The sequence below is a fragment of the Triticum urartu genome, chromosome 2A (assembly GCF_056163025.1).
Source record: "Triticum urartu cultivar PI428250 chromosome 2A, HENAU_Tu73, whole genome shotgun sequence".
Lineage (NCBI taxonomy): Eukaryota > Viridiplantae > Streptophyta > Magnoliopsida > Poales > Poaceae > Triticum > Triticum urartu.
The window spans coordinates 375,828,464-375,900,552 of NC_141874.1; the positions used below are offsets into that span (position 1 = coordinate 375,828,464).

General features: G+C 42.5%; 3 protein-coding genes and 1 pseudogene across 4 annotated transcripts; 2 read left to right on the plus strand and 2 right to left on the minus strand.

Moving 5' to 3' along the window:
- Nucleotides 1-15,395: 15,395 nt before the first annotated feature.
- On the plus strand, nt 15,396-16,210 carry LOC147985160 (uncharacterized). The gene is made up of 2 exons (XM_087541439.1): nt 15,396-15,792; nt 15,894-16,210. Exons 1-2 carry the CDS (start codon nt 15,396-15,398, stop codon nt 16,208-16,210), a joined length of 714 nt encoding a protein of 237 aa, XP_087397565.1.
- An 18,071-nt stretch (nt 16,211-34,281) lies between these two features.
- On the plus strand, nt 34,282-43,979 carry LOC125536933 (fanconi anemia group D2 protein). Of its 2 annotated transcripts, XM_048700226.2 has the most exons (30): nt 34,282-35,126; nt 35,221-35,475; nt 35,562-35,774; nt 35,863-35,994; nt 36,695-36,824; nt 36,906-36,952; nt 37,024-37,125; nt 37,220-37,327; nt 37,865-38,007; nt 38,102-38,196; nt 38,283-38,364; nt 38,483-38,534; nt 38,603-38,683; nt 39,191-39,286; nt 39,372-39,475; nt 39,983-40,445; nt 40,526-40,561; nt 40,641-40,848; nt 40,998-41,131; nt 41,217-41,403; nt 41,504-41,736; nt 41,837-41,932; nt 42,042-42,137; nt 42,219-42,251; nt 42,387-42,509; nt 42,643-42,703; nt 42,816-42,871; nt 43,076-43,132; nt 43,248-43,368; nt 43,618-43,979. In XM_048700226.2, exons 1-30 carry the CDS (start codon nt 34,377-34,379, stop codon nt 43,803-43,805), a joined length of 4,482 nt encoding a protein of 1,493 aa, XP_048556183.1. In that variant the 5' UTR covers nt 34,282-34,376; the 3' UTR covers nt 43,806-43,979. The 2 variants fall into 2 exon arrangements, with proteins under 2 accessions (XP_048556183.1, XP_087400040.1); XM_087543914.1 differs by lacking the exon at nt 42,219-42,251.
- Nucleotides 43,980-44,030: 51 nt separating this feature from the next.
- LOC125536934 (uncharacterized) lies at nt 44,031-44,584 on the minus strand. Its single transcript, XM_048700227.2, has one exon. The coding sequence runs from the start codon at nt 44,449-44,451 to the stop codon at nt 44,215-44,217; it is 237 nt and encodes a 78-aa protein (XP_048556184.1). The 5' UTR covers nt 44,452-44,584; the 3' UTR covers nt 44,031-44,214.
- Nucleotides 44,585-59,322: 14,738 nt separating this feature from the next.
- LOC147985161 (uncharacterized) lies at nt 59,323-62,506 on the minus strand (annotated as a pseudogene).
- Between the last annotated feature and the right edge of the window lie 9,583 nt (nt 62,507-72,089).

The window sequence follows — 72,089 nt, forward strand, 5'->3', positions numbered from 1 at the left end:
GGACAGAGGAAGGAGACAAACACAGAGTCCGGCGCTAGGCATAGAATCTTCGGAGATGAGCGGCGTTCCATGGGTTCGGCTCGAGTCGGTTATCCGACACATCTCGCAGGCGGTATGCTCCACCAGTCAGGACTTGGTCGATTATGAATGGACCTTCCCACTTGGGCTTGAGTTTGTCCTTTTTCTTATCCGGCAGGCGTAGAACTAGTTCGCCAACATTGTAATTTTTGGCCCGTACTTCTCTGCTTTGATATCTTCGAGCCTGCTGTTGATAAAATGCGGAACGGGCTTTTGCCACATCACGCTCCTCCTCCAAGGCGTCCAAGTTGTCCTGCCGATCGAGCTCGGCTTCTCTTTCTTCGTACATGCGCACTCGAGGTGAGTCATGAATTATGTCGCAGGGCAGAACTGCTTCTGCGCCGTACACCATAAAGAATGGTGTGTATCCGGTGGTGCGATTCGGCGTGGTCCGCAGTCCCCAGAGTACGGAGTCGAGCTCCTCTACCCAGTGCGTGTTAGATTCCTTGAGGGACCGCACTAGTCTGGGTTTAATGCCGCTCATGATAAGACCGTTTGCACGTTCGACCTGGCCGTTAGTTTGTGGGTGATAGACGGAAGCATAGTCGAGCTTGATGCCCATGTTTTTGCACCAAAGTTTTACCTCGTCGGAGGTGAAGTTTGTGCCGTTATCTATGATGATGTTGTGGGGGACGCTGTAACGGTGTACAACCCCGGATATGAAGTCTATCACAGGTCCGGATTCGGCCGTCTTAACAGGCTTAGCTTCTATCCATTTGGTGAACTTATCCACCATGACCAGTAAGTATTTTTTCTTGTGGGTTCCGCCTTTAAGGGGTCCAACCATGTCAAGCCCCCAGACCGCGAAGGGCCAAATGATGGGGATAGTTCGGAGGGCGGTGGGTGGCATATGGCTCTGGTTTGCAAAAAGCTGGCAACCGACGCATCGTTGGACCAAGTCCTGAGCGTATGCTCGGGCCGTCGGCCAGTAAAAGCCCGTACGGAAAGCCTTGCTTACAAGGGACCGAGCTGCAGCGTGGTGGCCACCGAGTCCGACATGAATTTCAGCCAGCAAGTTCCGCCCTTCCTCTTCGGAGATGCACCTTTGAAGGACTCCGGTAGTGCTTTTCTTATAAAGCTCTCCCTCGTGGACTTTATAGGCTTTAGATCGCCGCACTATGCAGCGTGCCTCGTTTTGGTCCTCTGGGAGTTCCTGCCTAGTAAGGTAGGCTAGGAACGGTTCTGTCCACGGGGCGATGACCGCCATTATTACGTGGGCTGAAGGTGTAATTTCGGTGGCAGGGCCTCCAATTATGTCATATTGTTTGGCGTCGAGTGGTGCGGTTAGGTCCGGGCTGTTATCTGCGGGTTCCCCCTCCCATGCTACGGATGGCTTGAACAGTCTTTCTAAAAAGATGTTGGGGGGTACTGCATCGTGTTTTGCTCCAATGCGTGCCAGGACGTCCGCTGCCTGATTGTTTTCTCGGGCTATATGATGAAACTCCAACCCTTCGAACCGAGCTGACATTTTTAGGACGGCTTTGTGGTAAGCTGCCATTTTTGGATCCTTGGCGTCGAAGTCTCTGTTTATTTGGGATATCGCGAGGTTTGAGTCCCCGCGTACCTCTAGGCGTTGAATGCCCATGGATACTGCCATCCGGAGACCATGTAGGAGGGCCTCATATTCGGCTGCATTGTTGGAGTCCGTGTACATGATCTGGAGCACATATTGAACTGTGTCTCCTGTGGGGGACGTCAAGACGACGCCAGCCCCTAGTACGGACAACATTTTGGAGCCGTCGAAGTGCATAATCCAGTTTGAATATGTGCCGTACTCTTTAGGGAGCTCGGCCTCCGTCCATTCTGCGACGAAGTCGGCCAAAACTTGCGATTTAATAGCTCGCCGTGGCTTATAGGTTATATCGAACGGGAGGAGCTCGATGGCCCATTTTGCGATCTGGCCCATTGCGTCGCGGTTGTTGATAATATCGTTGAGTGGTACTTCCGAGGCTACTGTTATGGAACACTCTTGAAAGTAATGTCGTAGCTTCTGGGATGCCATGAATACCGTGTATGCAATCTTTTGATAATGCGGGTACCGTGATTTGCATGGAGTGAGGACAGTGGACACGTAGTAGACCGGCCTTTGAAGGGGGAGTTTGTGTCCGTCCGTTTCCCGCTCGACGACGAGTACTGCGCTGACAACTTGATGGGTTGCTGCAATGTACAATAGCATTGGTTTGCCGGTGTTTGGCGCGGCCAGGACTGGGTTTATTGCCAATATGGCTTTTATTTCATCAAGTCCGGCCGTGGCAGCATCCGTCCACTCGAAGTGTTCGGTGCGCCGAAGGAGGCGATAAAGGGGCGGTGCCTTTTCTCCCAAGCGAGAGATAAAGCGGCTTAGAGCCGCCACGCATCCGGTTAATTTTTGTATTTGTTTGAGGTCCTTTGGAATATCCAGTTGCGACAAAGCTTGGACCCTGGCCGGATTTGCTTCAATTCCTCTACCGGATACAATGAAGCCCAAAAGCTTTCCGGCTGGAACGCCGAAGACGCATTTTTCCGGGTTGAGCTTGATGTCGTATTTTCGGAGGTTGTCGAATGTTAGCCTCAAGTCGTCTACTAGAGATTCAACATGTCTTGTTTTGACGACCACATCATCCACGTACGCCTCCACTGTCTTGCCGATCTGTTTTGCCAGACATGTCTGAATCATGCGCTGATATGTTGCGCCGGTGTTTTTCAGCCCGAAGGGCATTGTGTTGAAGCAGAATGGGCCGTATGGTGTGATGAATGCTGTTGCGGCTTGGTCTGATTCTGCCATCTTAATTTGATGGTAACCGGAGTATGCGTCGAGGAAACACAACGAATCGTGTCCTACGATGGCATCGATAATTTGATCGATACGGGGGAGGGGGAAGGGATCCTTTGGGCAAGCCTTGTTAAGGTCTTTAAAGTCGACACACAGGCGCCAGGATTTGTCCTTCTTTGGTACCATCACCAAGTTTGCTAGCCAGTCCGGATGTTTTATGTCTCTAATGAATCCGGCCTCCAATAGCTTGGCTAGCTCCTCTCCCATAGCCTGTCTCTTGGGTTCGGAAAAACGTCGAAGGGCTTGTTTGACAGGTTTGAATCCTTTTAGGATATTTAAGCTATGTTCGGCCAGCCTGCGTGGGATTCCTGGCATGTCTGAAGGGTGCCAGGCGAAGATGTCCCAATTTTCATGTAGAAATTCTCGCAGTGCGGCGTCCATATCAGGGTTTAATCGTGCCCCGATGGATGCTGTTTTATTGGGGTCCGTTGGATGGACCTGGAACTTGACTATTTCATCTGTTGGCTTAAAGGATGTGGACTTGGATCTCTTGTCGAGTATCACATCATCCCTGTTAACTATGGAGCGCAACGCAGTCAGTTCCTCGGCTGCTAAGGCTTCGGATAGTGCCTTTAGGGCTAATGCAGTTGTCTTGTTTTTGGCACGGAGTGCTATGTCCGGATCACTAGCGAGAGTGATAATACCGTTCGGCCCAGGCATCTTAAGCTTCATGTACCCGTAATGGGGTATTGCTTGGAAAATTGTAAATGCTTCCCGCCCTAGTAGGGCGTGATATCCGCTGCTGAACGGGGCCACCTGAAATGTGACCTCTTCGGATCTGTAATTATCCAGCGTGCCGAACACCACATCTAGTGTGATTTTTCCTATGCAGCGCACTTCCCGACTGGGGATTATTCCTCTAGAGGTTGTGCTGCTTCGCTCAACGCGGCTCCAGTCTAGTCCCATTTTTTGAAGAGTTTCCTCATAAATGAGGTTCAATCCGCTGCCTCCCTCCATGAGTACCTTGGTGAGGCGAAAGCTGTCCACTATCGGACTGAGGACCAATGCAGCTGGTGCTCGGGCTGTTCGGAATTTAGGTTCATCACTTGCGTTGAAGGTAATAGCCGTGTCGCTCCATGGGTTTATTGTTGCTACTTGATAGACTTCGGCAAGGCTGCGGAGTGTTCTTTTTCGCGTATTATTTGATGCGAAGGTCTAGAAGACTGTGAGAACGGTACTGGTGTCTCTGGGGTTGTTTTCTGTGGCCTCCGAAATTAAGAGGTCCTCGCCAATTTTGGCCACCTGCCGGAGTATCCAACATGCTCTAAGGCCGTGAGTTGGTGTGGCGTCCTCTGTACTATGAATTTTACAGGGTCCATCAAGCCATCTTTCCAGTACGGTTCCATGCTCTGTAGAGGGTTTTGGTTTTTTGGTGTTTAACCCGGGTGTCTTATGATGATGCACCCTCTTAGTTCGGACAGGATTGCTATTCAAGGCCGGATTATCCCAAAATTTTATTTCGGTTTTCCAGGCACTTTCCGTCGCACAGTACTTTTGTACTATGGACGCCAAGTCAGCGAAGCGTGTAATATCACGACGACTTATGGCGTTAAGGATTCCCTCGTCCGTGCAATTACTGCAGAAGATTGATATTGCGTCTCCCTCACGGCAATCCTTTATCCTGTTCATAACCAGGAGAAATCTGGCCCAGTAATGATGTACTGTTTCCTCGGGCTTTTGCCTGATTTGGGAAAGATCGCTTATGTTCGGGTGGGCGGGTGGCGTTGATTTTGAAACCTCGCCCAATCTAAGATTCAGAGGCCGAAGAGCTTCCAAACTCTGAGGTCCGGATTCTTGGATGTTGTCCAATGAGTCTAGCCCGTTGCCTGATTTTAAGCTCAGGTCTTGAGTTACATCCTCCCCTCCGCGGGTATCCGGCTTGGAGGGGTCAGGAATTCGAACGTAACTAGTCCTTAAAATAGATGAAGGGTCGCCGCACTGCGCCTCTACCACGGTGACGTGGTGGGTGGCCTGGGGAGAGTTAATTTCTCTTAGATCGGGTTTAAGCCCAACCTGGTCGTAATCCGTAGTGACCCCCAGGGCGGCGATGCGATCCAAGAGCTTGTTTACGGAAGAGAGCTCCATTGGATCTAACTGCTTGGCGAGTTCTGAGCTGACGTGAAGATTGCTTTTGATGACCCGAGAGGTCATCGTCGGCGCAACAGCCGAACAGGCGGTCATAAGAAAACCGCCGAGCCGGAGAGTTTGGCCGACAGCCAAAGCTCCCTTAGCAACGGTGCCGTCTTTAAAGACGGGAAGAGGCTTCCTTCCTGATTGCGACGACACAGAGGAACTCTCAATGAAAGCACCAATGTCGGTGTCAAAACCGGCGGATCTCGGGTAGGGGGTCCCGAACTGTGCGTCTAGGCGGATGGTAACAGGAGACAAGGGACACGATGTTTTTACCCAGGTTCGGGCCCTCTCGATGGAGGTAAAACCCTACTCCTGCTTGATTGATATTGATGATATGGGTAGTACAAGAGTAGATCTACCACGAGATCAAGGAGGCTAAACCCTAGAAGCTAGCCTATGGTATGATTGTTGTATGATGAAGTTGTCCTACGGACTAGAACCCTCCGGTTTATATAGACACCGGATAGGGTTAGGGTTACACAGAGTCGGTTACAATGGTAGGAGATCTTGAATATCCGCATCGCCAAGCTTGCCTTCCACGCCAAGGAAAGTCCCATCCGGACACGGGACGAAGTCTTCAATCTTGTATCTTCATAACCCTGGAGTCCGGCTGAAGGTATAGTCCGGCTATCCGAACACCCCCTAATCCAGGACTCCCTCAATTGGGAAGTCTCTTCCCTTTCATTAGTATTCTATTCATCTTCTATTTGTTTTCTTTTCTTTATGTAGTTGGCAATATAAGGATTTTCAATACAATTCACCGCACAATACATATAAATTTCCTCTAGATCAAAGCCAAGAAGTTTATAACGGGCAAATTCTAGAAGATGCTTAGTTATACGTTTCATTTCTTTGTAACCCATACGCAAACTGAGTTCGTTATAATGTGCAAGGGAAATCAAGTCATCACAATTTTTGGACACGATTAGATCATGAAACAATTTGCATCGGATAGCTAAATGACCCTGTTCATTGCAAAGTCCACAAGTATGGCCAAGAAAATTTAAATTTTTAGCACAATCATCTAGCCTTTCTTGCAACAATTTAGTTTCTAAGTACTTATGCCTCTTGCAATATCTATCTTCCCTATTTGGTATGTACTTACAAACCCAATGCACTCCACAAAAAAAATTACATGTTTATAGGAGACATTTTCATCATAACTAGTGCAATCATCATTAGTACCATGGATATTCAAGGAGTTCATACTAACAACATTGCAATCATGCTCATCATTCAAAGATTTAGTGCCAAACATTTTAATGCATTCTTCTTCTAACACTTTGGCACAATTTTCCTTTCCATCATACTCACGAAAGATATTAAAAAGATGAAGCGTATGAGGCAAACTTAATTCCATTTTTTTGTAATTTTCTTTTATAAACTAAACTAGTGATAAAACAAGAAACTAAAAGACCCGATTGTAAGATTTAAAGATATACCTTCAAGCGCTAACCTCCCCGGCAACGGCGCCAGAAAAGAGCTTGATGTCTACTACACAACCTTCTTCTTGTAGACATTGTTGGGCCTCCAAATGCAGAGGTTTGTAGGACAATAGCAAATTTCCCTCAAGTGGATGACCTAAGGTTTATCAATCCATAGAAGGCGTAGGATGAGGATGGTCTCTCTCAAGCAACCCTGCAACCAAATAACAAAGAGTCTCTTGTGTCCCCAACACATCCAATACAATGGTAAATTGTATAGGTGCAGTAGTTCGGCGAAGAGATGGTGATACAAGTGCAATATGGATAGTAGATAATGGTTTTTGTAATCTGAAAATATAAAAACAGCAAGGTAAATAATGATAAAAGTGAGCACAAACGGTATTGCAATGCTAGGAAACAAGGCCTAGGGTTCATACTTTCACTAGTGCAAGTCCTCTCAACAATAATAACATAATTGGATCACATAAATATCCCTCAACATGCAACAAAGAGTCACTCCAAAGTCACTAATAGTGGAGAACAAACAAAGAGATTATGGTAGGGTACGAAACCACCTCAAAGTTATTCTTTCCAATCAATCCGTTGGGCTATTCCTATAAGTGTCACAAACAGCCCTAGAGTTCGTACTAGAATAACACCTTAAGACACAAATCAACCAAAACCCTAATGTCACCTAGATACCCCAATGTCACCTCAAGTATCTGTGAGTATGATTATACGATATGCATCACACAATCTCAGATTCATCTATTCAACCAACACATAGAATCGCAAATAGTGCCCCAAAGTTTCTATCAGAGAGTCAAGACGAAAACGTGTGCCAACCCCTATGCATAGGTTCATGGGCGGAACCCGCAAGTTGATCACCAAAACATACATCAAGTGGATCAATAGAATACCCCATTGTCACCACGGGTATCCCACGCAAGACATACATCAAGTGTTCTCAAATCCTTAAAGACTCAATCTGATAAGATAACTTCAAAGGGAAAACTCAATCCATTACAAGAGAGTAGAGGGGGAGAAACATCATAAGATCCAACTATAATAGCAAAGCTCACGATACATCAAGATCATGCCACCTCAAGAACATGAGAGAGAGAGAGAGATCAAACACATAGCTACTGGTACATACCCTCATCCCCGAGGGTGGACTACTCCCTCCTTGTCATGGAGAGCGCCGGGATGATGAAGATGGCCACCGGAGAGGGATTCACCCTCTGGCAAGGTGCCGGAACGGGTCTAGATTGGTTTTCGATGGCTACGGAGGCTTCTGGCGGCGGAACTCTCGATCTATTGTGCTCCCCGATCGTTTTAGGGTATATGGATATATATATATATAGGTGGAAGAAATACGTCAGGGGAGCCACGAGGGGACCACGAGGGTGGAGGGCGCGCCCTAGGGGGGTGGGCGCACCCCCCTACCTCGTGGCTCCCTCGTTTCTTTCCTGACGTGCACTCCAAGTCTATCGGGTAGCTTTCCTTCCAAAAATAACCTCTCCAGAAGGTTTCATTACGTTTCGACTCCGTTTGATATTCCTTTTCTTCGAAACACTGAAACAAGGGGGAAAATAGGAACTAGCACTGGGCTCTGGGTCAATAGGTTAGTCCCAAAAGTAATATAAAAGTGTATAATAAAGCCCAATAATGTCCAAGATGGATAATATAATAGCATGGAACAATCAAAAATTATAGATACGTTGGAGACGTATCATCCACCTGTCGAGAGTATCGACGGTGTTTCCCATGACCAGGCAATCGGGCCATAAGGCTGTAACAGACAAAGCGAGCTTAGGGAACTTATGTTATATTACTAACGAAGTGTAAGAAGCATCTTCAAAGAAAATAGTACCTCCACCGATACCTTTCTTCGGTTGCTCATTGTTACTATGAGACTTGTGCAATAGATTTTTTTGTACTCATGAGTTCCGTTGTGTGCCGACCATAATTGAAAACAATAAGAGCGCTAGCTTTCGTCTTCACCCAGCCTGAGGTACTAACTCGGATGACCCGGTAGTAACAATCCCAGAGGTGCTCCCTTTACTCCCTAGACGAACAATCGGGAACGTAGGGGTAAGCACAGGAGCCAGGCAACCTAGCTTGCGAAACACTTAAGTCAACATGGTGCATATTGTGGCATAATACACGAACAAGGAACGAAGCCGTACAAGTATAATCATATGCAAGAGGAAAGGCTTCATAAAGGAAGCCCCTAAAGAAAAGGGGTATTTGAATTTGTGTGTCACAAACAAAGGTTTGACAAGGAATTTTGTCACAAACAACTTTTTTCTAAAAAGGTATAATGCTTGGTCGAACCGAACAAAATTTAAAACTAAAAGTTTTTGAGCATGAAAGTGACTTAGCTGGTTAATGTGCCCGATGTTGATGACGCAAGCCGAGATTGTGGCGGGACGAGATCCCAGCCCCCAAGCCAGTCCCGAGATGTCCAAGTAAAGAGCTCGGCTTGATTAAGTGGTGACGCAGCATAGTCGATGGGCGAGGTGAAAACCCCAGTCTGACCGCGGCGACGGAGCAGGCCGGTAGTGTGACGCCGAAGCCCCCAGCGTGCGTTAATGAAGTGATGATGAAGCCCCCGGTCCAGCCGAGGTGATGCGGTAGGTCAGCAAGGTGACGACAGAACCCCCACATCAGCACATTGGTGTGCCAAGGTAATAGCGTTGCCCGGCCGAAATCATTTACCCGTGCACAAAAAAATAGTGCAATCCGGAGATAATAATAATGATAATAATAATAATAATAAATCTCTGCATAATTAATAATTTAAGAAAAGTGAATAATAAAAGAAATAAGGCCCGTGTGCTGAACACTCGACGAGGTAGAGCTCTCTCAGTGATGCCAAAGTCCCCGAGGCAACCGAACATGTCGGTATGGCGACACGACCAACAAGGTGATCACGCGAGCCGATTTACGCTGATTGGGACGACGGTGTCGGCTTGCTGAAGAGACCACGTGACGCGGTCGAAGTCGATCACCTACACACATAAAATAGTGCGGTCCAAAAAGGATAACTGCTTTTTGAAAAAATAATTTATTAAAAGAGATGTGGCCTGGCGCCGAAGTCATGTCGATGCAGGGTGTCGGCGTGACGCGGTGTAGGGGTGGGCATAAAAACCGATGAACCGAACACCGAACCGATGCCGAAACCAAAAAAACCGAATTTTCAGTTTTTATCATTAATACATGCAAATTCAGTTTTTAGTTCTAATAACCGAATAGAAATCGGTCAGTTCAGTGTTTACCTCGGTTAAACCGAATGAAACCGAAATATACGCCATACTCGTGGATTACAGCCGAACGACGGCCGCACACGCACGTCACGTCATGCACGATTCCGGAAACCCCACGTCCCCGATGCTAAAAAGGCCCCTGACTCATCGATTTTTTTACTAAGTAGGCCTCGCGTCGCCAAGGACCAAGCTAGCAGCCCACGTGCAAAAGGAGACGTGATTTTTGTAGGCCTCCTCGGCTGCATGCAAAGTCCAAAGCCCAAGATATACACATACTTGTTTTATAGTCTTCTTGATTGACCGTACAGCGCCAGAGAGCAGCACAAGTCTAGTTGATTTAGTCCCACCTCGCTTGGTTAATGGAAAGAGGACAAATAGTTTGGCTATAAAGAAGGTGGTTGTGCGTGGGACTGGGATAGGACATGTAACCATGCAATAGCCATTCGGTGTAAACCGTGAACCGAACCGAATTTGTCGGTTAACCAAAAATTCGGTTTATTGTTTTATGCTACCATTTTCGGTTAGCTTTTTTATAACCGAAATTACAAATAAACTGATTGGCATTAATCGAATTTTTGGTTTTAACCGAATGCCCAGGCCTAATGCGGTGAAGGCGTGGCCAAGCCCGAATTCATAGGCCGGTCTGAGTTCCGGATGCGGCATTCGCCGAACTGTATACGGAAACTGACCGAACCACCACGCCACCGTTGTTAATGCGGCCACCATTTGATAGACCTGTGTATAGATGAAGAAACAAACCGGAGTAATAATTCCTTGGGAAAAATAAACCCAAGCAAAAAAATACTAGGATTAATAGCACCTAGTTTATCTGTTGTAGCAATCTGGAGAAAGGTTACTCCCAAAATTAGGGCTCGATCCACACACCCACTGCCTGATGGGTGATAAAACGGTGGCATGGCGATGCTGGCAAAGGTTGGCTCGCCGAGGAAAAGCCCGTGGTCCAGCTAATGTGATGAAGCTGGTCGGCTGGTGACGCCGAAGTCTCTGAAGTAAGTTGATGAAGAGATGGTGAAGCCCTCGGTCTAGCGGAGGAGACGGAGCAGGTCGGTAAGGAGACGTTGCATCTGCCGTGTCAGCCGAGGTGTTGAAGCAGTTTGGCATGATGGACATCGGCTTGAAGAAGCAACAGTGCGGCCATGCCGAGGCAGGTCGTAACTTGTGACGCAGTCAATGCCCGTTTGATAAAGTGACCATGCGGCTATGCCTGTGTGCCCGCTCCGTGTAATCCGTGGGGCGGTGATGTTGGTGATGATTTATCCTTGGTGATTCCTAACTCTTGTTCGCTCGCCGAGATAATGATCCGAAGAAGTTGAGCTCGGCTCAAAAGGCGACGACGTGTCTAGCGCAGGTCGCCAGCCGTGGAGCAGTATTGCCGGACTGGTTTGACACCAGCATGATAGTAAAGATTACCTCAGACGAGGCTTAAAATTTTATGGGCATGTGTTTAAAAATAACGCACAATACCCTAGGAGAAAATTCCTTTAAGAAGGTTGTCTCATATAACGTTCATAAAGAAATATGAATTCGGATCGGATCCGTATTCGCGCAGAAAACAGACCCGAAAAGTGATGCACTAATCGGAAGGTTCCCGGAGTTTGGATGGTCGGATCGAGATGAAATTTTGAGGGGAGTTAGATATAGGAATTCCGCAGCCGATCAACGATTGGATCTTCCAAAGGACGTCTGGGCTAGGTGCTGGAGACCACGCCCTAAACTCGTCCAGATTCCCGTCCAAATTTGACAGGGCTCCGGTATATCGTAGATTGCCGGAGATTCCTCCATCGGAACTCGACGAAATTTTGCATGGTTGTTGTAAACTCAATTTCGCACAATTCCACGAAAGGGATCGTCAAAGAGATGCTTTAAGAGATGGCGGCAGTGGATACAAGTTCGCTGTTCAGAAAAACAGCACGGTCGCCCAAGGGCAATGTTGACGTTGAGCCCCCAAGCTCCATGGATCATTCCTCCCTGATCTTGATAAATATCAGAGTTGATGTTGATGAAGGCCCTCGTCCGAACATGATGATTGGAGGTGGGGCAGTCCTCGGTCAAGCCAAGGTGACTAGTCGAGGCGGTGATGAAGACGTCGACGTCGCAGTTGACCTTCAAACGAGCCATCGATCCTTTTGCCGATCACACAGTGGAACTCTCAATGAAAGCACATTGTCAGTGTCAGAACCGGCAGATCTCGGGTAGGGGGTCCCAAGCTTTGTATCATGGATAGATGGGTAACAGGAGACAGGGGACACGATGTTTACCCAGATTCGGGCCCTCTTGATGGAGGTAAAACCCTACGTCCTGCTCTTGTTTATATTGATGTAGTATCAAGTACAGAGTTGATCTACCTCGAGATCATATGTTGTGGTCTAAAACCTAAGGGTATGATGAATAACATAATCCTGATCTATCGACTAGTCTGGCCTCGGTTTATATAATGTACCAGAGGCTTAGGATAACAAGAGTCCTAGTCGAATACGTCGGTGAAGAGGAGTCCTTGTCTTGATCACCAAGTCTTGTGGAATCTTCCTCGTATATGTCTTCGGCTGTCCGAACTGGCCCATGAGCATACGACCATGGGGGTCCTCGGCCCAATCCAGCTGATTGGGAGACGACGTGGTGAGTACCCCCTAGTCCAGGACACCGTCAGCTGGACCTGGACTCATCTGAAGTGGACTAGGAGCGTACAATGAGAAGTTTTTAGGTTCAAGCTCTGACTTTATGCAAAGCAATGTAAGCCATAGGCGCATTTCATTCACAGATATACTCATATACCTTAGTCGCCAAAAAATGAGAACAAGTGATGTGCAAATTCCATTAGGTACCAAACAATAGTTCTCCAACAATGCACATCCCTCCAATCAACAGTATTCAACACATATTTGGTGGCACATATTTGTTATACAATAGGTACCACTCCAAACCACAAGTCAATTACTTCCCTCCAAAACATGGACAAATCCTAGACCAACCTGAACTGAATGAAGAAACATTTTTTTCTTCCTCTGATGGCATGCATGGACCAAAACGTGCTGGTGGTCTTTTTCTTCATCTGAACTTATGGTCTTTTTGACTTGGAACTGATGTAGACATTTTTCCTTTCCTACCACTTGAACTTATGGTTTCTTGAGATCTTAATTGATTGTGTTACAAGCACACGCACAAAAATCCAACGAAGCTGATATCAGTACATGTTAAAAAGATAATCAAGTTCATGTATATTAATTTTGAGAAGTTCATAAATAAACTTTTTTAAAAGTTTGTACTGAAAAGATGTGCAAACATATTTAGTGCTTTTTAGGAAGGAACTCAATTCAACAAAACATATGCAAACATCTTGGCTTCGAACTTATGTATTTTTTATTTTGAGCTCACTTCTCTTGAGATTTGAACTGATTTGTGTAATAAGCACATGAACAACTCCGAATGAGCTGATGTTAGTACATGTAAAAAAGATGACCAAGTGCATGTATATTAACCAGAGAAGTTCAAAAAGGGGCTTCATCTTCACCATACTGACTAGACCAATACTGAAAAACTAAAGTACGAGAGGGAGACCAGCTTAAGTTCAAACTACACAAACATAAGCTGCAAGCTCCATGTTCCAACGTGTAGATGACTAATTTTAATGTCAGATTCCTTAGTCCAACATTAAGATAACACACAGGACCGGTTAGCCAACAAGCTCACAATACCAATTCCGCTGACTTTGTTTACCTTGACAGATGTCGGAGACGAGCACAATGAGGTCCCGATCGCCAACCCGCTTCCGCTGTTGATGGTCAGCAGGGACACCACGGCGAGGAGGGCGGCCTAGTGCCCTAGCTTGCAGGAGGAGGGGTTGGGCGGCGGTAGTGGTGCGGCGCATCGACGGGACTGGGAGGGGGCGGCCGGGGCGCGGCGGAGGTGGTGGTGCGGCGCATCGGCGGGACTAGGAGGGGGCGACGCGTCGCTGGGAGGTGGTGGCGGGGTGCATCAGGCGGGGAGGAGATAGCGCGTCCGCGCGCGGGGGGGGGGGGGTGGCGCGGCGCGTCGCCGGGAGGCAGGGGCTATGCATCGGCGGGAGGTGGTGGCGGGACGCGTCGGCGGGAAGGGGAGGGGGCAGCGCATTGCCGGGAGGCAGGGGGCTGCACATCGCCGGGGGAGGAGACGGCGCGTCTGTGGGAGGTGGTGGCGCGGCGCGTCGCCAGGAGGTGGGGTTGTGGCACGTCGGCCTCTTTTCAGTGTACCGAAATGCAGATCGAGCCCTATAGGGGGCGATGGTAACAGAATATTATTCTGTTACTATTAACAAAATAGTCCAGCACTATTATGATCCCAGGATCATAATAACTATTCTGATCCCAACTCACCCTATAGGGGCGGAAGAGCTCCTCCCGAACTCTTGAAGTGGTAGGAAAGGAAAAAAGTCGGGCACCCCACTAACCCACAATCTCTCCCAACCCCCAACTCCCTCCCCTCCGGTGCAGCGCCGCTGGCCCCCTCCACTTGATCCCACCGTCTCGCTGACCCACTCCGTCGTCACGCCGACCCACTCCATCGTCTCGCCGGCGCCGCGACCCCTGCAACCCCCGCGTGCCGCTGGGGAACCCCGCCAACGCCGGAACACCGCCACAACCAGCACAACCCCCACGCGCCGCCGGGGAACCCCACACTTCCAGCATCATCGGGATCTTGCCGCCGCGACCTCCGCACTCCCGCACCGGCGATGCGACGCCGCCAGACCTGGATCCGGCCATCGTGCCCGTCCAGCCACTACGCTGCCTCCACACCTGGTCCGGCCTCTCAGGGCCGGCTCTAGCCCAGGGCAGCAGGGGCGACGGCCCGGGGCCCGGCTGAAATAGGGGCCCATATCTGGTATAGAGTACGTACACGTATGGGACATAGTAGAGAGAGAAAAAAGGCCCATCTACCCAAGGTGCACAACAAGCCCATCTTGCTCGCACGGTTAAAGATTCTCTCTTGAAGATAATTAAGGATGCAAGGTATTTCTCTGTCATTTTAGACTGTACCCTTGATGTGAGCCATCAAGAACAAATGACTCTAATTGTGAGATGTGTAAACATGTCAAGTGCCAGTACAAAAATAGAGGAGTTTTTTCTAGAGTTCATGAAGGTGGATGATACATCGGGACTTGGACTTTATAATGTGTTAATAGATACACTTGGTTTGAATGTTCAAGATGTTCGTGGACAAGGGTATGGCAATGGTTCGAACATGAAGGGGAAAAACCAAGGGGTACAAAGCAGATTGCTTGCAACTAATCCAAGAGCATTGTACATGTCGTGTGCTTGTCATAGCCTGAATCTTACTCTTAGTGATATGGCAAAATCTTAAGGTAAAGCTATAACTTTCTTTGGTATTGTGCAAAGAATTTACATATTGTTTTCAAGCTCTACTAAAAGATGGCAGCTATTACTTAATCATGTTCCAAAAATAACAGTTAAGTCTTTGTGTTGCGATGGGAGAGTCGAATAAAGAGTGTTTATGCTATCAGATATCAAGCACATCAGTTAAGAAAAGCTTTATTGGAATTGAGGAGAACTTCTACTGATGACCCCAAGACTAAGAGCGACGCAAAATCTTTGGCTAGTGCACTTGAGAAATTTGAATTTATACTGGGCATGTTCATCTGGCATGATGTTTTTGTTCACTGTAAACATGGTGAGTAAGAAATTGCAGTCTAAATTCGTGTGTATTGATGTTACTCTTAAACAGATTGAAGGTGCCATCTCATATTTTGAGAAGTACAGAAATGAAGGCTTTCCTACTAGCTTGGATATTGCGAGATCTATTGCAATCGACATGGGTGTACAGCCTTTGTTTCCTGTAAAGCGCCGTATTAATAGAAAAAGACAATTTGATGAAATGAATGGCAATGAAGAAAATGACCAGAATCAAGAAGCGCAAGAAATTGTGGTGGAATCATTTAGAGTTAAATACTTTCTGGTGATGATTGATGTTGCAATTGCTTCCTTGACTAGTAGATTTGAGGAACTGAAATCATTTGGGAGCATATTTGGATTCTTGTTCAACTCAAAAGAATTGAAGTTGTTGGGTGAAATGATCTAAGAAAATGTTGCACTAATTTTATCAACACTTTCACTCATGGTAAGTTAGCAGATGTTGATTTAGATGATTTTGTTTCTGAACTAAAAGTATTGCAGATGACATTGCCAAACACACTCATGTCAGCGGATCAGATATTTGAGTTTGTTAGAGCTGCAGATTGTTATCCAAATGTCTCAATTGCTTATCGTATCCTCTTGACTGTACCTGTCACTGTTGCATCAGCTGAAAGGAGTTTCTCAAAACTGAAATTACTGAAAAATTATTTGAGGTCAACAATGTCCCAAGAAAGACCGAATGATTTGGCCATGTGCTGCATCGAGAAGAATATGTTGGACAGTATTGATCTTGACATTGTCATTGATGATTTTGCGTCAAAAAATGCACGGAAATCTCGCTTCTCATGAATTATGGAGGTTTGCTAGCATGCTATTTCTATATTCGTTTTTGCATTGTAGCTTCTATGATACTTGAGTTCGAACAAAGGCATGAAAAATATATCAGATATTTGATTCTAATGAAAATATACTACTGTTTATGACTTTATAATATATGCATTTGTTCGTGTATCGACGAAAAAAGATCTCTGTTGGGCCCATTGGTGAAGTTCGCCCCAGGGCCTTCGAAATCCTTGAGCCGGCCCTGCGGCCGCTGCCCCACCCCTGCACCCGGATCCGGCCACCGCGCCCCATCCAGGTGGCCCAGTGCGTTGCTCGGCTTTGGGGACAGCCGAGCTCTGCCGCCTCTCTCTGCTCCGGTGATGTGTTGGTTTCCCCAATTCGCACAGACCGCTGTCGGTCGCCGCACCCCAGCGTTGGCTCTGTGCGTGAAGCTCCGCTTCTACTGCTGGTTTGGTTCTGCACGCGCCGCCACTCATGAACGACCTGGATTGAGCGTGCACGGGCACGGTCTGGGTGCTCGCGTTAGAGTCGCCTGCCAGACTGCTCAAGCGAAGCCCCCTGGCTTCTCCCGCTGCAGCAACACCAGAGGCTCGCGCCGACGAGCCCCAGTATCCCTGGTGCTATCTCCCGTCAATTTCTTCATGAATGGATCAAGAGCATCACTTGGTAGTTTCAGCATCTCCCGTGCTCCTAGCTCATCTCATTTTTGTGTTGGTGAATGGATTATGGCTAGCAAAAATACTGTAACTCCAACCACCAGTGTCATTCCCAATTCCTATGAATTTCAGACTTCAGAAAGCATAGAGTTCAACCTGACCGTGTTAGTTGAATCACTCATGGATCAACGTCAAGAAGGAGCATCGCCGCTGCCCAACACATCCACGGCCAGAGGACACAAAAACTACAATTTTGTTAGTTAGCGATGCGTCACATCGAAACAGTGCTTGTCGCTCCGCATCATGTGTCAATTAGACTGCATTTCCTGCCGCACTTCCCTGTCATCTATTCTCTCTCTCTCTCTTTCTAAATCCTATGAACTGTGTTGAATTGATGAGTTGGTTTGTTCCTAGCAAATCCGTGTGCTTAGCTCGTTGTAATCCCCAACAGAAAAAATACATGGACCTTTTTTCTTACTCTCAACATGTTCTTGTGTTCGACCAGAAAAGTTACTGGACGCTTGTTTTGTTGTGTGTTCGGTAACTCTGTCTAGAAAAACCAAAAAAAGACTACCAGAATGTTTACTGGTTCTAAAAAAGAACCCGTGGCAAATTCACCACACAAAAAGGTTTTGGATGTTAAGGAAAAAAGTTTACTAGTTCTCCACACAAACCATCCATCAAATGTGTTCACAAACTATCATTCAAAAAAATCACATGATCATAGATGACGGAACAGTTTGATGTTATATTACAGAACTCGTATTTGTCATGTTACTAAAAAATAAAACCAATAAATTAAAAAATAATAGAACCATTCAAAAAATGTTATAAAAAAGGATTTACCCAATTTCTAAAAAACTAGAAGTTCAAATTTAAATAACGGAGCAGTTCAATATTTACTAAAACCTCAAATTTCTAACCGCTACTCAAGAATAATAAAACAAAGAAGTTCAAGTTAAAAAAAGGAGCGGATCAAAATTTGTATTAAAAAAGAATTTCCTACTTTGAAAAAAACCTAGAAATTCAAATTAAAATAACAAAGCATTTTGATAATTATAGGAAAACTCGTATTTTTCCCACCACTAATGGAAAAAATTAGAAGTTCAATTTTAAAAAACCAAGAAGTCCAAATTGAATAAAAAGGAGCAATTTGATGTTTATACAAAAATTAATTTTTTCTCGTTATTAAAGACTAGAAACAAGAAGTTTAAAATAAAATAACGAAGTAGCTCGATGTATAAAAATTGGAAAATCCAAATCTGCTCACGGAGAGATCATAAGAAGTTCAAATAAAAATAACACAAATAGTTAAAAAATATAACAAACCACTTTGAAGCAGATATTTCACCGTTTCTAAAACAAAAAATAAGAACTTGGAATTTTAAAAATAGAGCAGTTCAAAAATCATAAAAAGGGTTTTGATCGTTTCTAATTTAAAAAGACACTAGAAGTTCAAATTTAATTAACGGACCGGTTCAATATTTCTTCCAAAACCAGGATTTTTTTCGTTACTAAAAATTAAACCAAGAAGTCCAAACTACAAGAATAGAGAAGTTCGATATTTATCAAAAAAACTTCAGATTTCCTTGTTAGTAAACAGAAAATATGAAGAAGTTCAAATTAAAATAAAGGAGTAGTTAGATGTGTATGGAAAACTCAAATTCTTTCCGTTTATAGGAAAAATAAAAGTATGAAGTTCAATTTTATTTAAATGTTTGATGCTTATTTAAAAACATATTTTTTCTCTAAAAACGACTAGGGATTTCAAATTAAAATAACATAAAGTCTAAATTATACAAAAAACTCAGATCTTTCTCGTTACTAAAGAATAAAATGAAGAAGTTCAAATTAAAGTAAAGGAACAAATATAAAGTTTTAAAAGATCTTTCCCCCTTTTTCTTAAAACTAGAAGTTCAAACTAAAACAACGATGTGGTTCGATGGTTATTTAAAAATATAGGATTTTACCTTTTTTTTAAACTCATATATATGTTGTTATTAAAATCAACCATGAAGTTCAAATTGAAAAAACACTGAAATCCGATGTTTGTTGGAAAAATCAAAAACAAATCTTTACTAAAAAATAAAAATGTGAAGTTCAAATAAAAATAACACAGAAGTTCAAAGTGAAAACTACTAGTTGTTCAACTACTACATGGAGTGTTTTGTTGGGTTTCGTAGTAATTTCAAAAAAATTCCTACGCACACGCAAGATCATGGTGATGCATAGCAACGAGAGGGGAGAGTATTGAAGGAAATATGCCCTAGAGGCAATAATAAAGTTATTATTTATTTCCTTATTTCATGATAAATGTTTATTATTCATGCTACAATTGTATTAACCGGAAACATAATACATGTGTGAATACTTAGACAAACAGAGTGTCACTAGTATGCCTCTACTTGACTAGCTCGTTAATCAAAGATGGTTATGTTTCCTAACCATAGACAAAGGAGTTGTTATTTGATTAACGGGATCACATCATTAGTTGAATGATCTGATTGACATGACCCATTCCATTAGCTTAGCACCCGATCGTTTAGTATGTTGCTATTGCTTTCTTCATGACTTATACATGTTCCTATGACTATGAGATTATGCAACTCCCGTTTGCCGGAGGAACACTTTGGGTGCTACCAAACGTCACAACGTAACTGGGTGATTATAAAGGAGCTCTACAGGTGTCTCCAAAGGTACATGTTGGGTTGGCGTATTTCGAGATTAGGATTTGTCACTCCGATTGTCGGAGAGGTATCTCTGGGCCCTCTCGGTAATGCACATCACTTAAGCCTTGCAAGCATTGCAACTAATGAGTTAGTTGCGGGATGATGTATTACGAAACGAGTAAAGAGACTTGCCGGTAACGAGATTGAACTAGGTATTGGATACCGATGATCGAATCTCGGGCAAGTAACATACCGATGACAAAGGGAACAACGTATGTTGTTATGCGGTCTGACCGATAAAGATCTTCGTAGAATATGTAGGAGCCAATATGGGCATCCAGGTCCCGCTATTGGTTATTGACCGGAGACGTGTCTCGGTCATGTTTACATTGTTCTCGAACCCGTAGGGTCCGCACGCTTAAGGTTACGATGACAGTTATATTATGAGTTTATGCATTTTGATGTACCGAAGGTTGTTCAGAGTCCCGGATGTGATCACGGACATGACGAGGAGTCTCGAAATGGTCGAGACATAAAGATTGATATATTGGAAGCCTATGTTTGGATATCGGAAGTGTTCCAGGTGAAATCGGGATTTTATCGGAGTACCGGGAGGTTACCGGAACCCCCCCGGGAACTATATGGGCCTTAGTGGGCTTTAGTGGAAAGGAGAAAGGGGCAGCCCAAGGTGGCTGTGCGCCTCCCCCCTTCCCCTAGTCCTATTAGGACTAGGAGAGGTGGCCGGCCCCCTCTCTCTCTTTCCCCCCTCAAGGAATCCTATTCCAACTAGGATTGGGGGGGGGGGGAATCCTACTCCCAGAGGGAGTAGGACTCTCCTGGCGCGCCCTCCCTTGGCCGGCCAACCTCCCCCCTCTAGTCCTTTATATACAGAGGCAGGGCACCCCAAAGAACAGACAAGTTGATCCACGTGATCTATTCCTTAGCCGTGTGCGGTGCCACCTGCCACCATAGTCCTCGATTATACTGTAGCGGAGTTTAGGCGAAGCCCTGCTGCTGTAGTGCATCAAGATCGTCACCACGCCGTCATGCTGACGGAACTCTTCCCCGACACTTTGCTGGATCAGAGTCCGGGGATCGTCATCGAGCTGAACGTGTGCTCGAACTCGGAGGTGCCGTAGTTTCGGTGCTTGATCGGTTGGATCGTGAAGACGTACGACTACTTCCTCTACGTCGTGTCATCGCTTCCGCAGTCGGTCTGCGTGGGTACGTAGACTACACTCTCCCCTCTCGTTGCTATGCATCACATGATCTTGCGTGTGCATAGGAAAATTTTGAAATTACTACGAAACCCAACAGTGGCATCCGAGCCTAGGTTATTTATGTTGATGTTATATGCACGAGTAGAACACAAGTGAGTTGTGGGCGATATAAGTCATACTGCCTACCAGCATGTCATACTTTGGTTCGGCGGCATTGTTGGACGAGACGACCCGGACCAACCTTACGCGTACGCTTACGCGGGACCGGTTCCCCCGACGTGCTTTGCACACAGGTGGCTTGCGGCCGACTGTCTCTCCAACTTTAGTTGAACCAAGTGTGGCTACGCCCGGTCCTTGCGAAGGTTAAAATGGAGTCTATTTGACAAACTATCGTTGTGGTTTTGATGCGTAGGTGAGATTGGTTCTTGCTTAAGCCCGTAGCAGCCACGTAAAACTTGCAACAACAAAGTAGAGGACGTCTAACTTGTTTTTGCAGGGCATGTTGTGATGTGATATGGTCAAGACATGATGCTGAATTTTATTGTATGAGATGATCATGTTTTGTAACCAAGTTATCGGCAACTGGCAGGAGCCTTATGGTTGTCGTTTTATTGTATGCAATGCAATCGCGATGTAATGCTTTACTTTATTACTAAGCGGTAGTGATAGTCGTGGAAGCATAAGATTGGCGAGACGACAACGATGCTACGATGGAGATCAAGGTGTCGCGCCAGTGACGATGGTGATCACGACGGTGCTTCGGAGATGGAGATCACAAGCACAAGATGATGATGGCCATATCATATCACTTATATTGATTGCATGTGATGTTTATCCTTTTATGCATCTTATCTTGCTTTGATTGGCGGTAGCATTATAAGATGATCTCTCACTAAATTATCAAGAAGTGTTCTCCCTGAGTATGCACCGTTGCCAAAGTTCGTCGTGCCCAGACACCACGTGATGATCGGGTGTGATAAGCTCTACGTCCATCTACAACGGGTGCAAGCCAGTTTTTGCACACGCAGAATACTCAGGTTAAACTTGACGAGCCTAGCATATGCAGATATGGCCTCGGAACACGGAGACCGAAAGGTCGAGCGTGAATCATATAGTAGATATGATCAACATAGCGATGTTCACCATTGAAAACTACTCCATCTCACGTGATGATCGGTTATGGTTTAGTTGATTTGGATCACGTGATCACTTAGAAGATTAGAGGGATGTCTATCTAAGTGGGAGTTCTTAAGTAATATGATTAATTGAACTTTAATTTATCATGAACTTAGTCCTGGTAGTATTTTGCAAATTATGTTGTAGATCAATAGCTTGCATTGTTGCTTTCATATGTTTATTTTGATATGTTCCTAGAGAAAAATTGTGTTGAAAGATGTTAGTAGCAATGATGCGGATTGGATCCGTGATCTGAGGTTTATCCTCATTGCTGCACAGAAGAATTATGTCCTTGATGCACCGCTAGGTGACGGACCTATTGCAGGAGCAGATGTAGACGTTATGAACGTTTGGCTAGCTCAATATGATGACTACTTGATAGTTTAGTGCACCATGCTTAATAGCTTAGAATCGGGACTTTAAAGACGTTTTGAACGTCATGGAGCATATGAGATGTTCCAGGAGTTGAAGTTAATATTTCAAGCAAATACCCGAGTTGAGAGATATGAAGTCTCCAACAAGTTCTATAGCCAAAAGATGGAGGAGAATCGCTCAACTAGTGAGCATGTGCTCAGATTGTCTGGGTACTATAATCGCTTGAATCAAGTGGGAGTTAATCTTCCAGATAAGATAGTGATTGACAGAATTCTCTAGTCACCATCACCAAGTTAGTAGAACTTCGTGATGAACTATAGTATGCAAGGGATGACGAAAATGACTCCCGAGCTTTTCATGATGATGAAATCGATGAAGGTAGAAATCAAGAAAGAGCATCAAGTGTTGATGGTAGACAAGACTACTAGTTTCAATAAAAGGGCAAAGGGAAGAAGGGGAACTTCAAGAAGAACGGCAAGCAAGTTGCTGCTCAAAGTGAAGAAGCCCAAGTCTGGTCCTAAGCCTGAGACTAAGTGTTTCTACTGCAAAGGGACTGGTCACTGGAAGCAGAACTACCCCAAGTGATTGGCAGATAAGAAGGATGGCAAAGTGAACATAAGTATATTTGATATACATGTTATTGATGTGTACTTTACTAGTGTTTATAGCAACCCCTCAGTATTTGATACTAGTTCAGTTGCTAAGATTAGTAACTCGAAACGGGAGTTGCAGAATAAACAGAGACTAGTTAAGGGTGAAGTGACGATGTGTGTTGGAAGTGGTTCCAAGATTGATATGATCATCATCGCACACTCCCCTATACTTTCAGGATTAGTGTCAAACCTAAATAAGTGTTATTTGGTTTTTGCGTTGAGCATGAATATGATTTGATCATGTTTATTGCAATACGGTTATTCATTAAAGTCAGAGAATAATTGTTGTTCTGTTTACATGAATAAAACCTTCGATGGTCATACACCCAATGAAACAAGTTCATTGGATCTCGATCGTAGTGATACACATATTCATAATATTGAAACCAAAAGATGTGAAGTTAATAATGATAGTGCAACTTATTTGTAGCACTGCCATTTAGGTCATATTGGTGTAAAGCGCATGAAGAAACTCCATGCTGATGGGATTTTGGAATCACTTGATTATGAATCACTTGATGCTTGTGAACCATGCCTCATGGGCAAGATGACTAAGACTCCGTTCTCCAGAGCGAGCAACTGACTTATTGGAAATAATACATACTGATGTATGCGGTCCGATGAGTGTTAAGGCTCACGGCAAGTATCGTTATTTTCTGAACTTCACAGATGATTTGAGCAGATATGGGTATATCTACTTGATGAAACATAAGTCTGAAACATTTGAAAAGTTCAAAGAATTTCAGAGTGAAGTGGAAAATCATCGTGACAAGAAAATAAAGTTTCTACGATCTGATCAGGGAGACAAATATTTGAGTTACGGGTTTGGTCTTCAATTAAAACAATGTGGAATAGTTTCACAAACTCATGCCACATGGAACACCACAGCATAATGGTGTGTCCGAACGTCATAACCGTACTTTATTGGATATAGTGCAATCTATGATGTCTCTTACCAATCTACCACTATCATTTTGGGGTTATGCATTAGAGACAGCTGCATTCACGTTAAATAGGGCACCATCTAAATCCGTTGAGACGACACCGTGTGAACTATGGTTTGGCAAGAAACCTAAGCTGTCGTTTCTTAAAGTTTGGGGTTGCGATGCTTATATGAAAAAGTTTCATCCTGATAAGCTCAAACTCAAATCGGAGAAGTGCGTCTTCATAGGATATCCAAAGGAAACTATTGGATACACCTTCTATCACAGATCCGAAGGCAAGACTTTTGTTGCTAAATTCGGAAACTTTCTGGAGAAGGAGTTTCTCTCGAAAGAAGTGAGTAGGAGGAAAGTAGAACTTGACGAGGTAACTGTACCTGCTCCCTTATTGGAAAGTAGTACATCACAGAAAACTGTTTTCGTGACACCTACACCAGTTAGTGAGGAAGCTAATGATGATGATCATGGAACTTCAGAACAAGATACTACTGAACCTCGTAGATCAACCAGAGTAAGATCCGCGCCAGAGTGGTATGGTAATCCTGTTCTGGAAGTCATGCTACTAGATCATGATGAACCTACGAACTATGAAGAAGCGATAGTGAGCCCAGATTCCGCAAAGTGGCTTGAAGCCATGAAATCTGAGATATGATCCATGTATGAGAACAAAGTGTGGACTTTGGTTGACTTGCCCGATGATCGGCAAGCCATAGAAAATAAATGGATCTTCAAGAGGAAGACGGACGCTGATAGTAGTGTTACTATCTACAAAGCTAGAATTGTCGCAAAAGGTTTTCGACAAGTTCAAGGTGTTGACTACGATGAGATTTTCTCACTCGTATCTATGCTTAAGTCTGTCCGAATCATGTTAGCAATTGCCGCATTTTATGAAATCTGGCAAATGGATAAACAAAACTGCATTCCTTAATGGATTTACTAAAGAAGAGTTGTATACGATGCAACTAGAAGGTTTTGTCGATCCTAAAGGTGTTAACTAAATATGCAAGCTCCAGCGATCCATCTATGGACTGGTGCAAGAATCTCGGAGTTGGAATATATGCTTTGATAAGTTGATCAAAGCATATAGTTTTATACAGACTTGCGGTGAAGCCTGTATTTACAAGAAAGTGAGTGGGAGCACTACAACATTTCTGATAAGTATATGTGAATGACATATTGTTGATCGGAAATAATGTAGAATTGTTCTGCAAAGCATAAAGGAGTGTTTGAAAGGAGTTTTTCAATGAAAGACCTCGGTGAAGCTGCTTACATATTAGGCATAAAGATCTATAGAGATAGATCAAAACGCTTAATTGGACTTTCACAAACAACATACCTTGACAAAATTTTGAAGAAGTTCAAAATGGATCAAGCAAAGAAAGGATTCTTGCCTGTGTTACAAGGTGTGAAGTTGAGTAAGACTCAAAGCCCGACCACGGCAGAAGATAGAAAGAGAATGAAAGTCATTCCCTATGCCTCAGTCATAGGTTCTATAAAGTATGCCATGATGTATACCAGATCTATTGTATGCCCTACCACTAAGTTTGGCAAGGGAGTACGATAGTGATCTAGGAGTAGATCACTGGACAGCGGTCAGAATTATCCTTAGTGAAATAAGGATATGTTTCTCGATTATGGACGTGACAAAAAGGTTCGCCGTAAAGGGTTATGTCGATGCAAGTTTTGACACTGATCTGGATGACTCTAAGTCTAGATCTAGATACATATTGAAAGTGGGAGCAATTAGCTAGAGTAGCTCCTTGCAGAGCATTGTAGACATAGAAAATTGCAAAATACATAAGGATCTGAATGTGCAAGACCGTTGACTAAGATTCTCTCACAAGCAAAACATGATCACACCTTAGTACTCTTTGGGTGTTAATCGCATAGCGATGTGAACTAGATTACCGAATCTAGTAAACCCTTTGGGTGTTGGTCACATGGCGATGTGAACTATGGGTGTTAATCACATGATGATGTGAACTATCGATGTTAATCACATAGTGATGTGATCTAGATTATTGACTCTAGTGCAAGTGGGAGACTGAAGGAAATATGCCCTAGAGGTAATAATAAAGTTATTATTTATTTCCTTATTTCATGATAAATGTTTATTATTCATGCTACAATTGTATTAACCGGAAACATAATACATGTGTGAATACTTAGACAAACAGAGTGTCACTAGTATGCCTCTACTTGACTAGCTCGTTAATCAAAGATGGTTATGTTTCCTAACCATAGACAAAGGAGTTGTTATTTGATTAACGGGATCACATCATTAGTTGAATGATCTGATTGACATGGCCCATTCCATTAGCTTAGCACCCGATCGTTTAGTATGTTGCTATTGCTTTCTTCATGACTTATACATGTTCCTATGACTATGAGATTATGCAACTCCCGTTTGCCGGAGGAACACTTTGGGTGCTACCAAACGTCACAACGTAACTGGGTGATTATAAAGGAGCATTACAGGTGTCTCCAAAGGTAGATGTTGGGTTGGCGTATTTCGAGATTAGGATTTGTCACTCCGATTGTCGGAGAGGTATCTCTGGGCCCTCTCGGTAATGCACATCACTTAAGCCTTGCAAGCATTGCAACTAATGAGTTAGTTGCGGGATGATGTATTACGGAATGAGTAAAGAGACTTGCCGGTAACGAGATTGAACTAGGTATTGGATACCGACGATCGAATCTCGGGCAAGTAACATACCGATGACAAAGGGAACAACGTATGTTGTTATGCGGTCTGACCGATAAAGATCTTCGTAGAATATGTAGGAGCCAATATGGGCATCCAGGTCCCGCTATTGGTTATTGACCGAGACGTGTCTCGGTCATGTCTACATTGTTCTCGAACCCGTAGGGTCCGCACGCTTAAGGTTACGATGACAGTTATATTATGAGTTTATGCATTTTGATGTACCAAAGGTTGTTCGGAGTCCCGGATGTGATCATGGACATGACGAGGAGTCTCGAAATGGTCGAGACGTAAAGATTGATATATTGGAAGCCTATGTTTGGATATCGGAAGTGTTCCGGGTGAAATCGGGATTTTACCGGAGTACCGGGAGGTTACCGGAACCCCCCCGGGAACTATATGGGCCTTAGTGGGCTTTAGTGGAAAGGAGAAAGGGGCAGCCCAAGGTGGCTGTGCGCCTCCCCCCTTCCCCTAGTCCTATTAGGACTAGGAGAGGTGGCCGGCCCCCTCTCTCTCTTTCCCCCCTCAAGGAATCCTATTCCAACTAGGATTGGGGGGGGGGGGATCCTACTCCCAGAGGGAGTAGGACTCTCCTGGCGCGCCCTCCCTTGGCCGGCCAACCTCCCCCCCTCTAGTCCTTTATATACAGAGGCAGGGCACCCCAAAGAACAGAAAAGTTGATCCACGTGATCTATTCCTTAGCCGTGTGCGGTGCCACCTGCCACCATAGTCCTCGATTATACTGTAGCGGAGTTTAGGCGAAGCCCTGCTGCTGTAGTGCATCAAGATCGTCACCACGCCGTCGTGCTGACGGAACTCTTCCCCGACACTTTGCTGGATCGGAGTCCGGGGATCGTCATCGAGCTGAACATGTGCTCGAACTCGGAGGTGCCGTAGTTTCGGTGCTTGATAGGTTGGATCGTGAAGACGAACGACTACTTCCTCTACGTCGTGTCATCGCTTCCGCAGTCGGTCTGCGTGGGTACGTAGACTACACTCTCCCCTCTCGTTGCTATGCATCACATGATCTTGCGTGTGCGTAGGAAAATTTTGAAATTACTACGAAACCCAACAAGTATGATCTACGTACCCTTGTAGATCGACAACGAAAGCATTTGGTTGATGTAGTCGTACGTCTCCACGGCCCGACCGATCAAGCACCGAAACTACAGCACCTCCGAGTTCTAGCACACGTTCAGCTCGATGACGATCCCCGGACTCCGATCCAGCAAAGTGTCGGGGAAGAGTTCCGTCAGCACGACGGCGTGGTGACGATCTTGATGTACTACTGTCGCAGGGCTTCGCCTAAGCACCGCTACAATATTATCGAGGACTATGGTGGAAGGGGGCACCGCACACGGCTAAGAATATGATCACGTGGATCAACTTGTGTCTCTAGGGGGTGCCCCTGCCTCCGTATATAAAGGTTCAAGGGAGGGGGGCCGGCCGGCCAGGAGAGGCGCGCCAGGAGGAGCCCTACTCCTTCTGGGAGTAGGACTCCCCCCCTTTCCTAGTTGGAATAGGATTCGTGGAGGGGGGGAAGAGGAGAGAGAGGAGGAAGGGGGGCCGGCCCCCTCTCCTTGTCCAATTCGGACCAAGGGGGGGAGAGACGCGCGGCACAGCCCTGGCTGCCTCTTCTCTTCTTCCACTAAGGCCCACTAAGGCCCATATACCTCCCGGGGGGGTTCCCGTAACCTCCCGGTACTCCAGTAAAATCCCGATTTCACCCGGAACACTTCCGATATCCAAACTAGGCTTCCAATATATCAATCTTTATGTCTCGACCATTTAGAGACTCCTCGTCATGTCCGTGATCACATCCGGGACTCCGAACAACCTTCGGTACATCAAAATGCATAAACTCATAATATAACTGTCATCGTAACCTTAAGCGTGCGGACCCTACGGGTTCGAGAACAATGTAGACATGACCGAGACACGTCTCCGGTCAATAACCAATAGCGGAACCTGGATGCTCATATTGGCTCCTACATATTCTACGAAGATCTTTTATCGGTCAGACCGCATAACAACATACGTTGTTCCCTTTGTCATCGGTATGTTACTTGCCCGAGATTCGATCGTCGGTATCCCATACCTAGTTCAATCTTGTTACCGGCAAGTCTCTTTACTCGTTCTGTAATACATCATCCCGCAACTAACTCATTAGTTGCAATGCTTGCAAGGCTTATGTGATGTGCATTACCGAGAGGGCCCAGAGATACCTCTCCGACAATCGGAGTGACAAATCCTAATCTCGAAATACGCCAACCCAACATGTACCTTTGGAGACACCTGTAGAGCTCCTTTATAATCACCCAGTTACGTTGTGACGTTTGGTAGCACACAAAGTGTTCCTCGGGCAAACAGGAGTTGCATAATCTCATAGTCATAGGAACATGTATAAGTCATGAAGAAAGCAATAGCAACATACTAAACCATCGGGTGCTAAGCTAATGGAATGGGTCATGTCAATCAGATCATTCAACTAATGATGTGATCCCGTTAATCAAATAACAACTCTTTGTCCATGGTCAGGAAACATAACCATCTTTGATTAACGAGCTAGTCAAGTAGAGGCATACTAGTGACACTTTGTTTGTCTATGTATTCACACATGTATTATGTTTCCGGTTAATACAATTCTAGCATGAATAATAAACTTTTATCATGATATAAGGAAATAAATAATAACTTTATTATTGCCTCTAGGGCATATTTCCTTCATGTTTTTCATATACGAAAAAAGAATAAAAAGACAAGGTCTAACAAGACTTTAGCTAGAAGTTCATGTGGTCGGCCTAGGAAGTTTAAATATTCTTGTAAAGGAGGTTCGTCGTCTATTTACTTGTGCAAAAACACACACAAAACATTGTGCAACTCCGACGAACGGGTGAGGAATTACGAACAAAAATACATGACCGAAGTTCAATGTGAAAACAGCGAGTAGTTCAACTATTATACAGAATGTGTTTTCAGATAAGAATAAAAAGAATACAACACTAAAAGCCCAAAAAGTTTGTGCGTAAATAACAAAAACAAAACCAATGCCATTTTGACGTTTTTAAAATCAACTCATAAAATGAAAAACATTTCTTGCTAAAAGTTCAAGTCCTCGACAAGGGAAAGTTGGAAATTGCTACCCACTTTATGCACACATAATTCTCTCTCTCGTTTGTGTCTATGTTTTTACAAATAAATCCAAATTCAAAAAAATGTGGAGGGGTTCAATATTTATGACAAAACTAGGATATTTTGATGCTAAAATAAATAGACCAAGAAGTCCAAATTGCAAAATAGAGAAGTTCGATATTTATAAAGAAACTCAGATTTTCCTTGTTACTAAAGAATAAAAATGACGAAGTTCAAATTAAAATAGAGGAGTAGTTCAATGTATACGGGAAACTCAAATTATTACCGTTTCTAAGAAAAATAAAACTATGAAGTGCAATTTACAAAAAAAAATTGATGCTTATTTAAAAACATATTTTCTTTCTAGGAATATGACTAAGAAGTTGAAATTAAAATAATAGAGAAGTTTTAAGGATATAAAAAACTCAAATTTGTTGCAAGAAGTTCATGTGCACCTCCATGCACGGTTCAGAATTTATATTGCGGGGACATCTGACATCCAATTACATATTTTAAAATGGCAAAAAATGACGTCCGATCTTCAATTGCGTGTAATTTGACGTATACACAAAAATGCGACAGAAGTTCATAGTGAAAACAACGAGAAGTTCAAGTACTGCAAGGAATGCATTTCAGGTGAGAATAAAAGCATAGAAAAATAAAAGCTTAAAAAGTTTGTTGAAAAAAGTTCAAGTGCTCTGTCCGGTGAAGTTCAAAAATTCTTGCGAGAGAGGTTCACCTTGTATTTCCATGTTCGAAAACACAAAAAAATATTGTTTTTTTACGTTTTAAAATAATTCTCTCAATCCACAAAGAAGTTCAGTTATTATTTGGGAGCAATTTGATTTCAAAAAGAAAATAAAAAATCAAATTATAAAAATGGAAAAAGCTCATGTACTACATGGTGTGTGTTTAATATGAGAAAAATGAATTAAAATGTAACGTCCATTTTTGTTGTTGTTATAAGTTCAAGTCCTCGGTCCGAGAAAGTTAAAATAATTATTGTGAGAGAGGTTTATACAAAAAGGAATATCACTTGTGTAAAACTGATGAATGGATGAGAAAATTATAAACGAAAATACATCATAGAATTTTAACGTGAAAACAGCAGGAAGTTCAACTACTACACTGAATGAATTTCAGATGAAAATTTTTTAAAATCGTCGCGAGTATGAAAAAATGATCAACACGGGAAAGTTGCGTGTATACAACAGCTTTCCATCGATATATCACTTGCTCAATTTCGGTGAGTGGATGGAGAGCTACGAGCAGTGGATGGAGATCTACGAGCAAAAAAACACGTGAAAAACAGAGTGAAGTTTAACTAGACATGCCGAGAAGTTCAAGTTCTTCATGCGGTGCATTTTCGAAGAATCTGTTTCGTGATAAAGGCAGAACAAATGATCTCGCCGTTTTTGAAATTACTTAAAAACAGCTAAGAATCAGAGAAACCATCAACATGAAAAAGTTTCACATTTTCTGTAGCTTTTTAACGGTATATTATTTGCCCCATTCCGATAAAGTTTGTAGAAATTACGGCAAAATACGTTTTTAGCCATTTTCAAATTGACTTAAAACCGTAAAGAATTGGGAGCAAAAATATATATCAAAAAGTTTCTCATTTGTTCAAGCATTCCAACGCCGTATTATTTGCTGCATTCGGACTTACACTTAAAAAATTAGCTCGAAAATACGAACTTGGTGGAACTTGTACTATTTTCTAAATTACTTTTAAACCGTTTAAAATTAGAAAAAAACTTTTAACATGTGAAAGTAGCGCATTTTTATAAGCTTTCCAATGCCATATGATTTGCCGTAATTGGATTAGCCGTTTAGAAATGACATCGAAATACGAACTCGGCTGTTTGATTTGTGAAATTTTATAATTTTCCAAATTACTCTTTAACCGTAGGGAACTAGAGAAAACTTTTAACATGTGGAAGGAGCGGTTTTGCAACAGCTTTCCAATTCCATATTATTTGCCTCATTCTAATATATTTTTTGAAATGCGATCGAAAATATGATTCACGTTTTTTGTACAAAGAAAAAACGGTTTTCAAAACTGCTCTTAAACCGCTTATATTTTACCAAAAATTTAACTTGTGTCATGATACTCGTGACCATAGCTTTCCAACGGTATACCGGAAGCCCCATTTGGGCAATGTTTGCGAAAGTTCAACCTAGCACTAGGGGAAGTTCAGGTCGAACAACTCAGGCAGCAAAATTGCAACAGAGGCATGTTTCATCACGACCCGAGAGCAAATTCACCAATGAGCGAGATTTCTATTTAAAACGGGCATTTAGTTACTAAAAACCATTTGTAGATTACACTTGCATCACATAGAACATGACTGACCAAAAAAATCGCGCGGGGAGACACGGTTGAGAAGATAGTCCGAAGGTCGGGTTCCTATAGAGAGAAGTTCAGACGTGCAACTCAAGAAGTTCGTGTTGTGATCAGAACAATATATATATATATATATATATATATATATATATATATATATATATATATATATATATATATCGGACAAAGCGCGTCCATTGGCCTAACAAACTAATCATCTACCAACTCCTCGTGAACTCCCTAGCAAAATAAAATAATGGTATTAAATTTGTTACGGGCTGCATGCATCAATCCTCTGCGTCAAATTATATTGTCTATTCACCAAAATTCTCCAAATAAATTACCATGCAAAACATAGTAACAAAATTAAATCCGTTACTGCACCATACCCACACCACTTCTCGTACTAGCTATTCTCCTTAATACCTTCTGGTAGAATACATGGGAAACACAGTGACAAAATTAACTTTCTTACCGTCTTGTAGTTGTTATTCACATAATTCCCTATAGTAAAATCCTAAATCAAACATAGTAACATAATTAAATTGGTTACAAGTTACATGCACTAGACCTGCCATGCCCAGTAATATAGTTGTTCACCTAATTCCTTATAGTAAAATTCCTAGCAAACATAGTAATGCAAATTAAAGTGGTTATCTGATGCACGTGGTTTCCATTACTACATCCAGTCCCTTATTACGCTTAATTTGCAGATGAGAGTTTTTGTTACTATGTTTGCCTCTCGTGGAGGATGTTTGAGTTGGCTAATTGCTAGAGCAAGGGAAGAGTAGTAATCCTTTACTAGTTCTTACTATATTTAGTAAAATTGTTACGATGGAAGAAATAAAGTTGGTTGGCTGGTTTGGTGGGGTGGCACATCCACTACGGTAATTCTTTTACGACAGTTTCATTGGTGCTACTTTAGCGAATGCGCACCCGCAGCCTGACCAACAAGTAGGATTAGCAATTTTACATTTAGGTTTATTTTAGCACCCATATATATATATATATATATATATATATATATATATATGTAAAACTGTGTCTACCATAGCTTGCCACAGAACTAGTTAAGTGTTCCTAAACTTTTAACGGTTCAAAAGTTATCAAAAAATATGAAATAAATATGGGAGCATCTCTCTAATGTAATAAGATGATCCAACAGAGGGATTGTCAAAATATGCATTTATGTGTCCTAGCCAAAAATAATAAGCATTTCAGCTCACCGCGACATAAATATATACTGAACTATTTGTTTTTTTTGTCCAGGACACATATAGTCGTATTTCTTTAATCCCCCCGTTGGATCATGTTACATTATATGTGTGCTGGTTCAGTATTTTTTTCAGAATTTTTAAGAACTTTTGCACCATTGAAACCCTTAACTAGTTCTGTGGCAAGCACTTGTAGAAAATTCTACTCCTATATATATATATAGAGAGAGAGAGAGAGATACGTTGCCTATGTAAAAAACCTTCACGCTGCGCGCACACACACAAAGTCTATCTATGCCACTCTCTCGGCAACTATCTCCATCCATTCCTCACCACAGCTTCGTCGCACGATATCTCGGTGTATCGTCTTTCACGTTCGAGTGTACACTAGACCACACTCATTCGATCTCTCCCTCTATACATGACTCGATTGACCTCGCTTTCTCGCGTCGTCTCTCTGACACATAGACGCTCCCTCTACGCCAATTGCATAGGCGGAGCTATGTAGATTGTCGGGGGTAACCCCCAACCTTAGATAAAATTGTGAAGATCTTTTTTATGAGGGTTTAGATTATACTTGTTAAACATTTGGCCCCACCCTCCCAAACACCGATGGGTTGTGCCCAACGAGTTCCTGGATGAATCTAGCGGCTCACAGAAGGTCTTAATATTTTTTGCAAAGAAATCTTAATGTGTTTGGAAATTACACACAATCAGTACAAAAACTACTTAGATGTCATTGGATCTGACTCGAAGCTTGTATCACCGTAGTGTGTAAGAATATCATGTGCTACCACACCTTAGATGATGTGGTGATGCGAGCTCCTCAGAGCCATTGGATCCGAGATCCAACAGATCCTAGGTGGTCCGAATGGTTTTTGCAAAAAAGCCCTCAAAGAGTTTGGAAACTGCTCACCCACCACAAGGTTTATCATCTGACCCGACGTGTCAGAGGGTCCTGAACTTGATACAATGATGTGAATGTGAATTAAGAAGCGTTCCCTCTGTATCTGTGGCGCGAAACTTTCATTCCCCTAAATCCCCCCCAAAATCCCGAAGAAGCTTCCTGGTAGCGGCGATCAGCGATGGTGTTCCTGCAGCGCAGCAACCCGCGAAAGCGGCCACCGCCGGCGCCCACAGCACCCGGGCCGCCGCCGCCGCCGCCGCCGTTAGCGACATCGTCCGTGCCCACCCCGGCCGAACCCTCCGCCGTCGACGCGGCAGCCGCGCTCCTTGCGGACGCCGGCTGCACGCTCCTCGTCCCGCCGCACCTGCCCCCTTCCCTCCCGTCCGCGCCCACCTTCGTACCCCGCCTCACCCGCGCGCTCGCCGCGGACCCCGCGGCAGACCTCCCCGCGCGCCTCCTCGCGGGGCTCGCTGCCTTCGCCGAGTCCCCCACGCGGCTGCGCCAGCTACTCCTGCCCACCTCCCCGCGGTCGCAGAGCCTGGCGCGGGTGCTCCTCTCCGTCCCCGCGCTCCAGCCCGGTCTCCTGGGGCTCCTCCTCGACAAGCTGCCCGAGCACTTCGACGACGACGCGCTCGATGGGGTGCCTCTGCAGGACGACGTGGGGAGGCTTATCGTTGCTCAGTTCCGCTGGCTTGATTTCCTTGTCGATGCCGACACCTTTGTCACCAAGCTTATGGAGGTGCTCTCGGTAGCACCACCCCGGCTCAAGAAGGAGATCATCGGTTCGATCCCGGAGATTGTGGGCGACCAGAGCCATGCTGCTGTGGTCTCCGCTCTGGAGAAGTTGCTGCAGGAGGACTGCCAAGTCGTGGTTGCTGTGCTCGACACTTTGTCAAACCTTAACCTCGATGCGCTGCTGCAGGAGCAGGTGATTGTTGCAACGATTTTCTTTCTTCTTGTTTTGTGTATGATGATGTACATTGTGGCTTAACAGTTGTCTTGTGCTGTGGGAATATTTGAAGGCGGTTACAGTTGCAATATCATGCATCCGGACGATTCATGCAGATCAGATGCCACACTTACTCAGGTTCTTGTTGCTGTCTGCCACACCAGCCAATGTTGGCAGGATTATATCGCAGATCCGCGAGCAACTGAAGTTTGTTGGTGTGGTGGATCCACGTGCTGCTCGGAGCAAGAAGCTGAAAGGGAAGGCATCAGCAACTAGCACTGATGGAGCAATCCTTGATGCCTTGAGATCAGGCCTCCGGTTTAAGAATGTAGGGTATCTTAATCTACACCGTATCTCGGAATGCAGCACTGCACGTTGGAGTTTCAACTGGAATTTGCTTTCTTATTGATGCAGATGCTTTGTGAGGCCTTCTTGAAGGAGTTGAAATTAGTTGACCATGCAAGGGATCACAAAGTGATTGATGTTTGGCTCATCATGCTCATATATGCCAATGGGGGTGCTCTGCAGAAAAGTGCTGAGAAAATACTGAAATCCAAGATCTTACAAGGATATATCCGGGAGACATTGTTTCACCAATGCATTCATGGAAATACTGAATTAGTAAAGGTCAGTTCTTCGGTATCTCGTAATGACTGTCAAGTGAGCACGTATGTTTGCCTACCCATGCTGACTGAGACATAAAAACTTGCACTAGGACCATTTTATGTCATATCTCTCAGTGAGCGATTACCTATTGGCTTGCAAGGAAGACAAGGCTAGAGAATTTGCTACCTATTTGTTCACGGCTTTGTTTGAAGAATTCAGTGATACTTTCTCCAGGCAAGAGGTACCCCTTTGTTGCCAACACTTCTGTTTGCTGTCGTGAATGTACTGAAAATCAAGAACTTACCAATGTAGGCAAATTGGGTTAGTATGCACTGTTGATTTTTGAAAAAAATAATTTCCCTATAATTCAGGATTTCAGGCAGGCTGTTTACCGAATTTTGTTGCATTTCACATATATTTACATTTTTTTGGTGAAATAAAACTTGAACATGCTCTACTGAATGCATATGCATAAGTCCAGCTAATGAACATAATTCTTGGAAGGGCTGTTTAGAAATTCTGATTCTGATACTGCTTCCTATTTCGTATAGTTTTACTGTTTTCAACCAGTTGGCTTGCATTTGAGAACTAATTAACTAATTCAAAAAGTAATCTGTGCAATTGTTGTCGTAGTTGCCAAAATACCACTGTTGTGCCAATGAAACATCTGAGTGATAAGGTTGTGTGTTGTCACTTGTCAGATTAGCTGCAGTAGTACCATTTGAGGTGGTGACTGGACAGCTATTGGTTTGTAGCTGAATTTTTCTACGTTTATCTGCAAACTATAAGGCTTAGGCAGACTATCATCCTTCTGTTGGGAATCCATCCAATTAAACTTTCTTGGCGCATATACCAGTTTCTCTTATGTTTCATACCCAGTTTTCTGTTGTTTATATATTTTGTCTGTTCTTTGTTTGGTAATGTCCTACCATTTTGTGCAGCTCGTAGGCTCATTGATAACTCATATAGGTTCTGGGATCAGTTACGAAGTTTCTTCTGCTTTGGATATTATGATTTCTTTGACATCCAACAACTCTGAGGAACTCATCCCTATAGCTTCACATATAACTGGTATTGTTATTTCTGAAGTCTTATGTATTTAGTGCTTGCTACTGAGGAATAATTTGAATTACATTGACTTTTACTACATAGGTATTTTAGATTATCTGGAGAGTTTTCATGAAGATAATCTTCGAAAGGTTTGCGAAATATTTTTAATCCGTTACTCCTATTTTTTTCTCATGATAAACATCAGTTATGAAAAAAGTAGGTTTACGAGATCTTCTGTCAATTGGCACTGGCTGCTGGCTTCAATACTAGTTCAGGTGGCTCTTCTGTTGCTAATGAACTTCTTATGGTAGTGAGAAAACAGGTATGATTACATTTATGACTAGGCTCATCCAAGAAGGCTTTTTAGGGTTTATGGCTTTCAATTATTGTTTTCCGTGTCTGCTTGCACTTTGTAGGTTAGCAATCCAGATATGAAGTATAAGAGAATGGGAATAATTGGGGCTTTAAGGATAGTTTCAGCTATTGCAGATGCAAATGCTGCTGTGAACTACTCATCATCTCAGGTTTGCTTGGTCATGATGAAATTCAAGATAAATGTTGTTTTCGTGTTAAAACAACCATGCTGAATGATTCTGTCACTTTCTGACCTCCTGGGTATATAAAAATACATTTGTATGTAAATGCTAGCATTTACAGGAGCATCTGTAGCAGCACCTATTTATCTTTAAAATTAGCCAAAAACTTTTAATGTCCTGTGCTAGTTCATTTGAAAGTGATACTTGTACGATATAAATCATGACATTACTTACTAGACAGTAAGAGTTTCCTACTGATAATTAAAGAAATACTCTGTTAGTTAGATGCTTCAAAAATAACATGAGCAATGGACAAAGTAGTACCATGGTTTTATACAAGTGAAGCAAGCATCAGCATTAGGAACACACACCTAAATTGTATACCTAACCTGGTGCTGGATTCCCTTTTTTGTCTCAAGCTGTGCTTCTTGCATCTAAAATATCCGAGATCACGGCAGCTACCTTTTCCGCCTTCATGAAATACTGCTGTTGCTTTGTTAGTTATAAATTTGTTTTGTTTGGCAGCAACCAAATTGTGAGGAGGCCCTGGGACTGCTAAATATGACTGTTAACTCCTGCAAATTTGTGACGTTGCCCTTAATTCTTCTCTATGATGAATTATCTGCTTTATTTGAGAGCAATGTTCTTCATTCTGCAATTATTGAGTGGTAAGCATAGAATGGTTGCTACTGCATGCGGAAAAAGGAGACGATCCATTTTTCTTCATGTAAGATAGCTCATTTCACTAACTGGCCTTTTCAGGGTTGGAGAACATGTTGCAGAATTTGATACCCTTTTTCTTGCTGATCTTGAGGATGGCCAGCTATCAGAAAAATATCTCTGCGAGAGCATTGAAGGTTAGCAAGATGCTTTGACAGTTATGTACATTTCTACTTGACACATGATGAAAGTAGAAGTGTAATTGACAAGACATTGGTTTCAGGGGAATTATGGATGAACTTGGATGGAAATATCTCCCCAGTATGCGTAAATATTTTGCCACTAGTGTCCACCTCGCAACAAAGGTACAATTCTAGCTGTTAAGGCCTTAATGGTCATTATTTGGTTGGTACTTGGTTACTAACTAGTCTGAATATGACCTATACTGGAATATTATAATACTGTTATGTATGCTCATACCAGGTCTCAAGCCTGCTTGCAGATCCTTCCTTCCCAATTTCTACTACTAACTACCGTAAGTGCCATAGCCTTGTAATCCAGCATGTCTTAATGGTCAAACTAACTTTCTTGTTTATATCGAAGATTGAACGTTCAGGAAGTGAAGGCTCACTTGGTGGAATAAATGCACTCCTTGGCTGTCCTTTGCATCTTCCCTCTACAAAGGTTATACCGCTCAGTCTGCTCTCTAGAAACTTGAAGCGATACCCCTAACTTGTTAATTATACAGGAACACCATTCTTTTAAGTCTTAGTTTTGTTGCATTATGTATCTTAAATATTATTCTGCAACCTGCCTTTGCTCCGCCAGAACACACACAGAATGGTGCCACAAAAAAATTGCAAGTTTCTTTAGAGCTGACGAAAAGTTTCTCTAGAACTGGCCTACATGTAATCAACAATACTATAATAGTTTCTCATAATAAATGGTAAATCACAAATTCTGGTTTCATATAATCAATCGCTACCATTCATATAAAAAAAATATCAACCTGCAGATGTCAACGGTTCAAAGTTGTTTTGAAAAACATAACAAATGCAAATATATTAGTGCAAATGTGTCACTACTTCTGTATAATATATAGAACTTCCAAAAGTAGTTTTATACTATCAGAGAGATGTCCTTCAGTGACTGAAAAATAATTAATCTTGGTTTGGATTTGAGAACGGACAGAACCTGGATGAATCTAGATGGGGAAGCTTGTCAGCACTGGAGAAAAAAACAGTGTGTCACTCACTGTACTTTGCGATAAACTGGATTAGGGAGTTGGTATGTTTTGAATCTTCTGGTTTTACTGACTAAACGCTTGAAATTATATGATATCTATATCTGAAATTGGTGGCATCATTGGCAGCTTAATGCTTTCAGCACACAAGTTGCGGCCAGAGTTGTTAATGTGTCACAAAGAGTAAGGGATGAGACAGCAGTTAAACTTTTGAAGCGTCTGAGAAATCTAATGTGAGTGTATTGCTTGAACAGTGATGAGAGTACCATATCTACTACACCTGGATAGATATTGCATGCTACTTGTACTGTATTCATCATCATTTATCAAAGAACCAACCTTTCACTAAATACTACTCCCTCCGTTCTTTTTTATAAGACGTTTTAGCCAGTCCGCTTTGAACTGTTTTGGGCGTGTCTGAAATGTGTAAAACATCTTATAAAGGAGAACAGGGGGGGTATTAATGGGGGATTGGATGGTGAATTTTTGTACTGTTTCTTTGAAATTTCTGATTCAAGCATGTCAGGCAAGTTTTTTCATCTGTGCTTGTCAATAAATATTTTTAAGTCTGAACAGAAACATTCTATTACAGTTTGCATTAGATATTAGAGAGCTTAATAAAGAAAAAGGAACATGTATGACTTAAGATATGTCTAGGATTATCATGTCTAGTGCACCCTTCATAATATTATGACATGATTGCCAAATGCACCTGACTTCTTTTGTTGAAAAAAATGCAGATTACTCGAGATTTTGTTAAACACCCTTCTTAAAATTTATCCTCTATCTCTACCTGAGCTGCGATATCTTGGGAATTATTCTGGGTCAACTAGCAGCAGCAAGTTCAACACTGGGAAGAAAATGGAGGAAGACAACATGGAGGGCCCATCTTCCAACAAAAGACAAAAGGGCCGCAAGGACAAAGCAGCTTCAGATAAATTGAATTCTGATGAGAAGCTCAAGCAATCTACGATACTGGATGCTTTCAAAAGAGCAGGTGTAACGATCACCCAAGAAACAAAGAAAGCATCTTCACGACCATTGCCAAGTGGAATGACGTCGAAGGATGTTGAAAGCGAGGCTAATAATCCTGGTGAGCTTGGGCATATAGATTTGATGGCAGCACCAGTTCAGCTGGATATGCAAAGATTTAAATTCAGAACACTCCATGTGAATTGTTTATCCTTATTAAAGTATTCAGAGGTATGCATTTGTTCAGTTTGACTTAATTCTTTGATTCTTTTAAAGTTTTATGGTCAAGTTCTCATTTATTTATTTTACAGTTTCAAGATTCAACTTATCCATATCATGAATCTGAGGTATTTGATTTCAACAACATAATATATAGCTACTAAAGTATGGTGTCATTATTGAGATTTTTCTGTTTTCGTTATTCAGCTGCCTTTATATCTCTATCTTCTACGTGATCTAAACAACAAACTAGATCATGTAAACCCATCAAGCAAGCCATTTTTTAATAATTCTCAAGCAAAATCCACTCGCGCTCATTGCCAAAAGAGCACAGAAGATCTTCTTAGCAAAATCCAGCCACTATTCTCGAGTCTACGGAAGCATCTAGATGGATCAATTTCAATGATGAAAGACAGTAAGCTTTGATTATCCTTTTCTGCTTCTAGTTCCTTCTATCGTGAATAGTATGAATTTTTTACAATACTACAATGCATTGTACTGCTGTACCCCTCCTTTCCTTTGCTTTGATCAATAACACAACGGGGCACTACTATTGCTATGTAGGATCAGATAGCAGCCCAGACAACTGGAGTTCACATTCGGATTCAGCAGGAAACCCGCACATACCATACGTGATGGTCTCCAAGTCTTCAATAGCCACTTCCGTATTTAAGGAGGTTCTTGGCTGCTACAGGAAGGTTGTAGCATGGATATCTTTTTCTTACTTCTGATAGTAAAGATGACTCAAATTGTAGCATTAACATAATATGGCACCTTTTGCAGCTACTTGGCACGCCAGATCTATTGAATCAAGCAAATATGTCAGCTCTGAAGGAGCTGCTACAGACTTTCCAGCCAACTGAAAATTTCGATGATGATCTTTCTGAGTTCCGTCCACCTCTGGTCCCTAGTAATGTTGATTATCTGTACTGTGGGGCATTTAAAATGTTTGAGGCTATTATGGATGCAGGTAATCAGCAGTTGCAATCTGTGCCAACTGCCAAAGTGATTCTCCATGTCTTACTGCAGTGTGACCTTTTTCCTAATCTCAATACCATGTCTTACTGCAGTGTGTTTGTTCTCACACATTTTGGCCTCTGACGTGCTAATTACCATGCAATCTATTTTAAATTCCATCATCATGCTGTTGGAAAAATCTGGGGAATCAAATGGGAAGAATATGCATGTAGGATGCTCCAAAGAGATTATTCCCTTTGTAAAGAAGCAGCTTAGGTTATCAGCTCATAAGCTGCTAACTTCTGATTTCCCTAATGAAGATACTGAAAATGGATGGCAGAGTAAAGTAAGCTAAAACACTTTTTAACATATAAATGTGCAATGCCTATAAGCATGCACGACTAATTCCTAAGAGGCTAACAAGTTCCATGTTTATTGCTTGTCAGGGTGATCTTATACCAAGGATATTACAAATATACCTCAGGAATAGTGAGTCGACTTCAGTTCTGCTTGATGAGCTGGCTTGCTCGGTGTTGCCTCAGGTGGTCCATCTCGATTTGTTGGGTCATGTTATCAGAGTCGATATCAGTTGGGTTGTTGTTCTTTTCGCCTTGGAACACTCATTTTTAGAATTTTATTCCATCATTGAAGGTAGCTTCGCTCAAAAGTAAAAGTACTACCCAAGAACTGTCGCATGGGTTTCCAACATTGTGTTCTTCCACCTTCCACTCCTGGTACCGTGTGCTGGTAAGTATCTGATGTCCAGAGCATTTTCAAATATCCGATATTTATTTGTTTTCTCTTGTATTTTTTGGGTTACTAATGCAGCATGAGGAGAATCTTGGGAATTTTAACAAGATGGTAAGTTGTTTAGTTACACATACTACACTTAGTTGCTAATATTTATTCTACTGTCAGCACTATGTTACATTGCTGTCTCTAAACATATTAAAAAGTATCCCTTAATGTTTGAGCAATTTCTTCCCTCTTCTCCAGGTCAAGCAAGCCTTGAAGACTACATCACAATCAGGAGTAGCAGTGGAAAACGTTATGGATGATATTTTCAAATCAGTAAAAGTGTTTGTTTCTCTGACAAATATATGTAAGATTCACGAGAAGGTAAGTTGCAATGAAGTCACTCGTGTAGAGATACTAATATAATTGATCACCTGATGCAATGGAAATGGTGTACTGTGATGTATGAGACTGCTGGTTGAAAATGATGCATCTCACATCGAATCACAAAATATAGGTTGCTATGCATGCAATGGCAGTTAAATATGGGGGGCGATTCATTGATGCATTTCTTAAAGGTGAGAATCTGTGAATTGATAAGCTTTCATATACTTTCATTAGGTGTATTCTTATTGCTGCCTTTGAGTGAAAACATGTTCAGTTTAACGCTCCTTTTTATTTTTGCTGCAGCCTTCAACTTTCTAGAGACGCAATTTGGGCAACATGGCGGCGATATAGTTAAAATGGTAAATAACTGTAAATGTTACTCCCTCTGTAAAGAAATATAAGAACGTTGAGATCACTACTTTAGTGATCTAAACACTCTTATATTTCTTTACGGAGGGAGTATTTGTTATTTACTTCTTTTAGCACCACTCAATAGCTGCCTTTTGTCCTGCCAAATTACAGTGGCTGTTTACTGTTAGTACTGACAAGTAAAACTTATGCAGATAAAAGAACTTCAGAAAGCAACAAGAATAATCCAAACTATATGTGCAGAGGCAAAGGTAGAATTGGTAGCCTTTTAATTCTCACCAGGCACAATCGATAATATTTGATCATCGATGTTCATACCATAAATTATGTGTTCCATGCTTAGAAAAGTATTTCGATCTTGTTTAGGGTTACAAGCGAACAATGATCACGAGCAAGATACCTGCCACAAAGAGATCCATGGAGCGGTTTCTCTTCCAAGTGAAGGCCCTCCTGGAACACTGCTCTAATGTGGAGCGTTGCTGGATTGGTAAACATTGATCTGATTTGCAATTTCTTCACAACTATGCCTAGCTATACACAGACTGCAGTTAGCTAGTTAGTATACTACTCCCTCCGTCCCAAAATAAGTGACTCAACTTTGTACTAACTTTGTACTAAACTTAGTACAAAGTTGAGTCACTTATTTTGAGACGGAGGGAGTACAACACTATCAGCCATATCTCATTTGGATCTACGATTTTCAGCAATGCCAACTACTTTTCTCCATTTTTGATAGGTAATCTGAAGCACAAGGATTTGCATGGGCATGTGGTAAGCTCTCAGGTGTACGGCGACGTGGATGGCGACCCAAATGATGCAGAACAAGAACAGATGGAGACTGATCCTGAAACTCCAGCCGACGAAAATGACAACATCGTGGATGATGATGAGACAGAAAACGAGGCAACACCATTGGATGATTGACCTCACACACGGTACCAATCTCGAAATGTTTCCAATGTAATCATATATATTGTCCCACAGATTTTATTCTTGACATGTATGTACAGTACATTGCAATGCACACCGTGCTCGCATGACATACTGAAATGCCAATTCAGAAATGTAGATCAAGGTATCATCTGCTTTGCATAGAAATCTGGAAGTCTCAATCAGGAATTCAGGATCGCATATACAGGGCATCCTATATACAGATCACCACCATATCTCATTTCATAACATGTCATAACATAAAGCAAGTTCTTGTCACATACTGTAATAACAAAAGCCACAAGAACCAAACACGCAAACTCATAGATAGACAAACATGGCTGGAGTAAGGATGAAAGGAAGCCTAGCACTGGTGCACTGACGACGCTGAGCAAGAAACGCATCAGATGGCCTTGGCTGACGCGGCGGCGGAGGCAGAGAGGTCGGCGAGTAGCGGCTCCCTAGTGGGTGGCGCGGTGGAGTTGGCTGCGGGGGAGTCGTCGGGGTCGTAGTTGGGGTCGAGGGCACGGTCCATGGCGCGGCGGCCGGTCTCGAGGCAGGGCTTGCAGGCCATCTCGATGGTGATCCAGCCCAGCACCACCGCAGCGATCGCGATCACCGCGGTCACCACCGCCCCCATCGGATCACAACCCTCCCTTGTGCGACTCGCTTGCCAAACGCGGATCTGGAGGTTGAAGATGACTGACCAAGCAAGGAATGGTATGGTTACGACAGTTATTAGCCGGCTTGGTTGTCGGACTGGACGAGGATTCTGCCGGCTCGCCGAAGCTTGTGCGGATGGGCTCGCTCGTCTGGACCTGGATTTCTAGTGTACTACTGTACTGGGCCGCTTATTTAAGCTGGGCCGTGGTATTTCTTGTTTGATAGGTTTGTCTAAAAAAAAGGTGGTCGTGAAAGAAATCGATCTGGGGTGGAGCGCCGGAAATTGTTGTGCGAAATCACTAATTGAGAAAGTACTTTCATAAAAATCACTTCCACCTTTTTAAGTCGGGACAAGACTCTTTTTTTCTAGATCCATTTATTCAAAACGATTTATCTCTTAACCCGTGCGTTCAAATCTCGAACCATTTTCACTGTTAGATTCCTTGCGTTCAGATCTTCAAAACTAGATTCATGCTGATAGGTTTTGATAAACTTTTTTTCATGAAAAAACCGAGCAAAAATACCGGACTTGGAGCATGTTTTCCTTTTCTTTTTCAAAAGCCGTTGCCTCTCACGGAAGTAAGATCGTGCCTCTCATGGAAAAAAGAAAGAAGAGAAAACATATTTTTTTTCGTTTCTGAGAGGTTTCGAGATGCATGACCGTGCCTCTCATGGAAGCAAAACCATGCCTCTCGCAGAAGCAAAATCGTGCCTCTCATGGAAGGAAAAAAAAGAGAAAACATGTTTTTTCCGTTTCCGAGAGGCATGGCCGTGCCTCTCGCGGAAGCAAAACCATACCTCTCGTGGAAGCAAAACCATGCATCTCATGAAAAAAAAGAGAAAACACATTTTTTTTGTTTCTGAGAGGCACAACCGTGCCTCTCGCAGAAGCAAAACCGTGCTTCTCGTAAAAAAACGTGTTTTTTCCGTTTTCAAGAGGCACAGCGTGCTTCTCGCAGAAGCAAAGCCATGCCTCTCGTGGAAGCAAAAGCGTACCTCTCGCACAAGAAAAAAGAAGAGAAAACGTGTTTTTTTCGTTTTCGAGAGGCACATCCGTACCTCTCACGGAAGCAAAATCATGCCTCTTGCAAAAGCAAAACTGCGCCTCTCGCGAAAAAAGTTTTCTTTTTTTCGCGTAATTGTTTTTAGTTTTTTCTTCTTCCAAAAGCTAAGGAAGACGGATGAAAAACCAAGAAGCCAAAAAAGCCATCTAAAAAGCCAAAAACACATGCCGAAAATCAAAAAAACGAAATCCGAAAGAAGCGTCTAGAGCGGGTGAACACACCAAGTGGCGCGCTCTCAGCCCATCCCCAAGTGACCTTTGGGAAGGCTGGGAACTAGCGCTCTTTAGGTTTTTTTAGGGGACGTGCGCTCTTTGGTTAGTTGCTACGCACATTGTGTCAAGTTGTCGAGGCTTCAGACAGGCTTCACGAGGGTACGACGCAATCTGGGCCGGTCCGTTAATGGTTGTGGCGATCCAGGTTTAGGGAACCTTTTAGGAGGTTCCTAAACCTTTTTTGTTTCTTTTGATATTTTTTATTTCTTTTTTTGTTGTTTTTCTCTCCTTTTCCCTCTTTCTTATTTCTTTTTCTTTAAATATTCGTTTTATTTTTTCTTTATCTAATTGTTTATTTATATGTTCGTGTTAACAAATATTATTTGCAAATGTTTAAATAAATTCGTGTTTCCAAAAATCGTTCATGTTTTCAAATTCATACTGGAGTATCAAAAATTGTTCATGTTTCCAAAAATTGTTTGCTAATTAAAAAAATGTTCGTGTTTTCAATTTTATTTGGGGGAGTTTAAAAAAATGTGCATGTTTCCAAAAAATGTTCATGTCTTCTAATTTTGTTAATAGTTTCAGAAAAGTTCGAATTTATAAAAATATATTCAAAAAAAATCCTATTTTAGAAATTTTTGAGTTTTTTCAAAATTTGTTCACAAATTTTGAAAACTGTACGCATTTCGTAAAACATTCATTTTTTGGAAAGAAAATCAGATTTTTTGTATAAATGTGAACAAAAAATGTTCGTGTTTTCGTAATCTGTTCGCAAATTAAAAAAAAAACGTTCGTGTTTTCAAAAATTATTTGGGAGATTTTAAAAAATGTTTATGTTTGCAAAAAAATATGCTCGTTTTTCTTAAATTTGTTTACAAATTCAAACAATGGTTGTAAATTTCCAAAAAATGTTTGTGCTAACATTTATTCACAAATACCCAAGATGATCATGTATTCAAAAAAGTTCCCAAATTCAGAAAATTGTTCAAATTCGCAAATTTGGTTATAAGTTACGAAATTTCCCTATTTAAAAAAAATGTTGATTTTTTGGAAAATTGTTCACATTTTCAAATTTTGTTCAAAATTTCAACCTTCTTCACAGATTCAAAATTGTTCGGTGTTTTCACAAAATATTCAGTTTTCTAAATTTTTGTTCGCGGATTTGAATGGTGTTTGAGTTTCTAAAAATATTCCCTTCTTGAAAATCTGTTTCTGTTCGTAATTTCAAATGTTTCAGGTTTGCCGCTACCGTTAGTTCTTAGAGCCTCGCGCTGATAAATAGTCAAGAACCTACATTGGCTCCCGTGTCTAGCAACACTCGCACATGAACATGAGATCCTACGATCGAATCCAGGCCAACACATTATTTTTTTTACGGATTTTAGCGCTATAGTGTCGAAGCTGGTGTAGTAGTAGCCTGCTCGCGGCAACCTCTAATGGGCCAGCCCAGTCGCGCTCGCCCTTGTGCGTCGCGGCTCAGTTTGAGGCAAAATGCATCAAATAGGAGGCCCCTCGAGCGCCCCGTACGGCAATGGTCCGACACACCACATGAGCGAGTCAAAAATTGTCCTGGCTGCTTAGGACCATATAGATGCACTTAGAGCAACTCTAGCAGAACATGCAGACCCATAAAATTTCGGCGAGTATATGGATTCGGCCTAATTTTCCAGTCAAAACAGAGCCTGCATATTCGCCCGGCCCGCAAAAAAATTTGCCGCGGCCCGTAAACCGCACGCCCCGACCGCTATATCTATGGTTCCGCGGTTTGTTTGCGGGTCGAAACCCTATCCCCCGCCGCCGTCGAGCCACGCGATTCCCCACCCCCTTCTCCATATTTCTCGCCGCCGACGACCATCTCCGTGCCTCCAGCCGCCATGTGGGGCCGCATGTGAAGCTCCAGCAGCACATTTTTTTTACGGATTTTAGCGCTATAGTGTCGAAGCTGGTGTAGTAGTAGCCTGCTCGTGGCAACCTCTAATGGGCCAGCCCAGTCGCACTCGCCCTTGTACGTCGCGGCTCAGTTTGAGGCAAAATGCATCAAATAGGAGGCCCCTCGAGCGCCCCGTACGGCAATGGTCCGACACACCACATGAGGAGTCAAATTGTCCCGGCTGCTTAGGACCATATAGATGCACTTAGAGCAACTCTAGCAGACCCCGCACAACACGCAGACCCATAAAATTCCGGTGAGTATATGGGCTCGGCCTAATTTTCCAGCCAAAACAGAGCCCGCATATTCGCCCGGCCCGTAAAAAAAATTGCCGCGGCCCGCAAACCGCACGCCCCGACCACTATATCTATGGTTCCGCGGCTTGTTTGCGGGTCGAAACCCTATCCCCCGCCGCCGTCGAGCCACGCGATTCCCCACCCCCTTCTCCATATTTCTCGCCGCCGGCGACCACCTCCGTGCCTCCAGCCGCCATGTGGGGCTGCATGTGGAGCTCCGGCAGCAGATCCGGCGGCGGACGCGACCCGGAGCGCGAGCGGCGTGTCCGGTCGGATGACGCGAGGAAGCGCGGGGTCCGGAAGTGGACCAACCGTGGCCTGTCGCCACCGGCGAGCTTCCAGCGGAGCGAGACGGAGGAGTACAACCGCCGGCGCGCGTCCTTCTCCTCCGCGAGATCTTCGTACGCCAGGAGCTCATCCTCCTCCGGCACAGGCCTTCTCCCTGTGAAGAGGGAGTGGTCGGAGGACGAGGAGGAGCCGGACGAGTTCGACTTCGGCCCCGTCAAGGAGGAGCCTGAGAAGCCCGCTCCGCTCGGCCGCCGCGGAGTCATCGGGCCGGAAGACTACGTCGCCGACGTCGACGCCGTTGCGGCCGCCATCGTCGAGCGGAGTGTGCGCGAGGAGGCGGAGCGCCGGTGCCACGCCGAAGAGTTCGAAGCCCTCTAGTGGCGGGATGCAGTCGCTGCCAACCTCGCCGCCAAGGAGAAGGAGGATGAGTGGCGCCGCATCCGCGAGGAGCAGAGGGCAAAGTACATCGACCTCTGCAGCTCCGGCGAGGAGGATTGAGCGTCCTTCTCCTCCACGGAGTTATCCATTTGCCGTGACCTCGTCGCCGTCAGATCCGACCCCCCTCTAGTACTAGTTAACGTAGTATGTAGTATGAACTATGCTTGTAGTTTGTTGATCATGTAAAATCTATGTAGTATGTGATGAACTATGTTTGTGCAATTTCTCCCGCGAAAATGTTTTTTCAAATTATGCAGGTTTAGGTACGGTTTCTGTTCGGCCGCGCTAGTTTTCGACCCACAAACGCGATTTTCGTGAAACCGCAAACGCATTTTGCGGGTCAAGTTTTTGCGGGGTCTGCTAGAGTCTCTTACAAACTTTTGGGATCCAAATATGCAATTTCAAAGTTTTGGGAGTAACTTGACCCACCTCGAATATTTTTAGGACATTTGGTGCATTTTACTCTTACAGATAATATCATATGTGCATGTGAGTGCTTATTTGCATGTGAAAGTTCTCTTATAGTAATCATTCATGAATCACTTGTATTACCAATATTGTGATTGTCAAGCTTCAAAAGATTTCACTTTCTAAACCCAATGTGAAGCTACCACTAGGCATGATATGAACATATAATTTCAACTTCATTACATTTAATTTATTCAACAATTTACTCATAGGATATAAGTGAAGCATGAGAGTAAATGACAAACTACTCCAAAAAGATATAAGTGAAGATCATGTGAGTAGTTAAGTAAATGGGTAGCTAATTGAGGATTCTCTCTTATTTAAAACTTTCATCTATAATTATTTTATTAAGAAAGCAAGAAAAACAAAATAAAATGACATTCCAACAATAGCACACATCATGTGAAGAAGCAAAAACTTAGGATCAACCGATACTAACCGATAATTGTTGATGAAGAAAGGTGGGATGCTAGATACGTCTCCAACGTATCTATAATTTTTGATTGCTCCATGCTATTATATTATCTACTTTGGATGTTAATGGACTTATTTTTACACTTTTATATTATTTTTGGAACTAACCTATTAAACGAAGGCCTAGCCCAAATTGCTGTTTTTTTGCCTATTTTAGAGTTTCGCCGAAAAGGAGTATCAAACGGAGTCCAAACGGAATGAAACCTTTGGGAGCGTTATTTTTGGAACAAACGTGATCCAGGAGACTTGGAGTGGACGTCAAGAATCAATCGAGGAGGCCACGAGGCAGGGGGGCGCGCCCTCCACCCTCGTGGGGCCCTTGTTGCTCTACCGACCTACTTCTTCCTCCTATATATATCCATGTACCCCTCAAACATCTAGGAGCACCACGAAAACCTAATTCCACTGCCGCAACCTTCTGTACCCAAGAGATCCCATCTTGGGGCCTTTTTCGGAGCTCCGTCGGAGGGGGCATTGATCACGGAGGGCCTCTACATCAAATCCATGGCCTCTCCGATGATGTGTGAGTAGTTTACTTCAGACCTTCATGTCCATAGCTAGTAGCTAGATGGCTTATTCTCTCTCTTTGGATCTCAATACAAAGTTCTCCTCGATTCTCTTGGAGATCTATTCGATGTAATCTTCTTTTGCGGTGTGTTTGTCAAGATCCGATGAATTGTGGGTTTATGACCAAGTTTATCTATGAACAATATTTGAATCTTCTCTGAATTCTTTGATGTATGATTGGTTTATCTTTGCAAGTCTCTTTGAATTATCAGTTCGGTTTGGCCTACTAGATTGATCTTTCTTGCAATGGGAGAAGTGCTTAGCTTTGGGCTCAATCTTGCGGTGCTCGATTCCAGTGACAGAAAGGAAAACGACACGTATTGTATTGTTGCCATCGAGGATAAAAAGATGGGGTTTATATCATATTGCATGAGTTTATCCCTCTACATCATGTCATCTTGCTTAAGGCGTTACTCCGTTCTTATGAACTTAATACTCTAGATGCATGCTGGATAGCGATCGATGTGTGGAGTAATAGTAGTAGATGCAGGCAGGAGTCGGTCTACTTGTCGCGGACGTGATGCCTATATACATGATCATGCCTAGATATTCTCATAATTATTCGCTTTTCTATCAATTGCTCGACAATAATTTGTTCACCCACCATAATACTTATGCTATCTTGAGAGAAGCCACTAGTGAAACTTATGGCCCCCGGCTCTATTTTCCATCATACAAGTTTCCCATCTACTTTATTTTGCTATCTTTTACTTTCGATCTATATCATAAAAATACCAAAAATATTTATCTTATTATTATCATCTCTACCAAATTTCACTCTTGCAAGTGGTCGTGAAGGGATTGACAACCCCTTTATCGCGTTGGTTGCGAGGTTCTTATTTGTTTGTGTAGGTACGAGGTGACTCGCACGTGGTCTCCTATTAGATTGATACCTTGTTCTCAAAAACTGAGGGAAATACTTACACTGCTTTACTGCATCACCCTTTCCTCTTCAAGGAAAAACCAACGCAGTGTTCAAGAGGTAGAAAGAAGGATTTCTGGCGCCGTTGCCGGGGAGATCTACGCCAAGTCAAGACATACCAAGTACCCATCACAACCCTTATCCTTCGCATTATATTATTTGCCATTTTTCTCTCGTTTTCCTCTCCCCCACTTCACCATTGCTGTTTTATTCGCTCCTTTTCTTCGCCTTCTTCCCATATGTATCTTTGTTCGTGTTTCCATGTGCCTTCCATTTGCTTGCTAAAAATCTATTGATATGGATCCACTTAAAGTGTTCTACTTGGATCATCTTCGATCCTTATGCGCTCGTGCTGAAACCCCAACTAGCCTAGTTGATGGGAAATATTTAGATGAGCATGCTCATTTTGTGCGTCACCGTTTGTCTGAAAAAGGGACACTCTTATGGGATCAAATAAACAGATTGCTATGCTATGCTATGTGATCTTACTTGTTGCTCTAAGAACCCTAAAAACACCTCCCATACCTATGTGAGTTTAATGATAATGACATATTATCTTCTTATGCAAAGGGTGTTTATAGTTACTACAATATCAAACAAATTGAAGAATTTGTTGCTTTTAAGGGTGCTTATGAAGTTGCTTCTTTGATTGAAAAGTATGATATTACTCTCTACGAATCTGAAAATCTTGACATACTTAAATATTGCTATGAAAACTATGCTCATAGTGTCTATGTCAAAGAATTTATTGAAAGAATGACCGTTGCTTCGGAAGAAAATAATGATATGCATGAATCTATAGATAATTATGGTTCCGATGATTTGATTGAAATATCCCTTGATGAACATGATGCTTGCTATTCTTGTGGCTATGATGCCAATATTTATGAAGATGAATTTGCTATAGTTCCTTATGTTAAACATGAGATCGTTGCTATTGCACCCATACTTGATAGTGCCTTCGATGAAAAGCATGATTGCAATGATGTTATCATAAATTCTATTAATGTAAATTGTGTTAATGAGATGCAAAACCTCAAGCTTGAGGATGCTAGTTTTGCCATGACTACTATTTGTTGCAATGATTATGATTGGGGTGATTCTTCTTATGAACTTGAAATTTTTTAAGCCCCATGATGAATATGAGATTGATATTGGTGTTTGCAATATTATTGAAAGTGAGTTTGGAGAGGTCATGACTTTAGTTAATGTTAATCCCACTATTTTGGAAGAGTGTCGACTTTGCATACATGCAGATCGTGTTGAAAATATTTTATGTGATAGCTATTTTGTTGAATTTTCTTATGATCCCACATGTAACTATTATGAGAGAGTAAAATATGATTGGAGAAAATTTCATGTTACTAAATTACCTCTCGTCATGTTGAGATTGCTATTGTTTCTTTTTGCTTCCTTTCATATTCTAGTTTTTGCTTGCCTTGATAATTTGTTTGCGTATAAGATGCCTATGAATAGGAAGTATGTTAGACTTAGATGTGTTTGTCACGTGTTTTATGATGCTCTCTTTGTGTTTCAATTCTTGTCTTTCATGTGAGCATCGTTGAATTCTTATGCCTAGCTAGGGGCATTAAACGATAGCGCTTGTTGGGAGGCAACCCAATTTTATTTTTATTACTTGCTTTTTTCTCATATTTAGTAATAAATAATTTATCTAGCCTCTGTTTTGTTTGTGTTTTTGTGTTTAATTAGTGTTTGTTCCAAGTAGAATCATTGGGGAGACTTGGGGAAAGTCTTTTTGATCTTGCTGTAAAAAACAGAAACTTTAGCGCTCACGAGAATTGCTGCCATTTTTATTGAAGAGTGATATTTAGTTAATTATTTTTGCAGATGATTAATATATAAATTCCTCACGTCCATAAATTTATTTTATAATTTTTGGGGTTCCAGAAGTTTGCGTTAGTTACAGATTACTACAGACTGTTCTCTTTTTGACAGATTCTGTTTTTCGTGTGTTGTTTGCTTATTTTGATGAATCTATGGCTAGTAAAAGAGTTTATAAACCATAGAGAAATTGGAATACAGTAGGTTTAACACCAATATAAATAAATAATGAGTTCATTACAGTACCTTGAAGCGGTGTTTTGTTTTCTTTCGCGAACGGAGCTCACGAGATTCTCTTGTTAAGTTTTGTGTTGTGAAGTTTTCAAGTTTTGGGTGAAGATTCGATGGATTATGGAATAAGGAGTGGCAAGAACCTAAGCTTGGGTATGTCCATGGCAACCAAGGTAAAATACAAGGACACCAAAAAGCCTAAGCTTGGGGATGCCCCGGAAGGCATCCCCTCTTTTGTCTTCGTTCATCGGTAACTTTACTTGGAGCTATATTTTTATTCACCACATGATATGTGTTTTGCTTGGAGCGTCTTGTATGATTTGAGTCTTTGCTTTTTAGTTTACCACAATCATCCTTACTGTACACACCTTTTTGAGAGAGACACACATGAATTAGAATTTATTAGAATACTCTATGTGCTTCACTTATATCTTTTGAGCTATATAGTTTTTGCTCTAGTATTTCACTTATATCTTTTAGAGAACGGCGGTGGTTCTATTTTATAGAAATAATTGACCTCTCATGCTTCACTTATATTATTTTGAGAGTCCTTTAGAACAACATGGCAACTTTCTTTTAGGCATAATAAAAACTTTCATATAAGTGCATTGAATACTAAGAGAAGTTTGATACTTGATGATTGTTTTGAGATATGGAAATGGTGATACTAGAGTCATGCTAGTTGAGTAGTTGTGAATTTGAGAAATACTTGTGTTGAAGTTTGTGATTCCCGTAGCATGCACGTATTGTGAACCGTTATGTTATGAAGTCGGAGCATGATTTATTTATTGATTGCCTTCCTTATGAGTGGCGGTTGGGGACGAGCGATGGTCTTTTCCTACCAATCTATCCCCCTAGGAGCATGCGCGTAGTACTTTGTTTCGATAAATAATAGATTTTTGCAATAAGTATGTGAGTTCTTTATGAATAATGTTGAGTCCATGGATTATACGCACCCTCACCCTTCCACAATTGCTAGCCTCTCTAGTACCGCGCAACTTTCGCCGGTATCATAAACCCACCACATACCTTCCTCAAAACAGCCACCATACCTACCTATTATGGCATTTCCATAGCCATTCTGAGATATATTGCCATGCAACTTTCCACCGTTCCGTTTGCTATGACACGCTTCATCATTGTCATATTGCTTTGCATGATCATGTAGTTGACATCGTATTTGTGGCAAAGCCACCGTTCATAATTGTTTCATACATGTCACTCTTGATACATTATCCCGGTACACCGCCGGAGGCATTCACATAGAGTCATATTTTGTTCTAAGTATTGAGTTGTAATTCTTGAGTTGTAAGTAAAAAGAAGTGTGATGACCATCATTATTAGAGCATTGTCCCAGTGAGGAAAGGATGATGGAGACCATGATTCCCCCACAAGTCGGGATGAGACTCCGGACGAAAAATAAAAAAAGAAAAGAAAAAAGAGGAAAAAAAGAAAAAGAAAGAAGGCCCAAATAAAAAAAAGAAAAATGAAATGAGAGAAAAAGAGAGAAGGGACAATGTTACTATCCTTTTTCCACACTTGTGCTTCAAAGTAGCACCATGATCTTCATGATAGAGAGTCTCTTATGTTGTCACTTTCATAAACTAGTGGGAACTTTACATTATAGAACTTGGCTTGTATATTCCAATGATGGGGTTCCTCAAATTGCCCTAGGTCTTCGTGAGCAAGCAAGTTGGATGCACACCCACTTAGTTTCTTTTGTTGAGCTTTCATACACTTATAGCTCTAGTGCATCCGTTGCATGGCAATCCCTACTCACTCAAATTGATATCTATTAATGGGCATCTACATAGCCCGTTGATACGCCTAGTTGATGTGAGACTATCTTCTCCTTTTTTGTCTTCTCCACAACCACCATTCTATTCCACCATAGTGCTATATCCATGGCTCACGCTCATATATTGCGTGAAGATTGAAAAAGTTTGAGAACATCAAAAGTATGAAACAGTTGCTTGGCTTGTCATCGGGGTTGTGCATGATTTAATATTTTGTGTGATGAAGATAGAGCATAGCCAGACTATATGATTTTGTAGGGATAACTTTCTTTGGCCATGTTATTTTGAGAAGACATGATTGCTTAGTTAGTATGCTTGAAGCATTATTATTTCTATGCCAATATTAAACTTTTATCTTGAATCTTTCGAATCTGAACATTCATGCCACATTAAAGAAAAATTACATTGAGAAATATGTTAGGAAGCATTCCACATCAAAAATTCTGTTTTTATCATTTACCTACTCGAGGACGAGCAGGAATTAATCTTGGGGATGCTGATATGTCTCCAACGTATCTATAATTTTTGATTTCTCAATGCTATTATATTATCTATTTTGGAATGGGCTTATTTTTTTTACACTTTTATATTATTTTTGGGACTAACCTATTAACCGGAGGCCCAGCCCAAATTGCTGTTTTTTTGCCTATTTTAGAGTTTTGCCGAAAAGGAATATCGAATGGAGTCCAAACGGAATGAAACCTTCGGGAGCGTTATTTTTGGAACAAACGTGATCTAGGAGACTTGGAGTGGACGTCAAGAATCAATCGAGGAGGCCACGAGGCAGGGGGGCATGCCCACCCCCTGGGCGCGCCCTCCACCCCCGTGGGCCCCTCGTTGCTCCACCGACCTACTTCTTCCTCCTATATATATCCACGTACCCCGCAAACATCCAGGAGCACCACGAAAACCTAATTCCACCGCTGCAACCTTCTGTACCCAAGAGATCCCATCTTGGGGCCTTTTTTGGAGCTCCGCCGGAGGGGACATTGATCACGGAGGGCCTCTACATCAACTCCATGTCCTCTCCAATGATGTGTGAGTAGTTTACTTCAGACCTTCGGGTCCATAGCTAGTAGCTAGATGGCTTCTTCTCTCTCTTTGGATATCAATACAAAGTACTCCTCGATTCTCTTGGAGATCTATTCGATGTAATCTTCTTTTGCGGTGTGTTTGTCGAGATCTGATGAATTGTGGGTTTATGATCAAGTTTATCTATGAACAATATTTTAATCTTCTCTGAATTCTTTTATGTATGATTGGTTTATCTTTGCAAGTCTCTTCGAATTATCAGTTTGGTTTGACCTACTAGATTGATCTTTCTTGCAATGGGAGAAGTGCTTAGCTTTGGGTTAAATCTTGCGGTGCTCGATCCCAGTGACAGAAAGGGAAACGACACATATTGTATTGTTGCCATCGAGGATAAAAAGATGGGGTTTATATCATATTGCATGAGTTTATCCCTCTACATTATGTCATCTTGCTTAAGGCGTTACTCTGTTCTTATGAACTTAATACTCTAGATGCATGCTGGATAGCGGTCGATGTGTGGAGTAATAGTAGTAGATGCAGGCAGGAGTCGGTATACTTGTCGCGGACGTGATGCCTATATACATGATCATGCCTAGATATTCTCATAATTATTCGCTTTTCTATCAATTGCTCGACAGTAATTTGTTCACCCACCGTAATACTTATGCTATCTTGAGAGAAGCCACTAGTGAAACCTATGGCCCCCGAGTCTATTTTCCGTCATACAAGTTTCCCGTCTACTTTATTTTGCTATCTTTTCCTTTCAATCTATATCATAAAAATACCAAAAATATTTATCTTATTATTATCATCTCTATCAGATCACACTCTTGCAAGTAGTCGTGAAGGGATTGACAACCCCTTTATCGCGTTGGTTGCGAGGTTCTTATTTGTTTGTGTAGGTACGAGGTGACTTGCGCATGGTATCCTACTAGATTGATACCTTGATTCTCAAAAACTGAGGGAAATACTTACGCTTCTTTACTGCATCACCCTTCCCTCTTCAAGTGAAAACCAACGCAGTGCTCAAGAGGTAGCAGATGCCTACCGGGGCATCCCCAAGATTAGATGCTTGAGACTTATTGAAATATTATCTTGGGATGCCTTGGGCATCAACAAGCTTGATCTTTAATTCTTTTTACACCACAGTTTCCCTAAATCTTAAAAACTTCATCCACACAAAACTCAACAAGAACTCGTGAGATAAGTTAGTATAAATCAATGCAATAACCTTCTCATTCTCTACTGTAGCAAATCCCTAAAATCATTATTCAACATTTCATACTAAATGCCTCTGCATATTTAATACTCCTATCCGAAAATGAATCACTAAACAAGCAAACATATGTAAACAATGCAAATATAACACCAATCTGTCAAAACAGTACAGTCTGTAAAGAATGCAAGAATATCAATACTTATTTAACTCCAATAATTCTGAAAATTTACCATACTGTAGAAAATTTATCATATCTTATTGTGCAGAAAATTCAACATTTTATCACATTCTGACTTTTCTAGAGAATTTTTGCAACAGCGATAAACTTTCTGTTTTCAAACAGCAACTTGTAGATTTGCAAAATAAGCATAGTAAAGGCTACCCTTGCCAGTTTTATTGAAATAAAAGATACAAAACATTATTATAAATAACATCAAGCAAATCAAAACAAAATAAAATGACGCTCCAAGCAAAACTCGTATCATGTGAAGAATAAAAATATAGCCTCAAGTAAGGTTACCAATATTGTTAGAGACGAAAGAGGGGATGCCTCGGCATGTCCGAGCTTAGTTGCTTGGATATTCCTTGAATATCACCTTGGGGTGCCTTGGGAATCCTCAAGCATAGGTTCTTTTCACTCCTTATTCTCCTCATATCGATATCTCACTCAAAACTTGAGAACTTCAATCACACAAAACTTAAGGAACTTCGTGAGATAGGTTAGTATGATAAAGAGCAAACCATTCACTTTGGAACTGTCAAAGACAAGATTTATAATTTTTCTCACACAATGCCTAATGTACCCTATCATTTCTACAATTTATATTGGGCAATATAAGCCATATAAACTAGAGAACAAGCAAACTATGCATCGAAAACAGAATCCGTCAAAAACAGAACAGTCTGTAGTAATCTGTACTCCAACCATACTTCTGCTACTCCAAAAATTCTGAAAAATTAGGACAACATAGGGAATTTGCATATCTATCACCTGTAAAAAATCAGATCAAAAGCACGTTTCAATGAATTTTTAAAATTCCTGGACTAAGCACAAAAGTTTCTATTTTTGCACAGAATCAAGTCAATTATCATCCACACTATCCCAAAGGCTTTACTTGGCACTTTATTGAAACAAAGCTACAAAACATGAGTAATACAGTAGCCTAATCAAGATAACACACAAAAACAGTAGGTAAAAGTGTTGGGATGTCTCCCAACAAGCGTTTTCTTTAATGCCTTTTAGCTAGGCATGATGATTTCAAAGGTGCTCACATAAAAGTAAAGAATGAAACATAACGGGAGCATCATGAATCACAAGTTCCTCTCTCATAATAATTTTCAGTAGCATCATGAATGGATTCATCAATATTACTATCACACAAAGCACTCCTTTCATGATCCATAAGCATAGTATTTTTATTACTCTCCACATAGGCAATTTTATTCTCATTCATAATAGTGGGAGTATCATAGGAAAGTTTAATACTATAAATTGTTTCCACATTAAAAGAGTAATGCTCAGTAAAAGGATATTCAAAATTATGACAATAATTATCACTACTTCTTATAACATAAGTATCATCACAATAATCATCGAGAGAATTCCTTCTATGACACTACTCCTAAAATATGATGCCTTATGTGACACTCCCAACTTTTTGCTTCCTTCTATGGCCACTTGTGTAAAATTTATGCCTCACATGACACTCTAGTGTATTTTTGGAGGTAACGGTGTCAAGTTTTCACATACAAAGTCACTTTTGACCCTGGTGCAATGTGTGACAAAAATACAAGAACAATTTCATAATAACTGAAACACTAATTCAAAAAGTTCAAAAAATCGGCAAAACCTCCCCTGCATTTTGATGTCATTTTCCCTTGCACACAGTTTACATATACATAAATCGATTGAACAATTCTCAACAAGTGCCATAAGCAACCAGATTCACACATAAGTCACCAATAGTTCACATATGTCAGGCTAAAGGATTTCCAAAAGAACCATCATATCACATGAACTCCAAAAGAACCATTACATCAATGGAAGAGCATAGAAGCATATGAAATTACAAGATGAGCATTCTTTTGCTTCTTGTGCTCATAGCAGGGCTAGGAGGATTAAACTTTCTGCTCCTTGTGCCCATTGCTGGGCTGTCAAGTGGCACCAGAATCTTCTTAGCAACCTTCTTTTTCGTCTTGGCCTTCTCAATGGAGCTAGTTTTTGATCTGCACATGCGTGTATGGCAACAATAAGTTTAGGGCAGTAATGACATCATAAAGTTTATCGCAGTAGCAAGTTTATCGCAGTAATGACAACATCAAGTTTATGGCAGCAGTAAGTTTAGAGCAGCAAGTTTATGGCAGCAGCATAATACAACAAGTTTATGGCAGCAGCAACAAGTTTATGGCAGCAAGTAATACAGAAAAGTACCTCTTTGAACCTCCAGATTCAGTGTTGTCACGTTTTCTCTTTTTCTTAGTTGTAATTTCCAAGCTTTGGCTATGATGAGAAAGAAACAACTTAGAACATAAACTGAGTTTTCATACTCATTGGCAGAAGTGTATAAGTGCTAACCTTGGTGGTGGAAAAAGCATCCTTGTTGGTGCTCCATCCTCGTAAGGCACAATGGACTGGGCTGTTTTGCTAGTCTTTGCCCTCTTCTTTGGTGGTTCTCTACATGAGCAATAGAAAAACTAGTTAACACATATAGTTGCAAACAAAAATAATAAGAAAAGCAAGAAAGAGTAATCTATATTACCTAATAGCCAACATTGCAGCAATGTCATCAGGGTTACCCTTCTTACAGTTGTGCCAATGATGCCCATATTCCTTACAAATTGGACATAAGTGCTTACCCTTTTTTATTTTCTTGTCACTACAACCTTTATATCTCTCAGTTTTAGGCCTGCCAGCTGTAGCTTTAAGTAGTGGTGGATGCATGAAAAATCCATGGTCAGATTCAGGCCATTGGCTCTTGTCAGGCATAGCAGGGATCATGTTGGAATAGGCTGCTCTGAATTTTTCAGTGGAATAATACAAATCAACGTAATTCTTTATGTGAGCATCTCTAAGTGATGTGATGAATGCAAGAGCATGTTTGCAAGGAAGACCACAAACTTGCCATTGTCGACATGAACATGTTCGATCTTGCAAGTTAACGACAAACCTAAAACCGCTGCCTCCTAATGCAACCACTTCAGCCACTTCTTCTGAGCATTCTACCACCTCCAAGTTGAATTCTCTAGTCAATGCGTTTAACTTCTTCATTATGTGGGGTATAATCAATCCATCTAACTTCTTTGCTACTTTTCTCCTATCATTTCACAAGATCATAATCAGCTGCCTTGCCTTGTCCAAGAAATCGTCCAAGTTCAATGACTTGTGGTGCTTGATCCAATTGTTAAAGCACTCTGCCAAGTTGTTGGTTACATAGTCCACCTTGCATATGGTCGAGAACTGACTCCTAGACCACAACCTATTGTGCCACTTCCTAATATATGCTGTTGCGGCTGGCTTTACTGCCTCCATTGCAGCCCAATTCTTGTCAAATATATATGGGTTCCATGAGTAAGCAGTTGCCCATAGGTGGTCATCAAATACTTCTCCAGTAAACTTATTCTTGAAGTTGCTCACCAAGTGGAACATACATTCTCTATGTTCTGCCTCTGGGAACACTTCTTTTACCCCTGTCATCACTGCTTGGCCAGCACCAGTGCATATGGCTAAACCTGTTGGTGATCCTATGGCCTGTCTTAGCAATTGCATGAACCAGATCCAATTTTCATTTATTTCAGAGTCAAAAATTCCAAAACAAACTGGATACATCCAATTATGGCCATCCACTGCAGTAGCACTAGCCAATTGCCCCTTGAATCTGCCTGTCATAAAGGTGCTGTCCACAGCCAAATATGGCCTGCAGCCACTAAGAAATCCATCTATGCAAGGTTTGAGAGCAACAAAAATTCTTCTAAACCTTATTTTACCATTTATGGTATGATGGTCGATCTGCACTATGCTATTAGGGCAGCAACTTTCAACTTGTGCTTTAAACCTATACAAGTTGTTAAAACTACTATCCCAATCACCGTATAGTTGCTTCAAGGCTAGCAGCTTACCCATATAGACTCTCTTGTAGTGGATTTTGATCTTGTAGTGTTCTTTCAGCTTTTTTCGCAATTCCATTACTCCTAGAGTTGCATCTTCAATGAGCCAATCTTTCACCTTCTCACATATCCAGAACTTAGTTGCGTTCTTCACTTTCTTTTTCCTTTTCGTACTAGAACAATCGTGGTCAAAAGGTTTTTTTTTCACCTACAAAAGAGGAATACAAGTAAGCTAAAATCTCCTCAACATTTATGCAAGATATATTCAGAAATAAGTACGGTTAGACAATTACCATTACAGTACGCCTATCAGCTGTTGTAGAAGCATGTATCCTCCATGGGCAATCATCTTCATCTCTTCTTTTACAATAGGCCCTTAACCTATGTTTTGTGCTCTTCTCTGTGTTATACTCAAAGTCACGTTTGACTGCATGCTAATAAAGAGCCAACTTAAACACATCCATATTGGGATATGTGGATCCTACAGTCATTGGAGGGTCTTGCTGGTCATACTCTGTATTTGGGGCATGATCTGGCTCATGCAACTCCTCCTCTACTTCAGGCTCCTCCTCGCTCCCATCCTCGCTCTCATCCTCGCTCTCATCCTCAGGAACATTGGTTTTGTCTTTCCCTTTACCAGAAAAAGGAACCAGTTTTAGAGGTATAGGTTCTTTCTCCAAATACATTTTCTCCTCATCAATACCAACATGCTCATTCTCCGGGATTGGGTTGCAAAGATAACTATCATCGGCCTCTTTTGTGTTGTTGTCTGCTTGAACATTTGTCCAATCCTCGGCGATAGGCTCATATGCTTCTTTGGAGGGATCACAGTATGCAATCAACATTTGCACTACCTTTTCTGGATCCATCCTGCAAATCACAGAGAAATACATAAACATTGCTACTAAATTTCAGCATACTAAACTGCATCTGGAGAGTAGAAGCTCGAAGCACTCACCCTTCTTGCCAATCTGCCCAAGCCGACCAGCCCAAATCGGCGTGTTGCCCGCCCTCCGCGCCTCCAGGTCCGCCCTCCGCGCCTCCAAGCCCGCCCTCCGCGCCTCCAAGCCCGCCTGCGGCCGTCCCGCCTTGCCCGCCCTCGGCCGCCGCGAGGCCTGGTTCTCCTTCAGCCACCGCCCGCTCCATGGCGCCCTCGGCCACCGCGCCTTCTGGTGACACAGCCGCGCCGCCGCTGCTAGGGTTCCGCCCCGACGCGTGAGGTGCGGGCGGGGTCTGTTCTTTTGTTCGACTCTTTTTTTCGAGGGGATTCTTTTGTTCGACTCATGACGTGAGGAAGGCTGGGGTGCTCGATCGAGTCAAACGGAGGGGCAGTTTGGTCCAGACGGGTAAAAAGTGACGGAACGATTTAACAGAACTGACGGCAGTGTCATGTGAGGCATAAATTTTACACAAGAGGTCACATGAGGAAGCAAAAAGTTGGGAGTGTCACATAAGGCATCAAATTTAAGAGTAGTGTCATAGAAGGAATTCTCTCATAATCATCATAAGTAGGAGGCATGCAATCATCATAGCAAATTTGATCATTCAAAGTAAGGGGACTAAAAAGATCATCTTCATTAAGCATAGCATCCCCAAGCTTGGGACAACCATTAATTGCAGCAAATAAATTCTCAAACATGTCATTCTCATCAAACGTAGCATCCCCAAGCTTGCGGTTTGTCATATCATAAGCATAATCACTCTCATCATTAATAGTATGAATAGCACCAACGGTATAATAATTGGTATCATCATAATTTCCGAAGTTGGTGCCAAAAATATTTCCAAGATTATAAGAAGTATCATTATCTTCCCAATCATAATCATCACAACAAGCAATAGGCATAACAAAATCATCATTAATAGTGCGCTCGGACATTGTGCCATAAGACATAGAAGCAATATCATCATTAAGTGCATCATCTTCCACAATTATTTTTGATTCATTTTCATGAGGAACAACAATAATTGGAGCAACATTATTTTGGAGAGATACCTTTTTACCTCTATTCTTTCTTCTTTTCTTCTTCACCACATCATGTGTGGGTTTAATTAATTTTTTCAAGCTTCTTATTGATGAGATTGGTTTAATAGGGAGCTCCTCCTCGTCACCTATTTCATCATGAGAGACAATAGGAGGGACAATGGAAATCTTTACCCTTTCATTAGTATTCCTTTTATATTCTATTGCTTTTCGCATCTTTCTATAATTGGCAATATAAGCATTCTCATTGCAATTTACCATGTAAAACATATAGATATTTTTTAGATTAGTTTCAATGTTGTCCGTGAGAATGAGTACTTCAAACCAACTATTTTTATATGTCAATTCTTCACTCCCCCAAAATAAACAAAGTTCATTATAAAGTTCTAGGGTGATCAAGTTATTGCAATATTTGGACACGATTCGATCATGAAAAAGCATGCATTAGAAATTAAGGTGACCAACTTTATTGCAAAGTTCACAAGTAATAGGACAAAGAGAACATAATTTCGTAGCAAATTCATCTATCACTTTGAGCAAAAAATTGGTTCTATCATGTTTATGCTTCCTACAGAATCTATCTTCCCTATAAGGCACGTCTTCACAAACTTTATGCACTCCACAAATTGACATGCTTATAAGAAACATTTTTATTATGACTAGTGCAATCATCATTGGTATTTGGATATTCAAAGAATTCATACTAACAACATTGCAATCATGCTCATCATTCATGCCAAACATTTTATTGAATTCTTCTTCTATCAATTGAGCATAGTTTTCCTTTCCATCATTTTCAAGAAAGACATTATAAAGATGAACAACACGAGACCACCTCAAATCCAATTTTTTTGTAATTTTCCTTTTATAAATCAAACTAGTAATACAACAAGAAACTAAAAGATTCGATTACAAGATCTAAAGATATACCTTCAAGCACTCACCTCCCTGGCAACGGCGCCAAAAAAGAGCTTGATGTCTACTACACAACTTTATTCTTGTAGACACGTGTTGGGCCTCCAAGCGCAGAGTTTTGTAGGACAGTAGCAATTTTCCCTCAAGTGGATGACCTAAGGTTTATCAATCCGTGGGAGGCGTAGGATGAAGATAGTCTCTCTCAAACAACCCTACAACCAAATAACCAAGAGTCTCTTGTGTCCCCAACACACCAAATACAATGATAATTTGTATAGGTGCACTAGTTCGGCGAAGAGATGGTAATAAAAGTGTAGTAATGATAGTAGATATTGATTTTTGTAATAGTAGAAATAAAAAATAGCAAGGTAGCAAGTAACAAAAGTGAGCACACACGGTATTGCAATGCTTGAAAATGAGGCCTAGGGTCCGTACTTTCGTTAGTGCAATATCTCAACAATGCTAATAAAATTGGATCACATAAGCATCCATCAACGTGCAACGAAGAATCACTCCAAAGTTCTTATCTAGCGGAGAACATAAGAAGAAATTGTTTGTAGCTATTCTTTGCGATTGATCTATCAAGAGTTTGTACTAAAATAACACCAAAGCAAATTCAGATTTAGAATACTTGATCCAACATAAATAACCTCAAAGAGTTCCCTAAGATTTCTACCAAAAAAACAAAGACGAGAACTCTTGCATCAACCCCTATGCATAGATTACCCCAATGTCACCTCGGGAATCCGCGAGTTGAGTGCCAAAACATATATCAAGTGAATCAAAATAATACCCCATTGTCACCACGGGTATTCATATGCAAGACATATATCAAGTGCTCTCAAATCCATAAAAGTATTGAATCCTATAAAACAAAATCTCAAAGGGAAAACTCAATTCATCACAACAAGATAGAGAGGGGAAAACACCATATGATCCAACTATATTAACAAAGCCCCCGATACATCAAGATCGTGCCATCAAGAACACACGGGAGAGAGAAAGAGAGAGAGAGATTAAACACATAGCTACTGGTACAAACCCTCAGCCCCGAGGGTGGACTACTCCCTCCTCATCATGGGGACCATAGGGATGATGAAGATGACCTCCGGTGATGATCTCCCCCTCCTGCAGGGTGCCAGAACGGGCTCCCAATTGGTTTTTCGTGGTTGTAGAGGCTTGCGGAGGCGGAACTTCCGATCTCGGGTTATTTATGATGGTTTCTCTATTTATAGGATTTTTTGGCGTCGGTTTCACATGAAGATGGGCCTCGAGGTGAGCACAGCCCACCGGGGCGCGCCTGGGCCCCCTGGCGCCCCCCCGGTGTCTTGTGCCCAACTCCTTCACCTTCTGGTCCTTCCATGAAGCTTCGGGGGTCTCTTTTGTTCCAAAAAAATCATCAAAAAGTTTCAACTCATTTGGAGAACTTTCATTTCTGCAAAAACAACAACACCACAATAGTTATGCTGAAAACAACGTCAGTCCGGGTTAGTTCCATACAAATCATACCAAAACCATATAAAACTATTGTAAACATGGCATGAATACTTCATAAATTATAGATACGTTGGAGATGTGTCACATATGTCTTCGTCCTTAGAGTGTTCGGCTTGACAGACGAGTTCCCATCAGTAATTTGAGTTCGGCTTCAAAGTCTTTGGCTTGACACGCAAGTTTTCCTAGATGATTCTCTCTATGATCCAGGGTCTTTTTGTCCATTGCAAGCTTCAATCGGTCTGTTCTTAAAGGAACCTGCCCTTTGACCATGGCTTAACCAAATTTTCTTTACATCTGAAGACACGAGATAACTTAGCCTCGAAGGCGAACCGCATAGGTGCGAACTACGCCTACAGCCCGCCAACTTTCCCAAAGCGCCACCACCTATAACTGGGTGGGTCAGTTACTGTTGCTCAAATCATGGCCCGAGGCGGTTTTGTGATTGGCACGTCTTATCAAGGCAGAGGTACGTGCCCGTATTTTGGGGGATATCATCAAGATTTTGTTTCACCCCATGCGTGGAATGACATCTTCTGTTAAGTCGTGGCGATTTCTACAGCGCGGCAGGGGGACTCTTGGCCATTTGCAGGCCTATAAGAGTAAATATTAAAGGGAATCAATATTCTTGGTTTGGTTTAGTCCTTTTCGTTTGGTTTGAGTGCACGTTAAAGTTTCATAATGTTGGCGGTACTTGTACGTTGACGGGCCTTTTATAGGCTTTATAGAGACCGCAAAAAATAATTTGGTAAAAAAATCAACATTGTGGGAATTGATCACAGGACCTCCTGTTTGGATCTTCGATGTAACAACCAACGACCTATGCACCATTCACGTTTACTAATCCCTTCTCGCTCTAAATATATGAGTGGCAGTCCTTGTGTTTAGGGCGAGCTAATTAAGCGAATGAGCCAATTAAAGAAAATATTGTGGGCTTAAATAAAATATCTAAGCAGATGTGGCTAATTAAAGAAAACATTATGGGTAAACTGATGGAATAAATAAAAGAAAGATCGTGGCCTTAATAAATAGAATATTCATATAGATTAGGCTAATTAAAGTAAGGATTTGAGGTAAAAAGATAGGATAATTAAAGGAAAGATCTGTAGGCTTCAATGTGTTGGGGCTACTAAATTAGAAAAGGGAGGATTTGATTCCCGATTAAAACGGGTGAGGACGTCATGGTAATTAAAGGAAGGATTATACTCAAATGGAATCAGTGGGAGATTATGCCCGACAAAGAAAATATAACACAGCTAAATTGCATTGTATTTTTTGTGTCCATTTTGTAAAAGGATGCCACGTTGCAACTGTTCTTCATAGTGATAGTGAATCCAGTGCTGTGTGGCATTATGCTTGCACAAAACATCAATTTTTCCCGTTGCAACACACGGGCATATGTGCTAGTAAGAGTAAAGGAAAGAGATAACAATTTCACGCTTCCATTCTTCCTTCCTCGTATACTGCCTCCTAAGCTCCAGTGCCCAGATCCAACCTTCAATCCGCTCACCCCCGTTAGTGCCCGAAACTCCAACTCCCAGCCATGGCTGAAGCCACCTTGAAGGGACACTCGGTCAGCTCCTCTGTCACGGAGGGCACGATCCTGGAGCTGCGGAGTGCAGGATACATCCCCGCCAATGTCGCTCGTTGTATGCCGGAGCCAGACCAGCGAGTCCCCACCCCCAAGCCAGGGAAGAGGGTTATCTTTGTTCCCCACCTCATCCGAGGTCTGGGGTTCCTGCTACACCCCTTCATATGCGGGGTCCTTTACTACAACATGCTGGATTTCCATCATCTGGCCCTGAACTCCATCCCCCACCTCACGATGTTCATAATTGTCTGCGAGGCCTTTCTCCATGTCAAGCCACACTTTGGATTGTGGCTGAAGACGTTCGCATCAAGACGAAGTCCAGCGGCTCCAAAATTGCGGAGTGTGTGTGTGGGGGGGCATGATCAGCAAGAACTAGAAAGTAGCCAGGTTCAAGGGTACCTTCATGGAGACCATCAAGGAGTGGCAATGCAAATGGTTCTACATCACTGAGCCACTTGCTGGTAGCCAGGCCGAAGTCCAAGCCTTCTCGGCTGACCCTCCGAGGAGGCTCGTCTCCTGGAAGAGGAAGGGCATAGATTGGGGCAACCCCGAAGAGGTAGCGGAGTTGCAACAGAAAGTAAAATTTCTAGTAGATAAGAAGAAGATCAAGCTGGCGGACATGGTCGACGTCATGCTCCACCGCTGCATCTTGCCACTCTAGCTTGAGGACATACCTCTTGTGAAGCACTTCTCCCGTGCCTCTTTGGCCAGGATGTGGACGACGCTACTCAAGCTGTCCCAGAATGACTGCCCCCAAAGGGGAGGGACAGCGGCTTCGAAGCTGCGCACGACACCTCCGAGGTAACTACAAAACACAGTTTCACACCCTTTATCCTTTTTCATCTTGTAGATCTTCCTTATTGGAGTAATCAACCCCATCTTTCCTCAGAAATGGATCCTCAAGGCACAACAACTGTTGTGTTTGGTGCCGCTGCCCAAGGAAGTGAGGTCTCCTCAACTCGAGGCACTCTTGGCCGAGGAACCCTACGTGGTTCCGGCCTAGGGACAGAAGCCGCCAAAGGGGAAAGGCAACCCTCACATCCGGGAGCCTTTAGAGGCCCGGTCTGAGGACACCCACCTCTCCTCTAGCCATGAGGACGGGGAGGAAGAGGACATGAAGTAGGACGCGGAAGAGGTCGTGCCTTCTCCGAAGAGAAAGAGGGCAGGGTGCGAGGACGCTGAGGAGGAGGCGCATCCTCGGGGCCAAAAAAGCTTCGCAAGGCCTCGGCCGCACCAGTCGGCCAACAAGACAAGCCCGCCCAGGTCACCTTCTCTGATACTTCGGAGGACGTCCTTGTGCAGCCGTGTAGGAGGAAGCTGGTGCCCCGGAGGTACTCTTGACAGAACGCCCCTAATTTCATTACGAAGCATGTTTTTCGATGCATAATGTATGTTTCATCCTTTTCTAGCCCACAATGTCTCCACATTGGTGACCCGACCAAGGACGATGGGCTCCCTCCACCGTCCATGGCGGAGAGCCGGTCCACTGAGTGCATCGTTCCCTCCTGCGCCCTTGATGGGCTGGGGGAAGCGACATCACGCCCTCCCTACCACCAACAACATGGGGGTGGGTGCCGGGAATCCCTTGGCCTAGGTCCAAACCTCGACCGCCGAAGACATTGGGAAAAAATCCTCGTGGTCACAGAAGATAGGCTGGGCTGAGGAGAATCCTCAGCCTAGATGACTCCGGGGCTGTCACAATAGCCGGAGGTCTCTAACCCTGCCACCAGAGGCAATAATAAAATGGTTATTATCATATTTCCCGTTCATGATAAATGTTTATTATTCATGCTAAAATTTTATTGATCAGAAATTTAAATACATGTGGGAATACATAAACTACACCTTGTCCCTAATAAGCCTCTACTAGACTAGCTCATTGATCAAAGATGGTTATGGTTTCCTAACCATAGACATGAGTTGTCTTTTGATAACATGATCACATAATTAGGAGAATGATCTGATGGACAAGACCCAACCATAAGCTTAGCAATAGATCATATCGCCTAGTTTATTTGCTATAGCTTTCTTCCTGTCAAGTATCAGTTCCTTAAACCATGAGATCATGGCACTCCCGGATACCGGAGGAATGCCTTGTGTGCTATCAAACATCACTTTGTAACTGGGTGATCATAACGGTGCTCTATAGGTATCTCTGAGGGTGTCTGTTGGGTTGCATGGATCGAGACTGGGATTTGTCGCTCCGTGTGATGGAGAGATATCTTTGGGCCCTCTCGGTAATACAATATCGTAAAGAACTTGCAAGCAATGTGGATAATGAGTTAGTCATGTGATCTTATATTATAGAACGAGTAAAGAGGCTTGCCAGTAATGAGATTGAACTAGGTATGGTGATACCGATGATCAAATCTCGAGCAAGCAACATATCGCTGGACAAAGGGAATTGCATACGGGATTACCCGAATCCTCGACATCGTGGTTCAACCGATAAAATATCTTCGTGGACTATGTGGGAACCAATATGGGCATCCAGGTCCTGCTATTGGTTATTGACAGGAGAGGTGTCTCGGTCATGTCTACATGATTCTCGAACCCATAGGGTCCGCACGCTTAACGTTAGGTGACGCTAGAGTAGTATTTGATATGTATGTTGGTGACCAAATGTTGTTCGGAGTCCTAGATGAGATCCCAAACATCACGAGGAGCTCCAGAATAGCTTGGAGGTAAAGATTCATATATAGGAAGTCCTGTTTTGGTCGCCGAAAAGGTTTCAGGCATTATCAGTATTGTACCGGGAGTGCCGAAAGGGGTCCGGGGGACCACCTACCCCCGGGGCCCACATGGGCTGTAGGGAGGGCATCCTAGCCTACATGGTCCAAGGGAACTAGCCCCAAGAGGCCCATGAGCCAAGGATGAGGAGAGAGGTAAGAGTTCTAAGGGGGGAAGGCACCTCCCTAGGTGCCTTGCGGAGGGAGGAGACCTCCCTAGGCTCACGCCCCTCCTCGGCTCGGAGGAGGGGCTAGGTCTGTGACCCAGCCCACCCCCTTGACTCCTATATATAGTGGGGGAGAGGGAGGGTCTGAAAACACAAATTCCCATGCTCCGGCGGCAGCCCTACCTCTCCCGCTACTCCGTTTTCTCCTTAGATTGGTTCTGGCAATGTTTGGTGAAGCCCTAGTAAACTCACTAGATATTCTTGACCATGTCCAGTGATCCACTCCTAGATTACTTTGGTACCTCCCTGCCAGACTTATGGCAAGGAACACAACAGGTCTGGTACACAACATGGCATACATTATAGAGCCTATGGCTGAGGCATAGGGGATGATTTTCATCCTTTCTCTTTCTTCTGCCGTGGTGGGGCTTTGAGTCTGACTCAATTCACACCTTGCAATACAGGCAAGAACCCCTTCTTTGATTGTCCCAATTTATACTTCTTCAAAATCTTGTCAAGGTATGTGCTTTGTGAAAGTCCTATTAGGCGTCTTGATATATCTCTATAGATTTTAATGCCCGATATGTAAGCAACTTCACCAAGGTCTTTCATTGAAAAACTCTTGTTCAAATAACCTTTTATGATTTCTAGAAATTCTATATCATTTCCAATCAACAATATGTCATCCACATATAATATTAGAAATGCTACAAAGCTCCCACTCACTTTCTTGTAAATACAAGCTTCTCCGTAAGTTTGTATAAAACCAAAAGCTTTGATCACCTCATGAAAGCATACATTCCAACTCCAAGATGCTTGCTGTGACGCCCCTGATTCAATCATACACTAATCATGCACCCAAATGTGCGCAATCAAGATCAGGAACTCACGGGAAGATATCACAACACAACTCTAGACTCAAATTAAAATAATACAAGCTTATATTACAAGCCAAGGGGCCTCGAGGGCTTGAATACATAAGCTCGATACAAACAAGTCAGCGGAAGCAACAATATCTGTGTACAGACATAATTTAAACAAGTTTGCCTTAAGAAGGCTAGCACAAAAGCAACAGCGATCGAAAAGGCAAGGCCTCCTGCCTTGGATCCTCCTAACTACTACTGGTCATCGATGGTCTCCATGTAGTAGTAGGCACCCTTGGGGTAGTAGTAGTCATCGGTAGTGGCATCTGGCTCCTGGGATCCGCCTTCTGATCGCAACATCCGAAAAGAAGAAAGTAGGGGTAAAAGGGGTAGCAAAGCAACCATGAGTACTCATCCAAAGTATTCACAAGCAAGGATCTACACTACATATGCATCGATATCAATGCAATGGGTAGTATCTGTGGGCCGAACTGCAGAATGCCAGAACAGAGGGAAAGCCTAGCTTATCGAAGACTAGCATCTTCTTGAAGCCACCATCTTGCAGCATTTAGAAGAGTACATAATATAATTTTATAATTAGCAAGCATTTTGTAGCATTAATGCCCAGAGATCCTTTCTCGACTCCCAGCGAGAAAGCAATCCCGAAGCCATCATATCCATCCACATCTCAGTAACCAGTTCTAGTTGTAAAAATCGGAATACAACTCCAAGTCGTCCTGTTACCGTGGACACGGCTATTCGAATAGATTAACTTCCCTGCAGGGGTGCACCACATTACCCAACACGCTCAATCATCTCTGGCCGGACACACTTTCCTGGGTCATACCCGGCCTCAGAAGATCAACACGTCACAACCCTACCTAGGCTCAACAGAGAGACCAGCACGCCGATCTACATCCTAAGCGCGCAGGGGTCTTGGGCCCATTGCCCTTTGTACTCCTACACGTTGCGTGGCAACCGATGAG

Excerpts from the sequence above, each read along its gene's own strand:
- LOC125536933 (XM_048700226.2), top strand. The coding sequence starts at position 34,377 with ATGGTGTTCCTGCAGCGCAGCAACCCGCGAAAGCGGCCACCGCCGGCG. Across the intron at positions 38,684-39,190 it reads TGCATCTTCCCTCTACAAAG|AACCTGGATGAATCTAGATG; the intron begins GTTATACCGCTC and ends GAGAACGGACAG. Across the intron at positions 39,287-39,371 it reads TAAACTGGATTAGGGAGTTG|CTTAATGCTTTCAGCACACA; the intron begins GTATGTTTTGAA and ends CATCATTGGCAG.
- LOC125536934 (XM_048700227.2), bottom strand. The coding sequence starts at position 44,451 with ATGGGGGCGGTGGTGACCGCGGTGATCGCGATCGCTGCGGTGGTGCTG.
- LOC147985160 (XM_087541439.1), top strand. The coding sequence starts at position 15,396 with ATGGTGAGTAAGAAATTGCAGTCTAAATTCGTGTGTATTGATGTTACT. Across the intron at positions 15,793-15,893 it reads AAAAGAATTGAAGTTGTTGG|TATTGCAGATGACATTGCCA; the intron begins GTGAAATGATCT and ends CTGAACTAAAAG.